The sequence below is a fragment of the Triturus cristatus genome, chromosome 8, assembly GCF_964204655.1.
Source record: "Triturus cristatus chromosome 8, aTriCri1.1, whole genome shotgun sequence".
Taxonomy (NCBI): domain Eukaryota; kingdom Metazoa; phylum Chordata; class Amphibia; order Caudata; family Salamandridae; genus Triturus; species Triturus cristatus.
The window spans coordinates 899,765,650-899,835,261 of record NC_140591.1 but is presented as its reverse complement, the minus strand read 5'-3'; positions in this window follow the sequence as shown (position 1 = coordinate 899,835,261).

Sequence of the window (69,612 nt, the reverse complement as noted above, 5' to 3'; positions counted from 1 at the left end):
TAGCTATGAGGCCAGAGTAAGAGTTAAGACAGTAGCTATGAGGCCAGAGTAAGAGTCCAAGACCTTAACCATTATGCCAGTGTAAGAGTTAAGACAGTAGCTATGAGGCCAGAGTAAGAGTCCAAGACCTTAACCATTAGGTCAGAGTAAGAGTTAAGACAGTAGCTATGAGGCTAGAGTAAGAGTTAAGACAGTAGCTATGAGGCCAGAGTAAGAGTTAAGACAGTAGCTATGAGGCCAGAGTAAGAGTCCAAGACCTTAACCATTAGGCCAGAGTAAGAGTTAAGACAGTAGCTATTAGGCCAGTGTAAGAGTTAAGACAGTAGCTATGAGGCCAGAGTAAGAGTTAAGACAGTAGCTTAGAGGCCAGAGTATGAGTTAAGACAGTAGCTATGAGGCCAGAGTAAGAGTCCAAGACCTTAACCATTAGGCCAGAGTAAGAGTTAAGAAAGTAGCTATTAGGCCAGAGTAAGAGTTAAGACAGTAGCTATGAGGCCAGAGTGAGAGTTAAGACAGTAGCTATGAGGCCAGAGTAAGAGTCCAAGACCTTAACCATTAGGCCAGAGTAAGAGTTAAGACAGTAGCTATGAGGCCGGAGTAAGAGTTAAGAAAGTAGCTATGAGGCCAGAGTAAGAGTCCAAGACCTTAACCATTAGGCCAGAGTAAGAGTTAAGACAGTAGCTATGAGGCCAGAGTAAGAGTTAAGACAGTAGCTATGAGGCCAAAGTAAGATTCCAAGACCTTAACCATTAGGCCAGAGTAGGAGTTAAGACAGTAGCTATTAGGCCAGAGTAAGAGTTAAGACAGTGGCTATGAGGCCAGAGTAAGAGTTAAGACAGTCGCTATGAGGCCAGAGTAAGAGTCCAAGACCTTAACCATTAGGCCAGAGTAAGAGTTAAGACAGTAGCTATGAGGCCAGAGTAAGAGTCCAAGACCTTAACCATTAGGCCAGAGTAAGAGTTAAGACAGTAGCTATGAGGCCAGAGTAAGAGTTAAGACAGTAGCTATTAGGCCAGAGTAAGAGTCCAAGACATTAACCATTAGGCCAGAGTAAGAGTTAAGACAGTAGCTATGAGGCCAGAGTAAGAGTTAAGACAGTAGCTATGAGGCCAGAGTAAGAGTCCAAGACCTTAACCATTAGGCCAGAGTAAGAGTTAAGACAGTAGCTATTAGGCCAGAGTAAGAGTTAAGACAGTAGCTATGAGGCCAGAGTAAGAGTTAAGACAGTAGCTATTAGGCCAGAGTAAGAGTCCAAGACCTTAACCATTAGACCAGAGTAAGAGTTACGACAGTAGCTATGAGGCCAGAGTAAGAGTTAAGACAGTAGCTATGAGGCCAGACTAAGAGTTAATACAGTGTCTATGAGGCCAGAGTAAGAGTTAAGACAGTAGCTATGAGGCCAGAGTAAGAGTCCAAGACCTTAACCATTAGGCCAGAGTAAGAGTTAAGACAGTAGCTATGAGGCCAGAGTAAGAGTCCAAGACCTTAACCATTAGGCCAGAGTAAGAGTTAAGACAGTAGCTATGAGGCCAGAGTAAGAGTCCAAGACCTTAACCATTAGGCCAGAGTAAGAGTTAAGAAAGTAGCTATTAGGCCAGAGTAAGAGTTAAGACAGTAGCTATGAGGCCAGAGTGAGAGTTAAGACAGTAGCTATGAGGCCAGAGTAAGAGTCCAAGACCTTAACCATTAGGCCAGAGTGTGAGTTAAGACAGTAGCTATGAGGCCGGAGTAAGAGTTAAGAAAGTAGCTATGAGGCCAGAGTAAGAGTCCAAGACCTTAACCATTAGGCCAGAGTAAGAGTTAAGACAGTAGCTATGAGGCCAGAGTAAGAGTTAAGACAGTAGCTATGAGGCCAAAGTAAGATTCCAAGACCTTAACCATTAGGCCAGAGTAGGAGTTAAGACAGTAGCTATTAGGCCAGAGTAAGAGTTAAGACAGTGGCTATGAGGCCAGAGTAAGAGTTAAGACAGTCGCTATGAGGCCAGAGTAAGAGTCCAAGACCTTAACCATTAGGCCAGAGTAAGAGTTAAGACAGTAGCTATGAGGCCAGAGTAAGAGTCCAAGACCTTAACCATTAGGCCAGAGTAAGAGTTAAGACAGTAGCTATGAGGCCAGAGTAAGAGTTAAGACAGTAGCTATTAGGCCAGAGTAAGAGTCCAAGACATTAACCATTAGGCCAGAGTAAGAGTTAAGACAGTAGCTATGAGGCCAGAGTAAGAGTTAAGACAGTAGCTATGAGGCCAGAGTAAGAGTCCAAGACCTTAACCATTAGGCCAGAGTAAGAGTTAAGACAGTAGCTATTAGGCCAGAGTAAGAGTTAAGACAGTAGCTATGAGGCCAGAGTAAGAGTTAAGACAGTAGCTATTAGGCCAGAGTAAGAGTCCAAGACCTTAACCATTAGACCAGAGTAAGAGTTACGACAGTAGCTATGAGGCCAGAGTAAGAGTTAAGACAGTAGCTATGAGGCCAGAGTAATAGTTAAGACAGTAGCTATGAGGCCAGAGTAAGAGTCCAAGACCTTAACCATTATGCCAGAGTAAGAGTTAAGACAGTAGCTATGAGGCCAGAGTAAGAGTTAAGACAGTAGCTATGAGGCCAGAGTAAGAGTTAAGGCAGTAGCTATGAGGCCAGAGTAAGAGTCCAAGACCTTAACCATTAGGCCAGAGTAAGAGTTAAGACAGTAGCTATGAGGCCAGAGTAAGAATTAAGACAGTAGCTATTAGGCCAGAGTAAGAGTCCAAGACCTTAACCATTAGGCCAGAGTAAGAGGTAAGACAGTAGCTATGAGGCCAGAGTAAGAGTTAAGACAGTATCTATGAGGCCAGAGTAAGAGTCTAAGACCTTAACCATTAGGCCAGAGTAAGAGTTAAGACAGTAGCTATGAGGCCAGAGTAAGAGTTAAGACAGTAGCTATGAGGCCAAAGTAAGAGTCCAAGACCTTAACCATTAGGCCAGAGTAAGAGTTAAGACAGTAGCTATGAGGCCAGAGTAAGAGTCCACGACCTTAACCATTATGCCAGAGTAAGAGTTAAGACAGTAGCTATTAGGCCAGAGTAAGAGTTAAGACAGTAGCTATTAGGCCAGAGTAAGAGTTAAGGCAGTAGCTATTAGGCCAGAGTAAGAGTTAAGACAGTAGCTATGAGGCCAGAGTAAGAGTCCAAGACCTTAACCATTAGGCCAGAGTAAGAGTTAAGACAGTAGCTATTAGGCCAGAGTAAGAGCCCAAGACCTTAACCATTAGGCCAGAGTAAGAGTTAAGACAGTAGCTATTAGGCCAAAGTAAGAGTCCAAGACCTTAACCATTATGCCAGAGTAAGAGTTAAGACAGTAGCTATGAGGCCAGAGTAAGAGTTAAGACAGTAGCTATGAGGCCAGAGTAAGAGTCCAAGACCTTAACCATTAGGCCGGAGTAAGAGTTAAGACAGTAGCTATGAGGCCAGAGTAAGAGTTAAGACAGTAGCTATTAGGCCAGAGTAAGAGTCCAAGACCTTAACCATTAGGCCAGAGTAAGAGTTAAGACAGTAGCTATGAGGCCAGAGTAAGAGTTAAGACAGTATCTATGAGGCCAGAGTAAGAGTCTAAGACCTTAACCATTAGGCCAGAGTAAGAGTCAAGACAGTAGCTATGAGGCCAGAGTAAGAGTTAAGACAGTAGCTATGAGGCCAAAGTAAGAGTCCAAGACCTTAACCATTAGGCCAGAGTAAGAGTTAAGACAGTAGCTATGAGGCCAGAGTAAGAGTCCAAGACCTTAACCATTAGGCCAGAGTAAGAGTTAAGACAGTAGCTATTAGGCCAGAGTAAGAGTTAAGACAGTAGCTATTAGGCCAGAGTAAGAGTTAAGACAGTAGCTATTAGGCCAGAGTAAGAGTTAAGACAGTAGCTATGAGGCCAGAGTAAGAGTCCAAGACCGTTACCATTAGGCCAGAGTAAGAGTTAAGACAGTAGCTATTAGGCCAGAGTAAGAGCCCAAGACCTTAACCATTAGGCCAGAGTAAGAGTTAAGACAGTAGCTATTAGGCCAAAGTAAGAGCCCAAGACCTTAACCATTAGACCAGAGTAAGAGTTAAGACAGTAGCTATGAGGCCAGAGTAAGAGTTAAGAAAGTAGCTATGAGGCCAGAGTAAGAGTTAAGACAGTAGCTATGAGGCCAGAGTAAGAGTCCAAGACCTTAACCATTATGCCAGTGTAAGAGTTAAGACAGTAGCTATGAGGCCAGAGTAAGAGTCCAAGACCTTAACCATTAGGTCAGAGTAAGAGTTAAGACAGTAGCTATGAGGCTAGAGTAAGAGTTAAGACAGTAGCTATGAGGCCAGAGTAAGAGTTAAGACAGTAGCTATGAGGCCAGAGTAAGAGTCCAAGACCTTAACCATTAGGCCAGAGTAAGAGTTAAGACAGTAGCTATTAGGCCAGTGTAAGAGTTAAGACAGTAGCTATGAGGCCAGAGTAAGAGTTAAGACAGTAGCTTAGAGGCCAGAGTATGAGTTAAGACAGTAGCTATGAGGCCAGAGTAAGAGTCCAAGACCTTAACCATTAGGCCAGAGTAAGAGTTAAGAAAGTAGCTATTAGGCCAGAGTAAGAGTTAAGACAGTAGCTATGAGGCCAGAGTGAGAGTTAAGACAGTAGCTATGAGGCCAGAGTAAGAGTCCAAGACCTTAACCATTAGGCCAGAGTAAGAGTTAAGACAGTAGCTATGAGGCCGGAGTAAGAGTTAAGAAAGTAGCTATGAGGCCAGAGTAAGAGTCCAAGACCTTAACCATTAGGCCAGAGTAAGAGTTAAGACAGTAGCTATGAGGCCAGAGTAAGAGTTAAGACAGTAGCTATGAGGCCAAAGTAAGATTCCAAGACCTTAACCATTAGGCCAGAGTAGGAGTTAAGACAGTAGCTATTAGGCCAGAGTAAGAGTTAAGACAGTGGCTATGAGGCCAGAGTAAGAGTTAAGACAGTCGCTATGAGGCCAGAGTAAGAGTCCAAGACCTTAACCATTAGGCCAGAGTAAGAGTTAAGACAGTAGCTATGAGGCCAGAGTAAGAGTCCAAGACCTTAACCATTAGGCCAGAGTAAGAGTTAAGACAGTAGCTATGAGGCCAGAGTAAGAGTTAAGACAGTAGCTATTAGGCCAGAGTAAGAGTCCAAGACATTAACCATTAGGCCAGAGTAAGAGTTAAGACAGTAGCTATGAGGCCAGAGTAAGAGTTAAGACAGTAGCTATGAGGCCAGAGTAAGAGTCCAAGACCTTAACCATTAGGCCAGAGTAAGAGTTAAGACAGTAGCTATTAGGCCAGAGTAAGAGTTAAGACAGTAGCTATGAGGCCAGAGTAAGAGTTAAGACAGTAGCTATTAGGCCAGAGTAAGAGTCCAAGACCTTAACCATTAGACCAGAGTAAGAGTTACGACGTAGCTATGAGGCCAGAGTAAGAGTTAAGACAGTAGCTATGAGGCCAGACTAAGAGTTAATACAGTGTCTATGAGGCCAGAGTAAGAGTTAAGACAGTAGCTATGAGGCCAGAGTAAGAGTCCAAGACCTTAACCATTAGGCCAGAGTAAGAGTTAAGACAGTAGCTATGAGGCCAGAGTAAGAGTCCAAGACCTTAACCATTAGGCCAGAGTAAGAGTTAAGACAGTAGCTATGAGGCCAGAGTAAGAGTCCAAGACCTTAACCATTAGGCCCGATTAAGAGTTAAGACAGTAGCTATGAGGCCAGAGTAAGATTCCAAGACCTTAACCATTAGGCCAGAGTAAGAGTTAAGACAGTAGCTATTAGGCCAGAGTAAGAGTTAAGACAGTAGCTATGAGGCCAGAGTAAGAGTTAAGACAGTAGCTATGAGGAAAGAGTAAGAGTTAAGACAGTAGCTATGAGGCCAGAGTAAGAGTTAAGACAGTAGCTATGAGGCCAGAGTAAGAGTCCAAGACCTTAACCATTAGGCCAGAGTATGAGTTAAGACAGTAGCTATGAGGCCAGAGGAAGAGTTAAGACAGTAGCTATGAGGCCAGAGTAAGAGTTAAGACAGTAGCTATGAGGCCAGAGTAAGAGTCCAAGATCTTAACCATTAGGCCAGAGTAAGAGTTAAGACAGTAGCTATTAGGCCAGAGTAAGAGTTAAGACAGTAGCTATTAGGCCAGAGTAAGAGTTAAGACAGTAGCTATGAGGCAAGAGTAAGAGTTAAGACAGTAGCTATGAGGCCAGAGTAAGAGTTAAGACAGTAGCTATTAGGCCAGAGTAAGAGTCCAAGACCTTAACCATTAGGCCAGAGTAAGAGTTAAGACAGTAGCTATTAGGCCAGAGTAAGAGTTAAGACAGTAGCTATGAGGCCAGAGTAAGAGTTAAGACAGTAGCTATGAGGCCAGATTAAGATTCCAAGACCTTAACCATTAGTCCAGAGTAAGAGTTAGGACAGTAGCTATGAGGCCAGAGTAAGAGTTAAGACAGTAGCTATTAGGCCAGAGTAAGAGTCCAAGACCTTAACCATTAGACCAGAGTAAGAGTTAAGACAGTAGCTATGAGGCCAGAGTAAGAGTTAAGACAGTAGCTATTAGGCCAGATTAAGAGTTAAGACAGTAGCTATGATGCCAGAGTAAGAGTTAAGACAGTAGCTATGAGGCCAGAGTAAGAGTTAAGACAGTAGCTATGAGGCCAGAGTAAGAGTCCAAGACCTTAACCATTAGGCCAGAGTAATAGTTAAGACAGTAGCTATTAGGCCAGAGTAAGAGTTAGGACAGTAGCTATGAGGCCAGAGTAAGAATTAAGACAGTAGCTATGAGGCCAGAGTAAGAGTCCAAGACCTTAACCATTAGGCCAGAGTATGAGTTAAGACAGTAGCTATGAGGCCAGAGGAAGAGTTAAGACAGTAGCTATGAGGCCAGAGTAAGAGTTAAGACAGTAGCTATTAGGCCAGAGTAAGAGTTAAGACAGTGGCTATGAGGCCAGAGTAAGAGTTAGGACAGTAGCTATGAGGCCAGAGTAAGAGTCCAAGACCTTAACCATTAGGCCAGAGTAAGAGTTAAGACAGTAGCTATGAGGCCAGAGTAAGAGTTAAGACAGTAGCTATGAGGCCAGAGTAAGAGTCCAAGACCTTAACCATTAGGCCAGAGTAAGAGTTAAGACAATAGCTATGAGGCCAGAGTAAGAGTTAAGACAGTAGCTATGAGGCCAGAGTAAGAGTTAAGACAGTAGCTATGAGGCCAGAGTAAGAGTTAAGACAGTAGCTATGAGGCCAGAGTAAGAGTCCAAGACCTTAACCATTAGGCCAGAGTAAGAGTTAAGACAGTAGCTATTAGGCCAGAGTAAGAGTTAAGACAGTAGCTATGAGGCCAGAGTAAGAGTTAAGACAGTAGCTATGAGGCCAGAGTAAGAGTTAAGACAGTAGCTATTAGGCCAGAGTAAGAGTTAAGACAGTAGCTATGAGGCCAGAGTAAGAGTCCAAGACCTTAACTGTTAGGCCAGAGTAAGAGTTAAGACAGTAGCTATGAGGCCAGAGTAAGAGTTAAGACAGTAGCTATGAGGCCAGAGTAAGAGTCCAAGACCTTAACCATTAGGCCAGAGTAAGAGTTAAGACAGTAGCTATGAGGCCAGAGTAATAGTTAAGACAGTAGCTATGAGGCCAGAGTAAGAGTCCAAGTCCTTAACCATTAGGCCAGAGTAAGAGTTAAGACAGTAGCTATGAGGCCAGAGTAAGAGTTAAGACAGTAGCTATGAGGCCAGAGTAAGAGTTAAGACAGTAGCTATGAGGCCAGAGTAAGAGTCCAAGACCTTAACCATTAGGCCAGAGTAAGTGTTAAGACAGTAGCTATTAGGCCAGAGTAAGAGTTAAGACAGTAGCTATGAGGCCAGAGTAATAGTTAAGACAGTAGCTATGAGGCCAGAGTAAGAGTCCAAGACCTTAACCATTATGCCAGAGTAAGAGTTAAGACAGTAGCTATGAGGCCAGAGTAAGAGTTAAGACAGTAGCTATGAGGCCAGAGTAAGAGTTAAGGCAGTAGCTATGAGGCCAGAGTAAGAGTCCAAGACCTTAACCATTAGGCCAGAGTAAGAGTTAAGACAGTAGCTATGAGGCCAGAGTAAGAATTAAGACAGTAGCTATTAGGCCAGAGTAAGAGTCCAAGACCTTAACCATTAGGCCAGAGTAAGAGTTAAGACAGTAGCTATGAGGCCAGAGTAAGAGTTAAGACAGTATCTATGAGGCCAGAGTAAGAGTCTAAGACCTTAACCATTAGGCCAGAGTAAGAGTTAAGACAGTAGCTATGAGGCCAGAGTAAGAGTTAAGACAGTAGCTATGAGGCCAAAGTAAGAGTCCAAGACCTTAACCATTAGGCCAGAGTAAGAGTTAAGACAGTAGCTATGAGGCCAGAGTAAGAGTCCACGACCTTAACCATTATGCCAGAGTAAGAGTTAAGACAGTAGCTATTAGGCCAGAGTAAGAGTTAAGACAGTAGCTATTAGGCCAGAGTAAGAGTTAAGGCAGTAGCTATTAGGCCAGAGTAAGAGTTAAGACAGTAGCTATGAGGCCAGAGTAAGAGTCCAAGACCTTAACCATTAGGCCAGAGTAAGAGTTAAGACAGTAGCTATTAGGCCAGAGTAAGAGCCCAAGACCTTAACCATTAGGCCAGAGTAAGAGTTAAGACAGTAGCTATTAGGCCAAAGTAAGAGTCCAAGACCTTAACCATTATGCCAGAGTAAGAGTTAAGACAGTAGCTATGAGGCCAGAGTAAGAGTTAAGACAGTAGCTATGAGGCCAGAGTAAGAGTCCAAGACCTTAACCATTAGGCCGGAGTAAGAGTTAAGACAGTAGCTATGAGGCCAGAGTAAGAGTTAAGACAGTAGCTATTAGGCCAGAGTAAGAGTCCAAGACCTTAACCATTAGGCCAGAGTAAGAGTTAAGACAGTAGCTATGAGGCCAGAGTAAGAGTTAAGACAGTATCTATGAGGCCAGAGTAAGAGTCTAAGACCTTAACCATTAGGCCAGAGTAAGAGTCAAGACAGTAGCTATGAGGCCAGAGTAAGAGTTAAGACAGTAGCTATGAGGCCAAAGTAAGAGTCCAAGACCTTAACCATTAGGCCAGAGTAAGAGTTAAGACAGTAGCTATGAGGCCAGAGTAAGAGTCCAAGACCTTAACCATTAGGCCAGAGTAAGAGTTAAGACAGTAGCTATTAGGCCAGAGTAAGAGTTAAGACAGTAGCTATTAGGCCAGAGTAAGAGTTAAGACAGTAGCTATTAGGCCAGAGTAAGAGTTAAGACAGTAGCTATGAGGCCAGAGTAAGAGTCCAAGACCTTAACCATTATGCCAGAGTAAGAGTTAAGACAGTAGCTATGAGGCCAGAGTAAGAGTTAAGACAGTAGCTATGAGGCCAGAGTAAGAGTTAAGACAGTAGCTATGAGGCCAGAGTAAGAGTTAAGACAGTAGCTATGAGGAAAGAGTAAGAGTTAAGACAGTAGCTATGAGGCCAGAGTAAGAGTACAAGACCTTAACCATTAGGCCAGAGTAAGAGTTAAGACAGTAGCTATTAGGCCAGAGTAAGAGTTAAGACAGTAGCTATGAGGCCAGAGTAAGAGTTAAGACAGTAGCTATTAGGCCAGAGTAAGAGTTAAGACAGTGGCTATGAGGCCAGAGTAAGAGTTAGGACAGTAGCTATGAGGCCAGAGTAAGAGTCCAAGACCTTAACCATTAGGCCAGAGTAAGAGTTAAGACAGTAGCTATGAGGCCAGAGTAAGAGTTAAGACAGTAGCTATGAGGCCAGAGTAAGAGTCCAAGACCTTAACCATTAGGCCAGAGTAAGAGTTAAGACAATAGCTATGAGGCCAGAGTAAGAGTTAAGACAGTAGCTATGAGGCCAGAGTAAGAGTTAAGACAGTAGCTATGAGGCCAGAGTAAGAGTTAAGACAGTAGCTATGAGGCCAGAGTAAGAGTCCAAGACCTTAACCATTAGGCCAGAGTAAGAGTTAAGACAGTAGCTATTAGGCCAGAGTAAGAGTTAAGACAGTAGCTATGAGGCCAGAGTAAGAGTTAAGACAGTAGCTATGAGGCCAGAGTAAGAGTTAAGACAGTAGCTATTAGGCCAGAGTAAGAGTTAAGACAGTAGCTATGAGGCCAGAGTAAGAGTCCAAGACCTTAACTGTTAGGCCAGAGTAAGAGTTAAGACAGTAGCTATGAGGCCAGAGTAAGAGTTAAGACAGTAGCTATGAGGCCAGAGTAAGAGTCCAAGACCTTAACCATTAGGCCAGAGTAAGAGTTAAGACAGTAGCTATGAGGCCAGAGTAATAGTTAAGACAGTAGCTATGAGGCCAGAGTAAGAGTCCAAGTCCTTAACCATTAGGCCAGAGTAAGAGTTAAGACAGTAGCTATGAGGCCAGAGTAAGAGTTAAGACAGTAGCTATGAGGCCAGAGTAAGAGTTAAGACAGTAGCTATGAGGCCAGAGTAAGAGTCCAAGACCTTAACCATTAGGCCAGAGTAAGTGTTAAGACAGTAGCTATTAGGCCAGAGTAAGAGTTAAGACAGTAGCTATGAGGCCAGAGTAATAGTTAAGACAGTAGCTATGAGGCCAGAGTAAGAGTCCAAGACCTTAACCATTATGCCAGAGTAAGAGTTAAGACAGTAGCTATGAGGCCAGAGTAAGAGTTAAGACAGTAGCTATGAGGCCAGAGTAAGAGTTAAGGCAGTAGCTATGAGGCCAGAGTAAGAGTCCAAGACCTTAACCATTAGGCCAGAGTAAGAGTTAAGACAGTAGCTATGAGGCCAGAGTAAGAATTAAGACAGTAGCTATTAGGCCAGAGTAAGAGTCCAAGACCTTAACCATTAGGCCAGAGTAAGAGTTAAGACAGTAGCTATGAGGCCAGAGTAAGAGTTAAGACAGTATCTATGAGGCCAGAGTAAGAGTCTAAGACCTTAACCATTAGGCCAGAGTAAGAGTTAAGACAGTAGCTATGAGGCCAGAGTAAGAGTTAAGACAGTAGCTATGAGGCCAAAGTAAGAGTCCAAGACCTTAACCATTAGGCCAGAGTAAGAGTTAAGACAGTAGCTATGAGGCCAGAGTAAGAGTCCACGACCTTAACCATTATGCCAGAGTAAGAGTTAAGACAGTAGCTATTAGGCCAGAGTAAGAGTTAAGACAGTAGCTATTAGGCCAGAGTAAGAGTTAAGGCAGTAGCTATTAGGCCAGAGTAAGAGTTAAGACAGTAGCTATGAGGCCAGAGTAAGAGTCCAAGACCTTAACCATTAGGCCAGAGTAAGAGTTAAGACAGTAGCTATTAGGCCAGAGTAAGAGCCCAAGACCTTAACCATTAGGCCAGAGTAAGAGTTAAGACAGTAGCTATTAGGCCAAAGTAAGAGTCCAAGACCTTAACCATTATGCCAGAGTAAGAGTTAAGACAGTAGCTATGAGGCCAGAGTAAGAGTTAAGACAGTAGCTATGAGGCCAGAGTAAGAGTCCAAGACCTTAACCATTAGGCCGGAGTAAGAGTTAAGACAGTAGCTATGAGGCCAGAGTAAGAGTTAAGACAGTAGCTATTAGGCCAGAGTAAGAGTCCAAGACCTTAACCATTAGGCCAGAGTAAGAGTTAAGACAGTAGCTATGAGGCCAGAGTAAGAGTTAAGACAGTATCTATGAGGCCAGAGTAAGAGTCTAAGACCTTAACCATTAGGCCAGAGTAAGAGTCAAGACAGTAGCTATGAGGCCAGAGTAAGAGTTAAGACAGTAGCTATGAGGCCAAAGTAAGAGTCCAAGACCTTAACCATTAGGCCAGAGTAAGAGTTAAGACAGTAGCTATGAGGCCAGAGTAAGAGTCCAAGACCTTAACCATTAGGCCAGAGTAAGAGTTAAGACAGTAGCTATTAGGCCAGAGTAAGAGTTAAGACAGTAGCTATTAGGCCAGAGTAAGAGTTAAGACAGTAGCTATTAGGCCAGAGTAAGAGTTAAGACAGTAGCTATGAGGCCAGAGTAAGAGTCCAAGACCGTAACCATTAGGCCAGAGTAAGAGTTAAGACAGTAGCTATTAGGCCAGAGTAAGAGCCCAAGACCTTAACCATTAGGCCAGAGTAAGAGTTAAGACAGTAGCTATTAGGCCAAAGTAAGAGTCCAAGACCTTAACCATTAGACCAGAGTAAGAGTTAAGACAGTAGCTATGAGGCCAGAGTAAGAGTTAAGAAAGTAGCTATGAGGCCAGAGTAAGAGTTAAGACAGTAGCTATGAGGCCAGAGTAAGAGTCCAAGACCTTAACCATTATGCCAGTGTAAGAGTTAAGACAGTAGCTATGAGGCCAGAGTAAGAGTCCAAGACCTTAACCATTAGGTCAGAGTAAGAGTTAAGACAGTAGCTATGAGGCTAGAGTAAGAGTTAAGACAGTAGCTATGAGGCCAGAGTAAGAGTTAAGACAGTAGCTATGAGGCCAGAGTAAGAGTCCAAGACCTTAACCATTAGGCCAGAGTAAGAGTTAAGACAGTAGCTATTAGGCCAGTGTAAGAGTTAAGACAGTAGCTATGAGGCCAGAGTAAGAGTTAAGACAGTAGCTATGAGGCCAGAGTAAGAGTCCAAGACCTTAACCATTAGGCCAGAGTAAGAGTTAAGAAAGTAGCTATTAGGCCAGAGTAAGAGTTAAGACAGTAGCTATGAGGCCAGAGTGAGAGTTAAGACAGTAGCTATGAGGCCAGAGTAAGAGTCCAAGACCTTAACCATTAGGCCAGAGTAAGAGTTAAGACAGTAGCTATGAGGCCAGAGTAAGAGTTAAGAAAGTAGCTATGAGGCCAGAGTAAGAGTCCAAGACCTTAACCATTAGGCCAGAGTAAGAGTTAAGACAGTAGCTATGAGGCCAGAGTAAGAGTTAAGACAGTAGCTATGAGGCCAAAGTAAGATTCCAAGACCTTAACCATTAGGCCAGAGTAGGAGTTAAGACAGTAGCTATTAGGCCAGAGTAAGAGTTAAGACAGTGGCTATGAGGCCAGAGTAAGAGTTAAGACAGTCGCTATGAGGCCAGAGTAAGAGTCCAAGACCTTAACCATTAGGCCAGAGTAAGAGTTAAGACAGTAGCTATGAGGCCAGAGTAAGAGTCCAAGACCTTAACCATTAGGCCAGAGTAAGAGTTAAGACAGTAGCTATGAGGCCAGAGTAAGAGTTAAGACAGTAGCTATTAGGCCAGAGTAAGAGTCCAAGACATTAACCATTAGGCCAGAGTAAGAGTTAAGACAGTAGCTATGAGGCCAGAGTAAGAGTTAAGACAGTAGCTATGAGGCCAGAGTAAGAGTCCAAGACCTTAACCATTAGGCCAGAGTAAGAGTTAAGACAGTAGCTATTAGGCCAGTGTAAGAGTTAAGACAGTAGCTATGAGGCCAGAGTAAGAGTTAAGACAGTAGCTATTAGGCCAGAGTAAGAGTCCAAGACCTTAACCATTAGACCAGAGTAAGAGTTACGACAGTAGCTATGAGGCCAGAGTAAGAGTTAAGACAGTAGCTATGAGGCCAGACTAAGAGTTAATACAGTGTCTATGAGGCCAGAGTAAGAGTTAAGACAGTAGCTATGAGGCCAGAGTAAGAGTCCAAGACCTTAACCATTAGGCCAGAGTAAGAGTTAAGACAGCAGCTATGAGGCCAGAGTAAGAGTCCAAGACCTTAACCATTAGGCCAGAGTAAGAGTTAAGACAGTAGCTATGAGGCCAGAGTAAGAGTCCAAGACCTTAACCATTAGGCCCGATTAAGAGTTAAGACAGTAGCTATGAGGCCAGAGTAAGATTCCAAGACCTTAACCATTAGGCCAGAGTAAGAGTTAAGACAGTAGCTATTAGGCCAGAGTAAGAGTTAAGACAGTAGCTATGAGGCCAGAGTAAGAGTTAAGACAGTAGCTATGAGGAAAGAGTAAGAGTTAAGACAGTAGCTATGAGGCCAGAGTAAGAGTACAAGACCTTAACCATTAGGCCAGAGTAAGAGTTAAGACAGTAGCTATTAGGCCAGAGTAAGAGTTAAGACAGTAGCTATGAGGCCAGAGTAAGAGTTAAGACAGTAGCTATTAGGCCAGAGTAAGAGTTAAGACAATAGCTATGAGGCCAGAGTAAGAGTTAAGATAGTAGCTATGAGGCCAGAGTAAGAGTCCAAGACCTTAACCATTAGGCCAGAGTATGAGTTAAGACAGTAGCTATGAGGCCAGAGGAAGAGTTAAGACAGTAGCTATGAGGCCAGAGTAAGAGTCCAAGATCTTAACCATTAGGCCAGAGTAAGAGTTAAGACAGTAGCTATTAGGCCAGAGTAAGAGTTAAGACAGTAGCTATGAGGCCAGAGTAAGAGTCCAAGACCTTAACCATTAGGCCAGAGTAAGAGTTAAGACAGTAGCTATTAGGCCAGAGTAAGAGTTAAGACAGTAGCTATGAGGCCAGAGTAAGAGTTAAGACAGTAGCTATGAGGCCAGATTAAGATTCCAAGACCTTAACCATTAGTCCAGAGTAAGAGTTAGGACAGTAGCTATGAGGCCAGAGTAAGAGTTAAGACAGTAGCTATTAGGCCAGAGTAAGAGTCCAAGACCTTAACCATTAGACCAGAGTAAGAGTTAAGACAGTAGCTATGAGGCCAGAGTAAGAGTTAAGACAGTAGCTATTAGGCCAGATTAAGAGTTAAGACAGTAGCTATGATGCCAGAGTAAGAGTTAAGACAGTAGCTATGAGGCCAGAGTAAGAGTTAAGACAGTAGCTATGAGGCCAGAGTAAGAGTCCAAGACCTTAACCATTAGGCCAGAGTAATAGTTAAGACAGTAGCTATTAGGCCAGAGTAAGAGTTAGGACAGTAGCTATGAGGCCAGAGTAAGAATTAAGACAGTAGCTATGAGGCCAGAGTAAGAGTCCAAGACCTTAACCATTAGGCCAGAGTATGAGTTAAGACAGTAGCTATGAGGCCAGAGGAAGAGTTAAGACAGTAGCTATGAGGCCAGAGTAAGAGTTAAGACAGTAGCTATTAGGCCAGAGTAAGAGTTAAGACAGTGGCTATGAGGCCAGAGTAAGAGTTAGGACAGTAGCTATGAGGCCAGAGTAAGAGTCCAAGACCTTAACCATTAGGCCAGAGTAAGAGTTAAGACAGTAGCTATGAGGCCAGAGTAAGAGTTAAGACAGTAGCTATGAGGCCAGAGTAAGAGTCCAAGACCTTAACCATTAGGCCAGAGTAAGAGTTAAGACAATAGCTATGAGGCCAGAGTAAGAGTTAAGACAGTAGCTATGAGGCCAGAGTAAGAGTTAAGACAGTAGCTATGAGGCCAGAGTAAGAGTTAAGACAGTAGCTATGAGGCCAGAGTAAGAGTCCAAGACCTTAACCATTAGGCCAGAGTAAGAGTTAAGACAGTAGCTATTAGGCCAGAGTAAGAGTTAAGACAGTAGCTATGAGGCCAGAGTAAGAGTTAAGACAGTAGCTATGAGGCCAGAGTAAGAGTTAAGACAGTAGCTATTAGGCCAGAGTAAGAGTTAAGACAGTAGCTATGAGGCCAGAGTAAGAGTCCAAGACCTTAACTGTTAGGCCAGAGTAAGAGTTAAGACAGTAGCTATGAGGCCAGAGTAAGAGTTAAGACAGTAGCTATGAGGCCAGAGTAAGAGTCCAAGACCTTAACCATTAGGCCAGAGTAAGAGTTAAGACAGTAGCTATGAGGCCAGAGTAATAGTTAAGACAGTAGCTATGAGGCCAGAGTAAGAGTCCAAGTCCTTAACCATTAGGCCAGAGTAAGAGTTAAGACAGTAGCTATGAGGCCAGAGTAAGAGTTAAGACAGTAGCTATGAGGCCAGAGTAAGAGTTAAGACAGTAGCTATGAGGCCAGAGTAAGAGTCCAAGACCTTAACCATTAGGCCAGAGTAAGTGTTAAGACAGTAGCTATTAGGCCAGAGTAAGAGTTAAGACAGTAGCTATGAGGCCAGAGTAATAGTTAAGACAGTAGCTATGAGGCCAGAGTAAGAGTCCAAGACCTTAACCATTATGCCAGAGTAAGAGTTAAGACAGTAGCTATGAGGCCAGAGTAAGAGTTAAGACAGTAGCTATGAGGCCAGAGTAAGAGTTAAGGCAGTAGCTATGAGGCCAGAGTAAGAGTCCAAGACCTTAACCATTAGGCCAGAGTAAGAGTTCAGACAGTAGCTATGAGGCCAGAGTAAGAATTAAGACAGTAGCTAGTAGGCTAGAGTAAGAGTCCAAGACCTTAACCATTAGGCCAGAGTAAGAGTTAAGACAGTAGCTATGAGGCCAGAGTAAGAGTTAAGACAGTATCTATGAGGCCAGAGTAAGAGTCTAAGACCTTAACCATTAGGCCAGAGTAAGAGTTAAGACAGTAGCTATGAGGCCAGAGTAAGAGTTAAGACAGTAGCTATGAGGCCAAAGTAAGAGTCCAAGACCTTAACCATTAGGCCAGAGTAAGAGTTAAGACAGTAGCTATGAGGCCAGAGTAAGAGTCCACGACCTTAACCATTATGCCAGAGTAAGAGTTAAGACAGTAGCTATTAGGCCAGAGTAAGAGTTAAGACAGTAGCTATTAGGCCAGAGTAAGAGTTAAGGCAGTAGCTATTAGGCCAGAGTAAGAGTTAAGACAGTAGCTATGAGGCCAGAGTAAGAGTCCAAGACCTTAACCATTAGGCCAGAGTAAGAGTTAAGACAGTAGCTATTAGGCCAGAGTAAGAGCCCAAGACCTTAACCATTAGGCCAGAGTAAGAGTTAAGACAGTAGCTATTAGGCCAAAGTAAGAGTCCAAGACCTTAACCATTATGCCAGAGTAAGAGTTAAGACAGTAGCTATGAGGCCAGAGTAAGAGTTAAGACAGTAGCTATGAGGCCAGAGTAAGAGTCCAAGACCTTAACCATTAGGCCGGAGTAAGAGTTAAGACAGTAGCTATGAGGCCAGAGTAAGAGTTAAGACAGTAGCTATTAGGCCAGAGTAAGAGTCCAAGACCTTAACCATTAGGCCAGAGTAAGAGTTAAGACAGTAGCTATGAGGCCAGAGTAAGAGTTAAGACAGTATCTATGAGGCCAGAGTAAGAGTCTAAGACCTTAACCATTAGGCCAGAGTAAGAGTCAAGACAGTAGCTATGAGGCCAGAGTAAGAGTTAAGACAGTAGCTATGAGGCCAAAGTAAGAGTCCAAGACCTTAACCATTAGGCCAGAGTAAGAGTTAAGACAGTAGCTATGAGGCCAGAGTAAGAGTCCAAGACCTTAACCATTAGGCCAGAGTAAGAGTTAAGACAGTAGCTATTAGGCCAGAGTAAGAGTTAAGACAGTGGCTATTAGGCCAGAGTAAGAGTTAAGACAGTAGCTATTAGGCCAGAGTAAGAGTTAAGACAGTAGCTATGAGGCCAGAGTAAGAGTCCAAGACCGTAACCATTAGGCCAGAGTAAGAGTTAAGACAGTAGCTATTAGGCCAGAGTAAGAGCCCAAGACCTTAACCATTAGGCCAGAGTAAGAGTTAAGACAGTAGCTATTAGGCCAAAGTAAGAGTCCAAGACCTTAACCATTAGACCAGAGTAAGAGTTAAGACAGTAGCTATGAGGCCAGAGTAAGAGTTAAGAAAGTAGCTATGAGGCCAGAGTAAGAGTTAAGACAGTAGCTATGAGGCCAGAGTAAGAGTCCAAGACCTTAACCAATAGGCCAGAGTAAGAGTTAAGACAGTAGCTATGAGGCCAGAGTAAGAGTTAAGACAGTAGCTATGAGGCCAGAGTAAGAGTCCAAGACCTTAACCATTAGGCCAGAGTAAGAGTTAAGACAATAGCTATGAGGCCAGAGTAAGAGTTAAGACAGTAGCTATGAGGCCAGAGTAAGAGTTAAGACAGTAGCTATGAGGCCAGAGTAAGAGTCCAAGACCTTAACCATTAGGCCAGAGTAAGAGTTAATACAGTAGCTATTAGGCCAGAGTAAGAGTTAAGACAGTAGCTATGAGGCCAGAGTAAGAGTTAAGACAGTAGCTATGAGGCCAGAGTAAGAGTTAAGACAGTAGCTATTAGGCCAGAGTAAGAGTTAAGACAGTAGCTATGAGGCCAGAGTAAGAGTCCAAGACCTTAACTGTTAGGCCAGAGTAAGAGTTAAGACAGTAGCTATGAGGCCAGAGTAAGAGTTAAGACAGTAGCTATGAGGCCAGAGTAAGAGTCCAAGACCTTAACCATTAGGCCAGAGTAAGAGTTAAGACAGTAGCTATGAGGCCAGAGTAATAGTTAAGACAGTAGCTATGAGGCCAGAGTAAGAGTCCAAGTCCTTAACCATTAGGCCAGAGTAAGAGTTAAGACAGTAGCTATGAGGCCAGAGTAAGAGTTAAGACAGTAGCTATGAGGCCAGAGTAAGAGTCCAAGACCTTAACCATTAGGCCAGAGTAAGTGTTAAGACAGTAGCTATTAGGCCAGAGTAAGAGTTAAGACAGTAGCTATGAGGCCAGAGTAATAGTTAAGACAGTAGCTATGAGGCCAGAGTAAGAGTCCAAGACCTTAACCATTATGCCAGAGTAAGAGTTAAGACAGTAGCTATGAGGCCAGAGTAAGAGTTAAGACAGTAGCTATGAGGCCAGAGTAAGAGTTAAGGCAGTAGCTATGAGGCCAGAGTAAGAGTCCAATACCTTAACCATTAGGCCAGAGTAAGAGTTAAGACAGTAGCTATGAGGCCAGAGTAAGAGTTAAGACAGTAGCTATTAGGCCAGAGTAAGAGTCCAAGACCTTAACCATTAGGCCAGAGTAAGAGTTAAGACAGTAGCTATTAGGCCAGAGTAAGAGTTAAGACAGTAGCTATTAGGCCAGAGTAAGAGTTAAGACAGTAGCTATGAGGCCAGAGTAAGAGTCCAAGACCGTAACCATTAGGCCAGAGTAAGAGTTAAGACAGTAGCTATTAGGCCAGAGTAAGAGCCCAAGACCTTAACCATTAGGCCAGAGTAAGAGTTAAGACAGTAGCTATTAGGCCAAAGTAAGAGTCCAAGACCTTAACCATTAGACCAGAGTAAGAGTTAAGACAGTAGCTATGAGGCCAGAGTAAGAGTTAAGAAAGTAGCTATGAGGCCAGAGTAAGAGTTAAGACAGTAGCTATGAGGCCAGAGTAAGAGTCCAAGACCTTAACCATTAGGCCAGAGTAAGAGTTAAGACAATAGCTATGAGGCCAGAGTAAGAGTTAAGACAGTAGCTATGAGGCCAGAGTAAGAGTCCAAGACCTTAACCATTAGGCCAGAGTAAGAGTTAAGACAGTAGCTATTAGGCCAGAGTAAGAGTTAAGACAGTAGCTATGAGGCCAGAGTAAGAGTTAAGACAGTAGCTATGAGGCCAGAGTAAGAGTTAAGACAGTAGCTATTAGGCCAGAGTAAGAGTTAAGACAGTAGCTATGAGGCCAGAGTAAGAGTCCAAGACCTTAACTGTTAGGCCAGAGTAAGAGTTAAGACAGTAGCTATGAGGCCAGAGTAAGAGTTAAGACAGTAGCTATGAGGCCAGAGTAAGAGTCCAAGACCTTAAACATTAGGCCAGAGTAAGAGTTAAGACAGTAGCTATGAGGCCAGAGTAATAGTTAAGACAGTAGCTATGAGGCCAGAGTAAGAGTCCAAGTCCTTAACCATTAGGCCAGAGTAAGAGTTAAGACAGTAGCTATGAGGCCAGAGTAAGAGTTAAGACAGTAGCTATGAGGCCAGAGTAAGAGTTAAGACAGTAGCTATGAGGCCAGAGTAAGAGTCCAAGACCTTAACCATTAGGCCAGAGTAAGTGTTAAGACAGTAGCTATTAGGCCAGAGTAAGAGTGAAGACAGTAGCTATGAGGCCAGAGTAATAGTTAAGACAGTAGCTATGAGGCCAGAGTAAGAGTCCAAGACCTTAACCATTATGCCAGAGTAGGAGTTAAGACAGTAGCTATGAGGCCAGAGTAAGAGTTAAGACAGTAGCTATGAGGCCAGAGTAAGAGTTAAGGCAGTAGCTATGAGGCCAGAGTAAGAGTCCAAGACCTTAACCATTAGGCCAGAGTAAGAGTTAAGACAGTAGCTATGAGGCCAGAGTAAGAGTTAAGACAGTAGCTATTAGGCCAGAGTAAGAGTCCAAGACCTTAACCTTTAGGCCAGAGTAAGAGTTAAGACAGTAGCTATTAGGCCAGAGTAAGAGTTAAGACAGTAGCTATTAGGCCAGAGTAAGAGTTAAGACAGTAGCTATGAGGCCAGAGTAAGAGTCCAAGACCGTAACCATTAGGCCAGAGTAAGAGTTAAGACAGTAGCTATTAGGCCAGAGTAAGAGCCCAAGACCTTAACCATTAGGCCAGAGTAAGAGTTAAGACAGTAGCTATTAGGCCAAAGTAAGAGTCCAAGACCTTAACCATTAGACCAGAGTAAGAGTTAAGACAGTAGCTATGAGGCCAGAGTAAGAGTTAAGAAAGTAGCTATGAGGCCAGAGTAAGAGTTAAGACAGTAGCTATGAGGCCAGAGTAAGAGTCCAAGACCTTAACCATTAGGCCAGAGTAAGAGTTAAGACAGTAGCTATGAGGCCAGAGTAAGAGTTAAGACAGTAGCTATTAGGCCAGAGTAAGAGTCCAAGACCTTAACCAATAGGCCAGAGTAAGAGTTAAGACAGTAGCTATGAGGCCAGAGTAAGAGTTAAGACAGTAGCTATGAGGCCAGAGTAAGAGTCCAAGACCTTAACCATTAGGCCAGAGTAAGAGTTAAGACAATAGCTATGAGGCCAGAGTAAGAGTTAAGACAGTAGCTATGAGGCCAGAGTAAGAGTTAAGACAGTAGCTATGAGGCCAGAGTAAGAGTTAAGACAGTAGCTATGAGGCAAGAGTAAGAGTCCAAGACCTTAACCATTAGGCCAGAGTAAGAGTTAAGACAGTAGCTATTAGGCCAGAGTAAGAGTTAAGACAGTAGCTATGAGGCCAGAGTAAGAGTTAAGACAGTAGCTATGAGGCCAGAGTAAGAGTTAAGACAGTAGCTATTAGGCCAGAGTAAGAGTTAAGACAGTAGCTATGAGGCCAGAGTAAGAGTCCAAGACCTTAACTGTTAGGCCAGAGTAAGAGTTAAGACAGTAGCTATGAGGCCAGAGTAAGAGTTAAGACAGTAGCTATGAGGCCAGAGTAAGAGTCCAAGACCTTAACCATTAGGCCAGAGTAAGAGTTAAGACAGTAGCTATGAGGCCAGAGTAATAGTTAAGACAGTAGCTATGAGGCCAGAGTAAGAGTCCAAGTCCTTAACCATTAGGCCAGAGTAAGAGTTAAGACAGTAGCTATGAGGCCAGAGTAAGAGTTAAGACAGTAGCTATGAGGCCAGAGTAAGAGTCCAAGACCTTAACCATTAGGCCAGAGTAAGTGTTAAGACAGTAGCTATTAGGCCAGAGTAAGAGTTAAGACAGTAGCTATGAGGCCAGAGTAATAGTTAAGACAGTAGCTATGAGGCCAGAGTAAGAGTCCAAGACCTTAACCATTATGCCAGAGTAAGAGTTAAGACAGTAGCTATGAGGCCAGAGTAAGAGTTAAGACAGTAGCTATGAGGCCAGAGTAAGAGTTAAGGCAGTAGCTATGAGGCCAGAGTAAGAGTCCAAGACCTTAACCATTAGGCCAGAGTAAGAGTTAAGACAGTAGCTATGAGGCCAGAGTAAGAGTTAAGACAGTAGCTATTAGGCCAGAGTAAGAGTCCAAGACCTTAACCATTAGGCCAGAGTAAGAGTTAAGACAGTAGCTATGAGGCCAGAGTAAGAGTTAAGACAGTATCTATGAGGCCAGAGTAAGAGTCTAAGACCTTAACCATTAGGCCAGAGTAAGAGTTAAGACAGTAGCTATGAGGCCAGAGTAAGAGTTAAGACAGTAGCTATGAGGCCAAAGTAAGAGTCCAAGACCTTAACCATTAGGCCAGAGTAAGAGTTAAGACAGTAGCTATGAGGCCAGAGTAAGAGTCCACGACCTTAACCATTATGCCAGAGTAAGAGTTAAGACAGTAGCTATTAGGCCAGAGTAAGAGTTAAGACAGTAGCTATTAGGCCAGAGTAAGAGTTAAGGCAGTAGCTATTAGGCCAGAGTAAGAGTTAAGACAGTAGCTATGAGGCCAGAGTAAGAGTCCAAGACCTTAACCATTAGGCCAGAGTAAGAGTTAAGACAGTAGCTATTAGGCCAGAGTAAGAGCCCAAGACCTTAACCATTAGGCCAGAGTAAGAGTTAAGACAGTAGCTATTAGGCCAAAGTAAGAGTCCAAGACCTTAACCATTATGCCAGAGTAAGAGTTAAGACAGTAGCTATGAGACCAGAGTAAGAGTTAAGACAGTAGCTATGAGGCCAGAGTAAGAGTCCAAGACCTTAACCATTAGGCCGGAGTAAGAGTTAAGACAGTAGCTATGAGGCCAGAGTAAGAGTTAAGACAGTATCTATGAGGCCAGAGTAAGAGTCTAAGACCTTAACCATTAGGCCAGAGTAAGAGTCAAGACAGTAGCTATGAGGCCAGAGTAAGAGTTAAGACAGTAGCTATGAGGCCAAAGTAAGAGTCCAAGACCTTAACCATTAGGCCAGAGTAAGAGTTAAGACAGTAGCTATGAGGCCAGAGTAAGAGTCCAAGACCTTAACCATTAGGCCAGAGTAAGAGTTAAGACAGTAGCTATTAGGCCAGAGTAAGAGTTAAGACAGTAGCTATTAGGCCAGAGTAAGAGTTAAGACAGTAGCTATTAGGCCAGAGTAAGAGTTAAGACAGTAGCTATGAGGCCAGAGTAAGAGTCCAAGACCGTAACCATTAGGCCAGAGTAAGAGTTAAGACAGTAGCTATTAGGCCAGAGTAAGAGCCCAAGACCTTAACCATTAGGCCAGAGTAAGAGTTAAGACAGTAGCTATTAGGCCAAAGTAAGAGTCCAAGACCTTAACCATTAGACCAGAGTAAGAGTTAAGACAGTAGCTATGAGGCCAGAGTAAGAGTTAAGAAAGTAGCTATGAGGCCAGAGTAAGAGTTAAGACAGTAGCTATGAGGCCAGAGTAAGAGTCCAAGACCTTAACCATTAGGCCAGAGTAAGAGTTAAGACAGTAGCTATTGGGCCAGAGTAAGAGTTAAGACAGTAGCTATTGGGCCAGAGTAAGAGTTAAGACAGTAGCTATTAGGCCAGAGTAAGAGTTAAGACAGTAGCTATGAGGCCAGAGTAAGAGTTAAGACAGTAGCTATTAGGCCAGAGTAAGAGTCCAAGACCTTAACCATTAGGCCAGAGTAAGAGTTAAGACAGTAGCTATTAGGCCAGAGTAAGAGTTCAGACAGTAGCTATGAGGCCAGAGTAAGAGTCCAAGACCTTAACCATTAGGCCAGAGTAAGAGTTAAGACAGTAGCTATGAGGCCAGAGTAAGAGTTAAGACAGTAGCTATTAGGCCAGAGTAAGAGTCCAAGACCTTAACCATTAGGCCAGAGTAAGAGTTAAGAGAGTAGCTATGAGGCCAGAGTAAGAGTTAAGACAGTAGCTATGAGGCCAGAGTAAGAGATAAGACAGTAGCTATGAGGCCAGAGTAAGAGTTAAGACAGTAGCTATTAGGCCAGAGTAAGAGTCCAAGACATTAACCATTAGGCCAGAGTAAGAGTTAAGACAGTAGCTATGAGGCCAGAGTAAGAGTTAAGACAGTATCTATGAGGCCAGAGTAAGAGTCCAAGACCTTAACCATTAGGCCAGAGTAAGAGTTAAGACAGTAGCTTTTAGGCCAGAGTAAGAGTTAAGACAGTAGCTATGAGGCCAGAGTAAGAGTCCAAGACCTTAACCATTAGGCCAGAGTAAGAGTTAAGACAGTAGCTATGAGGCCAGAGTAAGAGTTAAGACAGTAGCTATGAGGCCAGAGTAAGAGTCCAAGACCTTAACCATTATGCCAGTGTAAGAGTTAAGACAGTAGCTATGAGGCCAGAGTAAGAGTCCAAGACCTTAACCATTAGGTCAGAGTAAGAGTTAAGACAGTAGCTATGAGGCTAGAGTAAGAGTTAAGACAGTAGCTATGAGGCCAGAGTAAGAGTTAAGACAGTAGCTATGAGGCCAGAGTAAGAGTCCAAGACCTTAACCATTAGGCCAGAGTAAGAGTTAAGACAGTAGCTATTAGGCCAGTGTAAGAGTTAAGACAGTAGCTATGAGGCCAGAGTAAGAGTTAAGACAGTAGCTATGAGGCCAGAGTAAGAGTCCAAGACCTTAACCATTAGGCCAGAGTAAGAGTTAAGAAAGTAGCTATTAGGCCAGAGTAAGAGTTAAGACAGTAGCTATGAGGCCAGAGTGAGAGTTAAGACAGTAGCTATGAGGCCAGAGTAAGAGTCCAAGACCTTAACCATTAGGCCAGAGTAAGAGTTAAGACAGTAGCTATGAGGCCAGAGTAAGAGTTAAGAAAGTAGCTATGAGGCCAGAGTAAGAGTCCAAGACCTTAACCATTAGGCCAGAGTAAGAGTTAAGACAGTAGCTATGAGGCCAGAGTAAGAGTTAAGACAGTAGCTATGAGGCCAAAGTAAGATTCCAAGACCTTAACCATTAGGCCAGAGTAGGAGTTAAGACAGTAGCTATTAGGCCAGAGTAAGAGTTAAGACAGTGGCTATGAGGCCAGAGTAAGAGTTAAGACAGTCGCTATGAGGCCAGAGTAAGAGTCCAAGACCTTAACCATTAGGCCAGAGTAAGAGTTAAGACAGTAGCTATGAGGCCAGAGTAAGAGTCCAAGACCTTAACCATTAGGCCAGAGTAAGAGTTAAGACAGTAGCTATGAGGCCAGAGTAAGAGTTAAGACAGTAGCTATTAGGCCAGAGTAAGAGTCCAAGACATTAACCATTAGGCCAGAGTAAGAGTTAAGACAGTAGCTATGAGGCCAGAGTAAGAGTTAAGACAGTAGCTATGAGGCCAGAGTAAGAGTCCAAGACCTTAACCATTAGGCCAGAGTAAGAGTTAAGACAGTAGCTATTAGGCCAGTGTAAGAGTTAAGACAGTAGCTATGAGGCCAGAGTAAGAGTTAAGACAGTAGCTATTAGGCCAGAGTAAGAGTCCAAGACCTTAACCATTAGACCAGAGTAAGAGTTACGACAGTAGCTATGAGGCCAGAGTAAGAGTTAAGACAGTAGCTATGAGGCCAGACTAAGAGTTAATACAGTGTCTATGAGGCCAGAGTAAGAGTTAAGACAGTAGCTATGAGGCCAGAGTAAGAGTCCAAGACCTTAACCATTAGGCCAGAGTAAGAGTTAAGACAGCAGCTATGAGGCCAGAGTAAGAGTCCAAGACCTTAACCATTAGGCCAGAGTAAGAGTTAAGACAGTAGCTATGAGGCCAGAGTAAGAGTCCAAGACCTTAACCATTAGGCCCGATTAAGAGTTAAGACAGTAGCTATGAGGCCAGAGTAAGATTCCAAGACCTTAACCATTAGGCCAGAGTAAGAGTTAAGACAGTAGCTATTAGGCCAGAGTAAGAGTTAAGACAGTAGCTATGAGGCCAGAGTAAGAGTTAAGACAGTAGCTATGAGGAAAGAGTAAGAGTTAAGACAGTAGCTATGAGGCCAGAGTAAGAGTACAAGACCTTAACCATTAGGCCAGAGTAAGAGTTAAGACAGTAGCTATTAGGCCAGAGTAAGAGTTAAGACAGTAGCTATGAGGCCAGAGTAAGAGTTAAGACAGTAGCTATTAGGCCAGAGTAAGAGTTAAGACAATAGCTATGAGGCCAGAGTAAGAGTTAAGATAGTAGCTATGAGGCCAGAGTAAGAGTCCAAGACCTTAACCATTAGGCCAGAGTATGAGTTAAGACAGTAGCTATGAGGCCAGAGGAAGAGTTAAGACAGTAGCTATGAGGCCAGAGTAAGAGTCCAAGATCTTAACCATTAGGCCAGAGTAAGAGTTAAGACAGTAGCTATTAGGCCAGAGTAAGAGTTAAGACAGTAGCTATGAGGCCAGAGTAAGAGTCCAAGACCTTAACCATTAGGCCAGAGTAAGAGTTAAGACAGTAGCTATTAGGCCAGAGTAAGAGTTAAGACAGTAGCTATGAGGCCAGAGTAAGAGTTAAGACAGTAGCTATGAGGCCAGATTAAGATTCCAAGACCTTAACCATTAGTCCAGAGTAAGAGTTAGGACAGTAGCTATGAGGCCAGAGTAAGAGTTAAGACAGTAGCTATTAGGCCAGAGTAAGAGTCCAAGACCTTAACCATTAGACCAGAGTAAGAGTTAAGACAGTAGCTATGAGGCCAGAGTAAGAGTTAAGACAGTAGCTATTAGGCCAGATTAAGAGTTAAGACAGTAGCTATGATGCCAGAGTAAGAGTTAAGACAGTAGCTATGAGGCCAGAGTAAGAGTTAAGACAGTAGCTATGAGGCCAGAGTAAGAGTCCAAGACCTTAACCATTAGGCCAGAGTAATAGTTAAGACAGTAGCTATTAGGCCAGAGTAAGAGTTAGGACAGTAGCTATGAGGCCAGAGTAAGAATTAAGACAGTAGCTATGAGGCCAGAGTAAGAGTCCAAGACCTTAACCATTAGGCCAGAGTATGAGTTAAGACAGTAGCTATGAGGCCAGAGGAAGAGTTAAGACAGTAGCTATGAGGCCAGAGTAAGAGTTAAGACAGTAGCTATTAGGCCAGAGTAAGAGTTAAGACAGTGGCTATGAGGCCAGAGTAAGAGTTAGGACAGTAGCTATGAGGCCAGAGTAAGAGTCCAAGACCTTAACCATTAGGCCAGAGTAAGAGTTAAGACAGTAGCTATGAGGCCAGAGTAAGAGTTAAGACAGTAGCTATGAGGCCAGAGTAAGAGTCCAAGACCTTAACCATTAGGCCAGAGTAAGAGTTAAGACAATAGCTATGAGGCCAGAGTAAGAGTTAAGACAGTAGCTATGAGGCCAGAGTAAGAGTTAAGACAGTAGCTATGAGGCCAGAGTAAGAGTTAAGACAGTAGCTATGAGGCCAGAGTAAGAGTCCAAGACCTTAACCATTAGGCCAGAGTAAGAGTTAAGACAGTAGCTATTAGGCCAGAGTAAGAGTTAAGACAGTAGCTATGAGGCCAGAGTAAGAGTTAAGACAGTAGCTATGAGGCCAGAGTAAGAGTTAAGACAGTAGCTATTAGGCCAGAGTAAGAGTTAAGACAGTAGCTATGAGGCCAGAGTAAGAGTCCAAGACCTTAACTGTTAGGCCAGAGTAAGAGTTAAGACAGTAGCTATGAGGCCAGAGTAAGAGTTAAGACAGTAGCTATGAGGCCAGAGTAAGAGTCCAAGACCTTAACCATTAGGCCAGAGTAAGAGTTAAGACAGTAGCTATGAGGCCAGAGTAATAGTTAAGACAGTAGCTATGAGGCCAGAGTAAGAGTCCAAGTCCTTAACCATTAGGCCAGAGTAAGAGTTAAGACAGTAGCTATGAGGCCAGAGTAAGAGTTAAGACAGTAGCTATGAGGCCAGAGTAAGAGTTAAGACAGTAGCTATGAGGCCAGAGTAAGAGTCCAAGACCTTAACCATTAGGCCAGAGTAAGTGTTAAGACAGTAGCTATTAGGCCAGAGTAAGAGTTAAGACAGTAGCTATGAGGCCAGAGTAATAGTTAAGACAGTAGCTATGAGGCCAGAGTAAGAGTCCAAGACCTTAACCATTATGCCAGAGTAAGAGTTAAGACAGTAGCTATGAGGCCAGAGTAAGAGTTAAGACAGTAGCTATGAGGCCAGAGTAAGAGTTAAGGCAGTAGCTATGAGGCCAGAGTAAGAGTCCAAGACCTTAACCATTAGGCCAGAGTAAGAGTTCAGACAGTAGCTATGAGGCCAGAGTAAGAATTAAGACAGTAGCTATTAGGCCAGAGTAAGAGTCCAAGACCTTAACCATTAGGCCAGAGTAAGAGTTAAGACAGTAGCTATGAGGCCAGAGTAAGAGTTAAGACAGTATCTATGAGGCCAGAGTAAGAGTCTAAGACCTTAACCATTAGGCCAGAGTAAGAGTTAAGACAGTAGCTATGAGGCCAGAGTAAGAGTTAAGACAGTAGCTATGAGGCCAAAGTAAGAGTCCAAGACCTTAACCATTAGGCCAGAGTAAGAGTTAAGACAGTAGCTATGAGGCCAGAGTAAGAGTCCACGACCTTAACCATTATGCCAGAGTAAGAGTTAAGACAGTAGCTATTAGGCCAGAGTAAGAGTTAAGACAGTAGCTATTAGGCCAGAGTAAGAGTTAAGGCAGTAGCTATTAGGCCAGAGTAAGAGTTAAGACAGTAGCTATGAGGCCAGAGTAAGAGTCCAAGACCTTAACCATTAGGCCAGAGTAAGAGTTAAGACAGTAGCTATTAGGCCAGAGTAAGAGCCCAAGACCTTAACCATTAGGCCAGAGTAAGAGTTAAGACAGTAGCTATTAGGCCAAAGTAAGAGTCCAAGACCTTAACCATTATGCCAGAGTAAGAGTTAAGACAGTAGCTATGAGGCCAGAGTAAGAGTTAAGACAGTAGCTATGAGGCCAGAGTAAGAGTCCAAGACCTTAACCATTAGGCCGGAGTAAGAGTTAAGACAGTAGCTATGAGGCCAGAGTAAGAGTTAAGACAGTAGCTATTAGGCCAGAGTAAGAGTCCAAGACCTTAACCATTAGGCCAGAGTAAGAGTTAAGACAGTAGCTATGAGGCCAGAGTAAGAGTTAAGACAGTATCTATGAGGCCAGAGTAAGAGTCTAAGACCTTAACCATTAGGCCAGAGTAAGAGTCAAGACAGTAGCTATGAGGCCAGAGTAAGAGTTAAGACAGTAGCTATGAGGCCAAAGTAAGAGTCCAAGACCTTAACCATTAGGCCAGAGTAAGAGTTAAGACAGTAGCTATGAGGCCAGAGTAAGAGTCCAAGACCTTAACCATTAGGCCAGAGTAAGAGTTAAGACAGTAGCTATTAGGCCAGAGTAAGAGTTAAGACAGTGGCTATTAGGCCAGAGTAAGAGTTAAGACAGTAGCTATTAGGCCAGAGTAAGAGTTAAGACAGTAGCTATGAGGCCAGAGTAAGAGTCCAAGACCGTAACCATTAGGCCAGAGTAAGAGTTAAGACAGTAGCTATTAGGCCAGAGTAAGAGCCCAAGACCTTAACCATTAGGCCAGAGTAAGAGTTAAGACAGTAGCTATTAGGCCAAAGTAAGAGTCCAAGACCTTAACCATTAGACCAGAGTAAGAGTTAAGACAGTAGCTATGAGGCCAGAGTAAGAGTTAAGAAAGTAGCTATGAGGCCAGAGTAAGAGTTAAGACAGTAGCTATGAGGCCAGAGTAAGAGTCCAAGACCTTAACCAATAGGCCAGAGTAAGAGTTAAGACAGTAGCTATGAGGCCAGAGTAAGAGTTAAGACAGTAGCTATGAGGCCAGAGTAAGAGTCCAAGACCTTAACCATTAGGCCAGAGTAAGAGTTAAGACAATAGCTATGAGGCCAGAGTAAGAGTTAAGACAGTAGCTATGAGGCCAGAGTAAGAGTTAAGACAGTAGCTATGAGGCCAGAGTAAGAGTCCAAGACCTTAACCATTAGGCCAGAGTAAGAGTTAATACAGTAGCTATTAGGCCAGAGTAAGAGTTAAGACAGTAGCTATGAGGCCAGAGTAAGAGTTAAGACAGTAGCTATGAGGCCAGAGTAAGAGTTAAGACAGTAGCTATTAGGCCAGAGTAAGAGTTAAGACAGTAGCTATGAGGCCAGAGTAAGAGTCCAAGACCTTAACTGTTAGGCCAGAGTAAGAGTTAAGACAGTAGCTATGAGGCCAGAGTAAGAGTTAAGACAGTAGCTATGAGGCCAGAGTAAGAGTCCAAGACCTTAACCATTAGGCCAGAGTAAGAGTTAAGACAGTAGCTATGAGGCCAGAGTAATAGTTAAGACAGTAGCTATGAGGCCAGAGTAAGAGTCCAAGTCCTTAACCATTAGGCCAGAGTAAGAGTTAAGACAGTAGCTATGAGGCCAGAGTAAGAGTTAAGACAGTAGCTATGAGGCCAGAGTAAGAGTCCAAGACCTTAACCATTAGGCCAGAGTAAGTGTTAAGACAGTAGCTATTAGGCCAGAGTAAGAGTTAAGACAGTAGCTATGAGGCCAGAGTAATAGTTAAGACAGTAGCTATGAGGCCAGAGTAAGAGTCCAAGACCTTAACCATTATGCCAGAGTAAGAGTTAAGACAGTAGCTATGAGGCCAGAGTAAGAGTTAAGACAGTAGCTATGAGGCCAGAGTAAGAGTTAAGGCAGTAGCTATGAGGCCAGAGTAAGAGTCCAATACCTTAACCATTAGGCCAGAGTAAGAGTTAAGACAGTAGCTATGAGGCCAGAGTAAGAGTTAAGACAGTAGCTATTAGGCCAGAGTAAGAGTCCAAGACCTTAACCATTAGGCCAGAGTAAGAGTTAAGACAGTAGCTATTAGGCCAGAGTAAGAGTTAAGACAGTAGCTATTAGGCCAGAGTAAGAGTTAAGACAGTAGCTATGAGGCCAGAGTAAGAGTCCAAGACCGTAACCATTAGGCCAGAGTAAGAGTTAAGACAGTAGCTATTAGGCCAGAGTAAGAGCCCAAGACCTTAACCATTAGGCCAGAGTAAGAGTTAAGACAGTAGCTATTAGGCCAAAGTAAGAGTCCAAGACCTTAACCATTAGACCAGAGTAAGAGTTAAGACAGTAGCTATGAGGCCAGAGTAAGAGTTAAGAAAGTAGCTATGAGGCCAGAGTAAGAGTTAAGACAGTAGCTATGAGGCCAGAGTAAGAGTCCAAGACCTTAACCATTAGGCCAGAGTAAGAGTTAAGACAATAGCTATGAGGCCAGAGTAAGAGTTAAGACAGTAGCTATGAGGCCAGAGTAAGAGTCCAAGACCTTAACCATTAGGCCAGAGTAAGAGTTAAGACAGTAGCTATTAGGCCAGAGTAAGAGTTAAGACAGTAGCTATGAGGCCAGAGTAAGAGTTAAGACAGTAGCTATGAGGCCAGAGTAAGAGTTAAGACAGTAGCTATTAGGCCAGAGTAAGAGTTAAGACAGTAGCTATGAGGCCAGAGTAAGAGTCCAAGACCTTAACTGTTAGGCCAGAGTAAGAGTTAAGACAGTAGCTATGAGGCCAGAGTAAGAGTTAAGACAGTAGCTATGAGGCCAGAGTAAGAGTCCAAGACCTTAAACATTAGGCCAGAGTAAGAGTTAAGACAGTAGCTATGAGGCCAGAGTAATAGTTAAGACAGTAGCTATGAGGCCAGAGTAAGAGTCCAAGTCCTTAACCATTAGGCCAGAGTAAGAGTTAAGACAGTAGCTATGAGGCCAGAGTAAGAGTTAAGACAGTAGCTATGAGGCCAGAGTAAGAGTTAAGACAGTAGCTATGAGGCCAGAGTAAGAGTCCAAGACCTTAACCATTAGGCCAGAGTAAGTGTTAAGACAGTAGCTATTAGGCCAGAGTAAGAGTGAAGACAGTAGCTATGAGGCCAGAGTAATAGTTAAGACAGTAGCTATGAGGCCAGAGTAAGAGTCCAAGACCTTAACCATTATGCCAGAGTAGGAGTTAAGACAGTAGCTATGAGGCCAGAGTAAGAGTTAAGACAGTAGCTATGAGGCCAGAGTAAGAGTTAAGGCAGTAGCTATGAGGCCAGAGTAAGAGTCCAAGACCTTAACCATTAGGCCAGAGTAAGAGTTAAGACAGTAGCTATGAGGCCAGAGTAAGAGTTAAGACAGTAGCTATTAGGCCAGAGTAAGAGTCCAAGACCTTAACCTTTAGGCCAGAGTAAGAGTTAAGACAGTAGCTATTAGGCCAGAGTAAGAGTTAAGACAGTAGCTATTAGGCCAGAGTAAGAGTTAAGACAGTAGCTATGAGGCCAGAGTAAGAGTCCAAGACCGTAACCATTAGGCCAGAGTAAGAGTTAAGACAGTAGCTATTAGGCCAGAGTAAGAGCCCAAGACCTTAACCATTAGGCCAGAGTAAGAGTTAAGACAGTAGCTATTAGGCCAAAGTAAGAGTCCAAGACCTTAACCATTAGACCAGAGTAAGAGTTAAGACAGTAGCTATGAGGCCAGAGTAAGAGTTAAGAAAGTAGCTATGAGGCCAGAGTAAGAGTTAAGACAGTAGCTATGAGGCCAGAGTAAGAGTCCAAGACCTTAACCATTAGGCCAGAGTAAGAGTTAAGACAGTAGCTATGAGGCCAGAGTAAGAGTTAAGACAGTAGCTATTAGGCCAGAGTAAGAGTCCAAGACCTTAACCAATAGGCCAGAGTAAGAGTTAAGACAGTAGCTATGAGGCCAGAGTAAGAGTTAAGACAGTAGCTATGAGGCCAGAGTAAGAGTCCAAGACCTTAACCATTAGGCCAGAGTAAGAGTTAAGACAATAGCTATGAGGCCAGAGTAAGAGTTAAGACAGTAGCTATGAGGCCAGAGTAAGAGTTAAGACAGTAGCTATGAGGCCAGAGTAAGAGTTAAGACAGTAGCTATGAGGCAAGAGTAAGAGTCCAAGACCTTAACCATTAGGCCAGAGTAAGAGTTAAGACAGTAGCTATTAGGCCAGAGTAAGAGTTAAGACAGTAGCTATGAGGCCAGAGTAAGAGTTAAGACAGTAGCTATGAGGCCAGAGTAAGAGTTAAGACAGTAGCTATTAGGCCAGAGTAAGAGTTAAGACAGTAGCTATGAGGCCAGAGTAAGAGTCCAAGACCTTAACTGTTAGGCCAGAGTAAGAGTTAAGACAGTAGCTATGAGGCCAGAGTAAGAGTTAAGACAGTAGCTATGAGGCCAGAGTAAGAGTCCAAGACCTTAACCATTAGGCCAGAGTAAGAGTTAAGACAGTAGCTATGAGGCCAGAGTAATAGTTAAGACAGTAGCTATGAGGCCAGAGTAAGAGTCCAAGTCCTTAACCATTAGGCCAGAGTAAGAGTTAAGACAGTAGCTATGAGGCCAGAGTAAGAGTTAAGACAGTAGCTATGAGGCCAGAGTAAGAGTTAAGACAGTAGCTATGAGGCCAGAGTAAGAGTCCAAGACCTTAACCATTAGGCCAGAGTAAGTGTTAAGACAGTAGCTATTAGGCCAGAGTAAGAGTTAAGACAGTAGCTATGAGGCCAGAGTAATAGTTAAGACAGTAGCTATGAGGCCAGAGTAAGAGTCCAAGACCTTAACCATTATGCCAGAGTAAGAGTTAAGACAGTAGCTATGAGGCCAGAGTAAGAGTTAAGACAGTAGCTATGAGGCCAGAGTAAGAGTTAAGGCAGTAGCTATGAGGCCAGAGTAAGAGTCCAAGACCTTAACCATTAGGCCAGAGTAAGAGTTAAGACAGTAGCTATGAGGCCAGAGTAAGAGTTAAGACAGTAGCTATTAGGCCAGAGTAAGAGTCCAAGACCTTAACCATTAGGCCAGAGTAAGAGTTAAGACAGTAGCTATGAGGCCAGAGTAAGAGTTAAGACAGTATCTATGAGGCCAGAGTAAGAGTCTAAGACCTTAACCATTAGGCCAGAGTAAGAGTTAAGACAGTAGCTATGAGGCCAGAGTAAGAGTTAAGACAGTAGCTATGAGGCCAAAGTAAGAGTCCAAGACCTTAACCATTAGGCCAGAGTAAGAGTTAAGACAGTAGCTATGAGGCCAGAGTAAGAGTCCACGACCTTAACCATTATGCCAGAGTAAGAGTTAAGACAGTAGCTATTAGGCCAGAGTAAGAGTTAAGACAGTAGCTATTAGGCCAGAGTAAGAGTTAAGGCAGTAGCTATTAGGCCAGAGTAAGAGTTAAGACAGTAGCTATGAGGCCAGAGTAAGAGTCCAAGACCTTAACCATTAGGCCAGAGTAAGAGTTAAGACAGTAGCTATTAGGCCAGAGTAAGAGCCCAAGACCTTAACCATTAGGCCAGAGTAAGAGTTAAGACAGTAGCTATTAGGCCAAAGTAAGAGTCCAAGACCTTAACCATTATGCCAGAGTAAGAGTTAAGACAGTAGCTATGAGGCCAGAGTAAGAGTTAAGACAGTAGCTATGAGGCCAGAGTAAGAGTCCAAGACCTTAACCATTAGGCCGGAGTAAGAGTTAAGACAGTAGCTATGAGGCCAGAGTAAGAGTTAAGACAGTATCTATGAGGCCAGAGTAAGAGTCTAAGACCTTAACCATTAGGCCAGAGTAAGAGTCAAGACAGTAGCTATGAGGCCAGAGTAAGAGTTAAGACAGTAGCTATGAGGCCAAAGTAAGAGTCCAAGACCTTAACCATTAGGCCAGAGTAAGAGTTAAGACAGTAGCTATGAGGCCAGAGTAAGAGTCCAAGACCTTAACCATTAGGCCAGAGTAAGAGTTAAGACAGTAGCTATTAGGCCAGAGTAAGAGTTAAGACAGTAGCTATTAGGCCAGAGTAAGAGTTAAGACAGTAGCTATTAGGCCAGAGTAAGAGTTAAGACAGTAGCTATGAGGCCAGAGTAAGAGTCCAAGACCGTAACCATTAGGCCAGAGTAAGAGTTAAGACAGTAGCTATTAGGCCAGAGTAAGAGCCCAAGACCTTAACCATTAGGCCAGAGTAAGAGTTAAGACAGTAGCTATTAGGCCAAAGTAAGAGTCCAAGACCTTAACCATTAGACCAGAGTAAGAGTTAAGACAGTAGCTATGAGGCCAGAGTAAGAGTTAAGAAAGTAGCTATGAGGCCAGAGTAAGAGTTAAGACAGTAGCTATGAGGCCAGAGTAAGAGTCCAAGACCTTAACCATTAGGCCAGAGTAAGAGTTAAGACAGTAGCTATTGGGCCAGAGTAAGAGTTAAGACAGTAGCTATTAGGCCAGAGTAAGAGTTAAGACAGTAGCTATGAGGCCAGAGTAAGAGTTAAGACAGTAGCTATTAGGCCAGAGTAAGAGTCCAAGACCTTAACCATTAGGCCAGAGTAAGAGTTAAGACAGTAGCTATTAGGCCAGAGTAAGAGTTCAGACAGTAGCTATGAGGCCAGAGTAAGAGTCCAAGACCTTAACCATTAGGCCAGAGTAAGAGTTAAGACAGTAGCTATGAGGCCAGAGTAAGAGTTAAGACAGTAGCTATTAGGCCAGAGTAAGAGTCCAAGACCTTAACCATTAGGCCAGAGTAAGAGTTAAGAGAGTAGCTATGAGGCCAGAGTAAGAGTTAAGACAGTAGCTATGAGGCCAGAGTAAGAGATAAGACAGTAGCTATGAGGCCAGAGTAAGAGTTAAGACAGTAGCTATTAGGCCAGAGTAAGAGTCCAAGACATTAACCATTAGGCCAGAGTAAGAGTTAAGACAGTAGCTATGAGGCCAGAGTAAGAGTTAAGACAGTATCTATGAGGCCAGAGTAAGAGTCCAAGACCTTAACCATTAGGCCAGAGTAAGAGTTAAGACAGTAGCTTTTAGGCCAGAGTAAGAGTTAAGACAGTAGCTATGAGGCCAGAGTAAGAGTCCAAGACCTTAACCATTAGGCCAGAGTAAGAGTTAAGACAGTAGCTATGAGGCCAGAGTAAGAGTTAAGACAGTAGCTATGAGGCCAGAGTAAGAGTCCAAGACCTTAACCATTAGGCCAGAGTAAGAGTTAAGACAGTAGCTATTAGGCCAGAGTAAGAGTTAAGACAGTAGCTATGAGGCCAGAGTAAGAGTTAAGACAGTAGCTATGAGGCCAGAGTAAGAGTCCAAGACCTTAACCATTATGCCAGTGTAAGAGTTAAGACAGTAGCTATGAGGCCAGAGTAAGAGTCCAAGACCTTAACCATTAGGCCAGAGTAAGATTTAAGACAGTAGCTATGAGGCCAGAGTAAGAGTTAAGACAGTAGCTATGAGGCCAGAGTAAGAGTTAAGACAGTAGCTATGAGGCCAGAGTAAGAGTCCAAGACCTTAACCATTAGGCCAGAGTAAGAGTTAAGACAGTAGCTATTAGGCCAGTGTAAGAGTTAAGACAGTAGCTATGAGGCCAGAGTAAGAGTTAAGACAGCAGCTTAGAGGCCAGAGTATGAGTTAAGACAGTAGCTATGAGGCCAGAGTAAGAGTCCAAGACCTTAACCATTAGGCCAGAGTAAGAGTTAAGACAGTAGCTATTAGGCCAGAGTAAGAGTTAAGACAGTAGCTATGAGGCCAGAGTGAGAGTTAAGACAGTAGCTATGAGGCCATAATAAGAGTCCAAGACCTTAACCATTAGGCCAGAGTAAGAGTTAAGACAGTAGCTATGAGGCCAGAGTAAGAGTTAAGAAAGTAGCTATGAGGCCAGAGTAAGAGTCCAAGACCTTAACCATTAGGCCAGAGTAAGAGTTAAGACAGTAGCTATGAGGCCAGAGTAAGAGTTAAGACAGTAGCTATGAGGCCAGAGTAAGATTCCAAGACCTTAACCATTAGGCCAGAGTAAGAGTTAAGACAGTAGCTATTAGGCCAGAGTAAGAGTTAAGACAGTAGCTATGAGGCCAGAGTAAGAGTTAAGACAGTAGCTATGAGGAAAGAGTAAGAGTTAAGACAGTAGCTATGAGGCCAGAGTAAGAGTACAAGACCTTAACCATTAGGCCAGAGTAAGAGTTAAGACAGTAGCTATTAGGCCAGAGTAAGAGTTAAGACAGTAGCTATGAGGCCAGAGTAAGAGTTAAGACAGTAGCTATGAGGCCAGAGTAAGAGTTAAGACAGTAGCTATGAGGCCAGAGTAAGAGTCCAAGACCTTAACCATTAGGCCAGAGTATGAGTTAAGACAGTAGCTATGAGGCCAGAGGAAGAGTTAAGACAGTAGCTATGAGGCCAGAGTAAGAGTTAAGACAGTACTTATGAGGCCAGAGTAAGAGTTAAGACAGTAGCTATTAGGCCAGAGTAAGAGTTAAGACAGTAGCTATGAGGCAAGAGTAAGAGTTAAGACAGTAGCTATGAGGCCAGAGTAAGAGTTAAGACAGTAGCTATTAGGCCAGAGTAAGAGTCCAAGACCTTATCCATTAGGCCAGAGTAAGAGTTAAGACAGTAGCTATTAGGCCAGAGTAAGAGTTAAGACAGTAGCTATGAGGCTAGAGTAAGAGTTAAGACAGTAGCTATGAGGCCAGATTAAGAGTCCAAGACCTTAACCATTAGGCCAGAGTAAGAGTTAGGACAGTAGCTATGAGGCCAGAGTAAGAGTTAAGACAGTAGCTATTAGGCCAGAGTAAGAGTCCAAGACCTTAACCATTAGACCAGAGTAAGAGTTGAGACAGTAGCTATGAGGCCAGAGTAAGAGTTAAGACAGTAGCTATTAGGCCAGAGTAAGAGTTAAGACAGTAGCTATGATGCCAGAGTAAGAGTTAAGACAGTAGCTATGAGGCCAGAGTAAGAGTTAAGACAGTAGCTATGAGGCCAGAGTAAGAGTCCAAGACCTTAACCATTAGGCCAGAGTAATAGTTAAGACAGTAGCTATTAGGCCAGAGTTAGAGTTAGGACAGTAGCTATGAGGCCAGAGTAAGAATTAAGACAGTAGCTATGAGGCCAGAGTAAGAGTCCAAGACCTTAACCATTAGACCAGAGTAAGAGTTAAGACAGTAGCTATGAGGCCAGAGTAAGAGTTAAGACAGTAGCTATTAGGCCAGAGTAAGAGTTAAGACAGTAGCTATGATGCCAGAGTAAGAGTTAAGACAGTAGCTATGAGGCCAGAGTAAGAGTTAAGACAGTAGCTATGAGGCCAGAGTAAGAGTCCAAGACCTTAACCATTAGGCCAGAGTAATAGTTAAGACAGTAGCTATTAGGCCAGAGTAAGAGTTAGGACAGTAGCTATGAGGCCAGAGTATGAGTTAAGACAGTAGCTATGAGGCCAGAGTAAGAGTTAAGATAGTAGCTATGAGGCCAGAGTAAGAGTTAAGACAGTAGCTATTAGGCCAGAGTAAGAGTTAAGACAGTGGCTATGACGCCAGAGTAAGAGTTAAGACAGTAGCTATGAGGCCAGAGTAACAGTCCAAGACCTTAACCATTAGGCCAGAGTAAGAGTTAAGACAGTAGCTATTAGGCCAGAGTAAGAGTCCAAGACCTTAACCATTAGGCCAGAGTAAGAGTTAAGACAGTAGCTTTGAGGCCAGAGTAAGAGTTAAGACAGTAGCTATGAGGCCAGAGTAAGAGTCCAAGACCTTAACCATTAGGCCAGAGTAAGAGTTAAGACAGTAGCTATGAGGCCAGAGTAAGAGTTAAGACAGTAGCTATGAGGCCAGAGTAAGAGTCCAAGACCTTAATCATTAGGCCAGAGTAAGAGTTAAGACAGTAGCTATTAGGCCAGAGAAAGAGTTAAGACAGTAGCTATGAGGCCAGAGTAATAGTTAAGACAGTAGCTGTGACGCCAGAGTAAGAGTTAAGACAGTAGCTATTAGGCCAGAGTAAGAGTTATGACAGTAGCTATGAGGCCAGAGTAAGAGTCCAAGACCTTAACTATTAGGCCAGAGTAAGCGTTAAGACAGTAGCTATGAGGCCATAGTAAGAGTTAAGACAGTAGCTATGAGGCCAGAGTAAGAGTCCAAGACCTTAACCATTAGGCCAGAGTAAGAGTTAAGACAGTAGCTATGAGGCCAGAGTAATAGTTAAGACAGTAGCTATGAGGCCAGAGTAAGAGTCCAAGACCTTAACCATTAGGCCAGAGTAAGAGTTAAGACAGTAGCTATGAGGCCAGATTAAGAGTTAAGACAGTAGCTATGAGGCCAGAGTAAGAGTCCAAGACCTTAACCATTAGGCCAGAGTAAGTGTTAAAACAGTAGCTATGAGGCCAGAGTAGTAGTTAAGACAGTAGCTATGAGGCCAGAGTAAGAGTCCAAGACCTTAACCATTAGGCCAGAGTAATAGTTAAGACAGTAGCTATTAGGCCAGAGTAAGAGTTAAGACAGTAGCTATGAGGCCAGAGTAAGAGTTAAGACAGTAGCTATGAGGCCTGAGTAAGAGTCCAAGACCTTACCAATTAGGCCAGAGTAAGAGTTAAGACAGTAGCTATGAGGCCAGAGTAAGAGTTAAGACAGTAGCTATTAGGCCAGGGTAAGAGTTAAGACAGTGGCTATGAGGCCAGAGTAAGAGTTAAGACGGTAGCTATGAGGCCAGAGTAAGAGTCCAAGACCTTAACCATTAGGCCAGAGTAAGAGTTAAGACAGTAGCTATGAGGCCAGAGTAAGAGTTAAGACAGTAGCTATTAGGCCAGAGTAAGAGTTAAGACAGTAGCTATGAGGCCAGAGTAAGAGTTATGACAGTAGCTATGAGGCCAGAGTAAGAGTTAAGACAGTAGCTATTAGGCCAGAGTAAGAGTCCAAGACCTTAACCATTAGGCCAGAGTAAGAGTTATGACAGTAGCTATGAGGCCAGAGTAAGAGTTAAGACAGTAGCTATTAGGCCAGAGTAAGAGTTAAGACAGTAGCTATGAGGCCAGAGTAAGAGTTAAGACAGTAGCTATGAGGCCAGAGTAAGAGTTAAGACAGTAGCTATGAGGCCAGAGTAAGAGTCCAAGACCTTAACCATTAGGCCAGAGTAAGAGTTAAGACAGTAGCTATGAGGCCAGAGTAAGAGTTAAGACAGTAGCTATTAGGCCAGAGTAAGAGTCCAAGACCTTAACCATTAGGCCAGAGTAAGAGTTAAGACAGTAGCTATGAGGCCAGAGTAAGAGTTAAGACAGTAGCTATGAGGCCAGAGTAAGAGTTAAGACAGTAGCTATGAGGCCAGAGTAAGAGTCCAAGACCTTAACCATTAGGCCAGAGTAAGAGTTAAGACAGTATCTATGAGGCCAGAGTAAGAGTTAAGACAGTAGCTATTAGGCCAGACTAAGAGTCCAAGACCTTAACCATTAGGCCAGAGTAAGAGTTAAGACAGTAGCTATGAGGACAGAGTAAGAGTTAAGACAGTATCTATGAGGCCAGAGTAAGAGTCTAAGACCTTAACCATTAGGCCAGAGTAAGAGTTAAGACAGTAGCTATGAGGCCAGAGTAAGAGTTAAGACAGTAGCTATGAGGCCAAAGTAAGAGTCCAAGACCTTAACCATTAGGCCATAGTAAGAGTTAAGACAGTAGCTATGAGGCCAGAGTAAGAGTCCAAGACCTTAACCATTAGGCCAGAGTAAGAGTTAAGACAGTAGCTATTAGGCCAGCGTAAGAGTTAAGACAGTAGCTATGAGGCCAGAGTAAGAGTTAAGACAGTAGCTATGAGGCCAGAGTATGAGTCCAAGACCTTAACCATTAGGCCAGAGTAAGAGTTAAGACAGTAGCTATGAGGCCAGTGTAAGAGCCCAAGACCTTAACCATTAGGCCAGAGTAAGAGTTAAGACAGTAGCTATTAGGCCAAAGTAAGAGTCCAAGACCTTAACCATTATGCCAGAGTAAGAGTTAAGACAGTAGCTATGAGGCCAGAGTAAGAGTTAAGACAGTAGCTATGAGGCCAGAGTAAGAGTTAAGACAGTAGCTATGAGGCCAGAGTAAGAGTCCAAGACCTTAACCATTAGGCCGGAGTAAGAGTTAAGACAGTAGCTATGAGGCCAGAGTAAGAGTTAAGACAGTAGCTATTAGGCCAGAGTAAGAGTCCGAGACCTTAACCATTAGGCCAGAGTAAGAGTTAAGACAGTAGCTATGAGTAGGCCTGGGCGGTAAATTCCGCTCCGTTCGCGGAATTTGCGGAATTTGGGTAATTTCGCGTTACGCGGAGAACGCGAAATTGCCCAAAAATCTGCGTTCCGCGACTTCGCGAAATTTTTTGCTTGTTCGCGTTCTCAATATGCGTGTTCGCGAGATATTTCACCCCGAGCACGCAAACAGCGATCGCGAACAGGAAAAAAGTATCGCGAACAAGCAATTCCGCGTGTTCGCGGAATTTCTGCGTGTTCGGGGAGATTTTTTACCGTTTCGCGGAGATTTGCGTAACGCGATTACGCAAATTCCGCCCACCCCTAGCTATGAGGCCAGAGTAAGAGTTAAGACAGTATCTATGAGGCCAGAGTAAGAGTCTAAGACCTTAACCATTAGGCCAGAGTAAGAGTTAAGACAGTAGCTATGAGGCCAGAGTAAGAGTTAAGACAGTAGCTATGAGGCCAAAGTAAGAGTCCAAGACCTTAACCATTAGGCCAGAGTAGGAGTTAAGACAGTAGCTATGAGGCCAGAGTAAGAGTCCAAGACCTTAACCATTAGGCCAGAGTAAGAGTTAAGACAGTAGCTATGAGGCCAGAGTAAGAGTTAAGACAGTAGCTATTAGGCCAGAGTAAGAGTTAAGACAGTAGCTATGAGGCCAGAGTAAGAGTTATGACAGTAGCTATGAGGCCAGAGTAAGAGTTAAGACAGTAGCTATTAGGCCAGAGTAAGAGTCCAAGACCTTAACCATTAGGCCAGAGTAAGAGTTAAGACAGTAGCTATTAGGCCAGAGTAAGAGTTAAGACAGTAGCTATGAGGCCAGAGTAAGAGTTAAGACAGTAGCTATGAGGCCAGAGTAAGAGTTAAGACAGTAGCTATGAGGCCAGAGTAAGAGTCCAAGACCTTAACCATTAGGCCAGAGTAAGAGTTAAGACAGTAGCTATGAGGCCAGAGTAAGAGTTAAGACAGTATCTATGAGGCCAGAGTAAGAGTCTAAGACCTTAACCATTAGGCCAGAGTAAGAGTTAAGACAGTAGCTATGAGGCCAGAGTAAGAGTTAAGACAGTAGCTATGAGGCCAAAGTAAGAGTCCAAGACCTTAACCATTAGGCCAGAGTAAGAGTTAAGACAGTAGCTATGAGGCCAGAGTAAGAGTCCAAGACCTTAACCATTAGGCCAGAGTAAGAGTTAAGACAGTAGCTATTAGGCCAGAGTAAGAGTTAAGACAGTAGCTATTAGGCCCGAGTAAGAGTTAAGACAGTAGCTATGAGGCCAGAGTATGAGTCCAAGACCTTAACCATTAGGCCAGAGTAAGAGTTAAGACAGTAGCTATTAGGCCAGTGTAAGAGCCCAAGACCTTAACCATTAGGCCAGAGTAAGAGTTAAGACAGTAGCTATTAGGCCAAAGTAAGAGTCCAAGACCTTAACCATTATGCCAGAGTAAGAGTTAAGACAGTAGCTATGAGGCCAGAGTAAGAGTTAAGACAGTAGCTATGAGGCCAGAGTAAGAGTTAAGACAGTAGCTATGAGGCCAGAGTAAGAGTCCAAGACCTTAACCATTAGGCCGGAGTAAGAGTTAAGACAGTAGCTATGAGGCCAGAGTAAGAGTTAAGACAGTAGCTATTAGGCCAGAGTAAGAGTCCGAGACCTTAACCATTAGGCCAGAGTAAGAGTTAAGACAGTAGCTATGAGGCCAGAGTAAGAGTTAAGACAGTATCTATGAGGCCAGAGTAAGAGTCTAAGACCTTAACCATTAGGCCAGAGTAAGAGTTAAGACAGTAGCTATGAGGCCAGAGTAAGAGTTAAGACAGTAGCTATGAGGCCAAAGTAAGAGTCCAAGACCTTAACCATTAGGCCAGAGTAGGAGTTAAGACAGTAGCTATGAGGCCAGAGTAAGAGTCCAAGACCTTAACCATTAGGCCAGAGTAAGAGTTAAGACAGTAGCTATTAGGCCAGAGTAAGAGTTAAGACAGTAGCTATTAGGCCAGAGTAAGAGTTAAGACAGTAGCTATTAGGCCAGGGTAAGAGTTAAGACAGTAGCTATGAGGCCAGAGTAAGAGTCCAAGACCTTAACCATTAGGCCAGAGTAAGAGTTAAGACAGTAGCTATTAGGCCAGAGTAAGAGCCCAAGACCTTAACCATTAGGCCAGAGTAAGAGTTAAGACAGTAGCTATTAGGCCAAAGTAAGAGTCCAAGACCTTAACCATTAGGCCAGAGTAAGAGTTAAGACAGTAGCTATGAGGCCAGAGTAAGAGTTAAGAAAGTAGCTATGAGGCCAGAGTAAGAGTTAAGACAGTAGCTATGAGGCCAGAGTAAGAGTCCAAGACCTTAACCTTTAGGCCAGAATAAGAGTTAAGACAGTAGCTATTAGGCCAAAGTAAGAGTTCAGACAGTAGCTATGAGGCCAGAGTAAGAGTCCAAGACCTTAACCATTAGGCCAGAGTAAGAGTTAAGAGAGTAGCTATGAGGCCAGAGTAAGAGTTAAGACAGTAGCTCTGAGGCCAGAGTAAGAGTTAAGACAGTAGCTATGAGGCCAGAGTAAGAGTTAAGACAGTAGCTATTAGGCCAGAGTAAGAGTCCAAGACATTAACCATTATGCCAGAGTAAGAGTTAAGACAGTAGCTATGAGGCCAGAGTAAGAGTTAAGACAGTATCTATGAGGCCAGAGTAAGAGTCCAAGACCTTAACCATTAGGCCAGAGTAAGAGTTAAGACAGTAGCTTTTAGGCCAGAGTAAGAGTTAAGACAGTAGCTATGAGGCCAGAGTAAGAGTTAAGACAGTAGCTATTAGGCCAGAGTAAGAGTTAAGACAGTAGCTATGAGGCCAGAGTAAGTGTCCAAGACCTTAACCATTAGGCCAGAGTAAGAGTTAAGACAGTAGCTATGAGGCCAGAGGAAGAGTTAAGACAGTAGCCATGAGGCCAGAGTAAGAGTTAAGACAGTAGCTATGAGGCCAGAGTAAGAGTTAAGACAGTAGCTATGAGGCCAGAGTAAGAGTTAGGACAGTACCTATGAGGCCAGAGTAAGAGTCCAAGACCTTAACCATTAGGCCAGAGTAAGAGTTAAGACAGTAGCTATGAGGCCAGAGAAAGAGTTAAGACAGTAGCTATTAGGCCAGAGTAAGAGTTAAGACAGTAGCTATGAGGCCAGAGTAAGAGTTAAGACAGTATCTATGAGGCCAGAGTAAGAGTCCAAGACCTTAACCATTAGGCCAGAGTAAGAGTTAAGACAGTAGCTATGAGGCCAGAGTAAGAGTTAAGACAGTAGCTATTAGGCCAGAGTAAGAGTCCAAGACCTTAACCATTAGGCCAGAGTAAGAGTTAAGACAGTAGCTATTAGGCCAGAGTAAGAGTTCAGACAGTAGCTATGAGGCCAGAGTAAGAGTCCAAGACCTTAACCATTAGGCCAGAGTAAGAGTTAAGACAGTAGCTATGAGGCCAGAGTAAGAGTTAAGACAGTAGCTATTAGGCCAGAGTAAGAGTCCAAGACCTTAACCATTAGGCCAGAGTAAGAGTTAAGACAGTAGCTATGAGGCCAGAGTAAGAGTTAAGACAGTAGCTATGAGGCCAGAGTAAGAGTTAAAACAGTAGCTATTAGGCCAGAGTAAGAGTCCAAGACATTAACCATTAGGCCAGAGTAAGAGTTAAGACAGTAGCTATGAGGCCAGAGTAAGAGTTAAGACAGTATCTATGAGGCCAGAGTAAGAGTCCAAGACCTTAACCATTAGGCCAGAGTAAGAGTTAAGACAGTAGCTTTTAAGCCAGAGTAAGAGTTAAGACAGTAGCTATGAGGCCAGAGTAAGAGTTAAGACAGTAGCTATTAAGCCAGAGTAAGAGTTAAGACAGTAGCTATGAGGCCAGAGTAAGAGTTAAGACAGTAGCTATGAGGCCAGAGTAAGTGTCCAAGACCTTAACCATTAGGCCAGAGTAAGAGTTAAGACAGTAGCTATGAGGCCAGAGGAAGAGTTAAGACAGTAGCTATGAGGCCAGAGTAAGAGTTAAGACAGTAGCTATGAGGCCAGAGTAAGAGTTAAGACAGTAGCTATGAGGCCAGAGTAAGAGTTAGGACAGTAGCTATGAGGCCAGAGTAAGAGTCCAAGACCTTAACCATTAGGCCAGAGTAAGAGTTAAGACAGTAGCTATGAGGCCAGAGTAAGTGTTAAGACAGTAGCTATTAGGCCAGAGTAAGAGTTAAGACAGTAGCTATGAGGCCAGAGTAAGAGTTAAGACAGTAGCTATGAGGCCAGAGTAAGAGTTAGGACAGTAGCTATGAGGCCAGAGTAAGAGTCCAAGACCTTAACCATTAGGCCAGAGTAAGAGTTAAGACAGTAGCTATGAGGCCAGAGTAAGTGTTAAGACAGTAGCTATTAGGCCAGAGTAAGAGTTAAGACAGTAGCTATGAGGCCAGAGTAAGAGTTAAGACAGTATCTATGAGGCCAGAGTAAGAGTCCAAGACCTTAACCATTAGGCCAGAGTAAGAGTTAAGACAGTAGCTATGAGGCCAGAGTAAGAGTTAAGACAGTAGCTATGAGGCCAGAGTAAGAGTTAAGACAGTAGCTATTAGGCCAGAGTAAGAGTCCAAGACATTAACCATTAGGCCAGAGTAAGAGTTAAGACAGTAGCTATGAGGCCAGAGTAAGAGTTAAGACAGTATCTATGAGGCCAGAGTAAGAGTCCAAGACCTTAACCATTAGGCCAGAGTAAGAGTTAAGACAGTAGCTTTTAGGCCAGAGTAAGAGTTAAGACAGTAGCTATGAGGCCAGAGTAAGAGTCTAAGACCTTAACCATTAGGCCAGAGTAAGAGTTAAGACAGTAGCTATGAGGCCAGAGTAAGAGTTAAGACAGTAGCTATGAGGCCAAAGTAAGAGTCCAAGACCTTAACCATTAGGCCAGAGTAGGAGTTAAGACAGTAGCTATGAGGCCAGAGTAAGAGTCCAAGACCTTAACCATTAGGCCAGAGTAAGAGTTAAGACAGTAGCTATTAGGCCAGAGTAAGAGTTAAGACAGTAGCTATTAGGCCAGAGTAAGAGTTAAGACAGTAGCTATGAGGCCAGAGTAAGAGTCCAAGACCTTAACCATTAGGCCAGAGTAAGAGTTAAGACAGTAGCTATTAGGCCAGAGTAAGAGCCCAAGACCTTAACCATTAGGCCAGAGTAAGAGTTAAGACAGTAGCTATTAGGCCAAAGTAAGAGTCCAAGACCTTAACCATTAGGCCAGAGTAAGAGTTAAGACAGTAGCTATGAGGCCAGAGTAAGAGTTAAGAAAGTAGCTATGAGGCCAGAGTAAGAGTTAAGACAGTAGCTATGAGGCCAGAGTAAGAGTCCAAGACCTTAACCATTAGGCCAGAATAAGAGTTAAGACAGTAGCTATTAGGCCAAAGTAAGAGTTCAGACAGTAGCTATGAGGCCAGAGTAAGAGTCCAAGACCTTAACCATTAGGCCAGAGTAAGAGTTAAGACAGTAGCTATGAGGCCAGAGTAAGAGTTAAGACAGTAGCTATTAGGCCAGAGTAATAGTCCAAGACCTTAACCATTAGGCCAGAGTAAGAGTTAAGAGAGTAGCTATGAGGCCAGAGTAAGAGTTAAGACAGTAGCTATGAGGCCAGAGTAAGAGTTAAGACAGTAGCTATGAGGCCAGAGTAAGAGTTAAGACAGTAGCTATTAGGCCAGAGTAAGAGTCCAAGACATTAACCATTAGGCCAGAGTAAGAGTTAAGACAGTAGCTATGAGGCCAGAGTAAGAGTTAAGACAGTATCTATGAGGCCAGAGTAAGAGTCCAAGACCTTAACCATTAGGCCAGAGTAAGAGTTAAGACAGTAGCTTTTAGGCCAGAGTAAGAGTTAAGACAGTAGCTATGAGGCCAGAGTAAGAGTTAAGACAGTAGCTATTAGGCCAGAGTAAGAGTTAAGACAGTAGCTATGAGGCCAGAGTAAGTGTCCAAGACCTTAACCATTAGGCCAGAGTAAGAGTTAAGACAGTAGCTATGAGGCCAGAGGAAGAGTTAAGACAGTAGCCATGAGGCCAGAGTAAGAGTTAAGACAGTTGCTATGAGGCCAGAGTAAGAGTTAAGACAGTATCTATGAGGCCAGAGTAAGAGTCCAAGACCTTAACCATTAGGCCAGAGTAAGAGTTAAGACAGTAGCTATGAGGCCAGAGTAAGAGTTAAGACAGTAGCTATTAGGCCAGAGTAAGAGTCCAAGACCTTAACCATTAGGCCAGAGTAAGAGTTAAGACAGTAGCTATTAGGCCAGAGTAAGAGTTCAGACAGTAGCTATGAGGCCAGAGTAAGAGTCCAAGACCTTAACCATTAGGCCAGAGTAAGAGTTAAGACAGTAGCTATGAGGCCAGAGTAAGAGTTAAGACAGTAGCAATGAGGCCAGAGTAAGAGTTAAAACAGTAGCTATTAGGCCAGAGTAAGAGTCCAAGACATTAACCATTAGGCCAGAGTAAGAGTTAAGACAGTAGCTATGAGGCCAGAGTAAGAGTTAAGACAGTATGTATGAGGCCAGAGTAAGAGTCCAAGACCTTAACCATTAGGCCAGAGTAAGAGTTAAGACAGTAGCTTTTAAGCCAGAGTAAGAGTTAAGACAGTAGCTATGAGGCCAGAGTAAGAGTTAAGACAGTAGCTATTAGGCCAGAGTAAGAGTTAAGACAGTAGCTATGAGGCCAGAGTAAGAGTTAAGACAGTAGCTATGAGGCCAGAGTAAGTGTCCAAGACCTTAACCATTAGGCCAGAGTAAGAGTTAAGACAGTAGCTATGAGGCCAGAGGAAGAGTTAAGACAGTAGCTATGAGGCCAGAGTAAGAGTTAAGACAGTAGCTATGAGGCCAGAGTAAGAGTTAAGACAGTAGCTATGAGGCCAGAGTAAGAGTTAAGACAGTAGCTATGAGGCCAGAGTAAGAGTTAGGACAGTAGCTATGAGGCCAGAGTAAGAGTCCAAGACCTTAACCATTAGGCCAGAGTAAGAGTTAAGACAGTAGCTATGAGGCCAGAGTAAGTGTTAAGACAGTAGCTATTAGGCCAGAGTAAGAGTTAAGACAGTAGCTATGAGGCCAGAGTAAGAGTAAAGACAGTATCTATGAGGCCAGAGTAAGAGTCCAAGACCTTAACCATTAGGCCAGAGTAAGAGTTAAGACAGTAGCTATGAGGCCAGAGTAAGAGTTAAGACAGTAGCTATGAGGCCAGAGTAAGAGTTAAGACAGTAGCTATGAGGCCAGAGTAAGCGTTAAGACAGTAGCTTTGAGGCCAGAGTAAGAGTTAAGTCAGTAGCTATGAGGCCAGAGTAAGAGTCCAAGACCTTAACCATTAGGCCAGAGTAAGAGTTAAGACAGTAGCTATGAGGCCAGAGTAAGAGTTAAGACAGTAGCTATGAGGCCAGAGTAAGAGTCCAAGACCTTAACCATTAGGCCAGAGTAAGAGTTAAGACAGTAGCTATGAGGCCAGAGTAAGAGTTAAGACAGTAGCTATTAGGCCAGAGTAAGAGTTAAGACAGTAGCTATGATGCCAGAGTAAGAGTTATGACAGTAGCTATGAGGCCAGAGTAAGAGTCCAAGACCTTAACCATTAGGCCAGAGTAAGAGTTAAGACAGTAGCTATGAGGCCAAAGTAAGAGTTAAGACAGTAGCTATTAGGCCAGAGTAAGAGTGAAGACAGTAGCTATGAGGCCAGAGTAAGAGTTATGACAGTAGCTATGAGGCCAGAGTAAGAGTCCAAGACCTTAACCATTATGCCAGAGTAAGAGTTAAGACAGTAGCTATGAGGCCAGAGTAAGAGTTAAGACAGTAGCTATGAGGCCAGAGTAAGAGTTAAGACAGTAGCTATTAGGCCAGAGTAAGAGTCCAAGACCTTAACCATTAGGCCAGAGTAAGAGTTAAGACAGAAGCTATGAGGCCAGAGTAAGAGTTAAGACAGTAGCTATTAGGCCAGAGTAAGAGTCCAAGACCTTAACCATTAGGCCAGAGTAAGAGTTAAGACAGTAGCTATGAGGCCAGAGTAAGAGTTAAGACAGTATCTATGAGGCCAGAGTAAGAGTCTAAGACCTTAACCATTAGGCCAGAGTAAGAGTTAACACAATAGCTATGAGGCCAGCGTAAGAGTTAAGACAGTAGCTATGAGGCCAAAGTAAGGGTCCAAGACCTTAACCATTAGGCCAGAGTAAGAGTTAAGACAGTAGCTATGAGGCCAGAGTAAGAGTCCAAGACCTTAACCATTAGGCCAGAGTAAGAGTTAAGACAGTAGCTTTTAGGCCAGAGTAAGAGTTAAGACAGTAGCTATGAGGCCAGAGTAAGAGTTAAGACAGTAGCTATTAGGCCAGAGTAAGAGTTAAGACAGTAGCTATGAGGCCAGAGTAAGAGTTAAGACAGTAGCTATGAGGCCAGAGTAAGTGTCCAAGACCTTAACCATTAGGCCAGAGTAAGAGTTAAGACAGTAGCTATGAGGCCAGAGGAAGAGTTAAGACAGTAGCCATGAGGCCAGAGTAAGAGTTAAGACAGTAGCTATGAGGCCACAGTAAGAGTTAAGACAGTAGCTATGAGGCCAGAGTAAGAGTTAGGACAGTACCTATGAGGCCAGAGTAAGAGTCCAAGACCTTAACCATTAGGCCAGAGTAAGAGTTAAGACAGTAGCTATGAGGCCAGAGAAAGAGTTAAGACAGTAGCTATTAGGCCAGAGTAAGAGTTAAGACAGTAGCTATGAGGCCAGAGTAAGAGTTAAGACAGTATCTATGAGGCCAGAGTAAGAGTCCAAGACCTTAACCATTAGGCCAGAGTAAGAGTTAAGACAGTAGCTATGAGGCCAGAGTAAGAGTTAAGACAGTAGCTATTAGGCCAGAGTAAGAGTCCAAGACCTTAACCATTAGGCCAGAGTAAGAGTTAAGACAGTAGCTATTAGGCCAGAGTAAGAGTTCAGACAGTAGCTATGAGGCCAGAGTAAGAGTCCAAGACCTTAACCATTAGGCCAGAGTAAGAGTTAAGACAGTAGCTATGAGGCCAGAGTAAGAGTTAAGACAGTAGCTATTAGGCCAGAGTAAGAGTCCAAGACCTTAACCATTAGGCCAGAGTAAGAGTTAAGACAGTAGCTATGAGGCCAGAGTAAGAGTTAAGACAGTAGCTATGAGGCCAGAGTAAGAGTTAAAACAGTAGCTATTAGGCCAGAGTAAGAGTCCAAGACATTAACCATTAGGCCAGAGTAAGAGTTAAGACAGTAGCTATGAGGCCAGAGTAAGAGTTAAGACAGTATCTATGAGGCCAGAGTAAGAGTCCAAGACCTTAACCATTAGGCCAGAGTAAGAGTTAAGACAGTAGCTTTTAAGCCAGAGTAAGAGTTAAGAAAGTAGCTATGAGGCCAGAGTAAGAGTTAAGACAGTAGCTATTAGGCCAGAGTAAGAGTTAAGACAGTAGCTATTAGGCCAGAGTAAGAGTTAAGACAGTAGCTATGAGGCCAGAGTAAGAGTTAAGACAGTAGCTATGAGGCCAGAGTAAGTGTCCAAGACCTTAACCATTAGGCCAGAGTAAGAGTTAAGACAGTAGCTATGAGGCCAGAGGAAGAGTTAAGACAGTAGCTATGAGGCCAGAGTAAGAGTTAAGACAGTAGCTATGAGGCCAGAGTAAGAGTTAAGACAGTAGCTATGAGGCCAGAGTAAGAGTTAAGACAGTAGCTATGAGGCCAGAGTAAGAGTTAGGACAGTAGCTATGAGGCCAGAGTAAGAGTCCAAGACCTTAACCATTAGGCCAGAGTAAGAGTTAGGACAGTAGCTATGAGGCCAGAGTAAGTGTTAAGACAGTAGCTATTAGGCCAGAGTAAGAGTTAAGACAGTAGCTATGAGGCCAGAGTAAGAGTTAAGACAGTATCTATGAGGCCAGAGTAAGAGTCCAAGACCTTAACCATTAGGCCAGAGTAAGAGTTAAGACAGTAGCTATGAGGCCAGAGTAAGAGTTAAGACAGTAGCTATGAGGCCAGAGTAAGAGTTAAGACAGTAGCTATGAGGCCAGAGTAAGCGTTAAGACAGTAGCTTTGAGGCCAGAGTAAGAGTTAAGTCAGTAGCTATGAGGCCAGAGTAAGAGTCCAAGACCTTAACCATTAGGCCAGAGTAAGAGTTAAGACAGTAGCTATGAGGCCAGAGTAAGAGTTAAGACAGTAGCTATGAGGCCAGAGTAAGAGTCCAAGACCTTAACCATTAGGCCAGAGTAAGAGTTAAGACAGTAGCTATGAGGCCAGAGTAAGAGTTAAGACAGTAGCTATTAGGCCAGAGTAAGACTTAAGACAGTAGCTATGATGCCAGAGTAAGAGTTATGACAGTAGCTATGAGGCCAGAGTAAGAGTCCAAGACCTTAACCATTAGGCCAGAGTAAGAGTTAAGACAGTAGCTATGAGGCCAAAGTAAGAGTTAAGACAGTAGCTATTAGGCCAGAGTAAGAGTGAAGACAGTAGCTATGAGGCCAGAGTAAGAGTTATGACAGTAGCTATGAGGCCAGAGTAAGAGTCCAAGACCTTAACCATTATGCCAGAGTAAGAGTTAAGACAGTAGCTATGAGGCCAGAGTAAGAGTTAAGACAGTAGCTATGAGGCCAGAGTAAGAGTTAAGACAGTCGCTATTAGGCCAGAGTAAGAGTCCAAGACCTTAACCATTAGGCCAGAGTAAGAGTTAAGACAGAAGCTATGAGGCCAGAGTAAGAGTTAAGACAGTAGCTATTAGGCCAGAGTAAGAGTCCAAGACCTTAACCATTAGGCCAGAGTAAGAGTTAAGACAGTAGCTATGAGGCCAGAGTAAGAGTTAAGACAGTATCTATGAGGCCAGAGTAAGAGTCTAAGACCTTAACCATTAGGCCAGAGTAAGAGTTAAGACAATAGCTATGAGGCCAGAGTAAGAGTTAAGACAGTAGCTATGAGGCCAAAGTAAGGGTCCAAGACCTTAACCATTAGGCCAGAGTAAGAGTTAAGACAGTAGCTATGAGGCCAGAGTAAGAGTCCAAGACCTTAACCATTAGGCCAGATTAAGAGTTAAGACAGTAGCTATTAGGCCAGAGTAAGAGTTAAGACAGTAGCTATTAGGCCAGAGTAAGAGTTAAGACAGTAGCTATGAGGCCAGAGTAAGAGTCCAAGACCTTAACCATTAGGCCAGAGTAAGAGTTAAGACAGTAGCTATTAGGCCAGAGTAAGAGCCCAAGACCTTAACCATTAGGCCAGAGTAAGAGTTAAGACAGTAGATATTAGGCCAAAGTAAGAGTCCAAGACCTTAACCATTATGCCAGAGTAAGAGGTAAGACAGTAGCTATGAGGCCAGAGTAAGAGTTAAGACAGTAGCTATGAGGCCAGAGTAAGAGTTAAGACAGTAGCTATGAGGCCAGAGTAAGAGTCCAAGACCTTAACCATTAGGCCAGAGTAAGAGTTAAGACAGTAGCTATGAGGCAAGAGTAAGAGTTAAGACAGTAGCTATTAGGCCAGAGTAAGAGTCCAAGACCTTAACCATTAGGCCAGAGTAAGAGTTAAGACAGTAGCTATGAGGCCAGAGTAAAAGTTAAGACAGTATCTATGAGGCCAGAGTAAGAGTCTAAGACCTTAACCATTAGGCCAGAGTAAGAGTTAAGACAGTAGCTATGAGGCCAGAGTAAGAGTTAAGACAGTAGCTATAAGGGCCAGAGTAAGAGTTAAGACAGTAGCTATGAGGCCAGAGTAAGAGTCCAAGACCTTATCCATTAGGCCGGAGTAATAGTTACGACAGTAGCTATTAGGCCAGAGTAAGAGTTAGGACAGTAGCTATGAGGCCAGAGTAAGAATTAAGACAGTAGCAATGAGGCCAGAGTAAGAGTCCAAGACCTTGATCATTAGGCCAGAGTAAGAGTTAAGGCAGTAGCTATTAGGCCAGAGTAAGAGTTAAGACAGTAGCTATTAGGCCAGAGTGAGAGATAAGACAGTAGCTATTAGGCTAGAGTAAAAGTTAAGACAGTAGCTATGAGGCCAGAGTAAGAGTCCAAGACCTTAACCATTAGGCCAGAGTAAGAGTTCAGACAGTAGCTATGAGGCCAGAGTAAGAGTCCAAGACCTTAACCATTAGGCCAGAGTAAGAGTTAAGACAGTAGCTATGAGGCCAGAGTAAGAGTTGAGACAGTAGCTATTAGGCCAGAGTAAGAGTCCAAGAACTTAACCATTAGGCCAGAGTAAGAGTTAAGAGAGTAGCTATGAGGCCAGAGTAAGAGTTAAGACAGTAGCTATGAGGCCAGAGTAAGAGTTAAGACAGTAGCTATGAGGCCAGAGTAAGAGTTAAGACAGTAGCTATTAGGCCAGAGTAAGAGTCCAAGACATTAACCATTAGGCCAGAGTAAGAGTTAAGACAGTAGCTATGAGGCCAGAGTAAGAGTTAAGACAGTATCTATGAGGCCAGAGTAAGAGTCCAAGACCTTAACCATTAGGCCAGAGTAAGAGTTAAGACAGTAGCTTTTAGGCCAGAGTAAGAGTTAAGACAGTAGCTATGAGGCCAGAGTAAGAGTTAAGACAGTAGCTATTAGGCCAGAGTAAGTTAAGACAGTAGCTATGAGGCCAGAGTAAGAGTTAAGACAGTAGCTATGAGGCCAGAGTAAGTGTCCAAGACCTTAACCATTAGGCCAGAGTAAGAGTTAAGACAGTAGCTATGAGGCCAGTGGAAGAGTTAAGACAGTAGCTATGAGGCCAGAGTAAGAGTTAAGACAGTAGCTATGAGGCCAGAGTAAGAGTTAGGACAGTAGCTATGAGGCCAGAGTAAGAGTTAAGACAGTAGCTATTAGGCCAGAGTAAGAGTTAAGACAGTAGCTATGAGGCCAGAGTAAGAGTTAAGACAGTATCTATGAGGCCAGAGTAAGAGTCCAAGACCTTAACCTTTAGGCCAGAGTAAGAGTTAAGACAGTAGCTATGAGGCCAGAGTAAGAGTTAAGACAGTAGCTATGAGGCCAGAGTAAGAGTTAAGACAGTAGCTATTAGGCCAGAGTAAGAGTCCAATACCTTAACCATTAGGCCAGAGTAAGAGTTAAGACAGTAGCTATTAGGCCAGAGTAAGAGTTCAGACAGTAGCTATGAGGCCAGAGTAAGAGTCCAAGACCTTAACCATTAGGCCAGAGTAAGAGTTAAGACAGTAGGTATGAGGCCAGAGTAAGAGTTAAGACAGTAGCTATTAGGCCAGAGTAAGAGTCCAAGACCTTAACCATTAGGCCAGAGTAAGAGTTAAGAGAGTAGCTATGAGGCCAGAGTAAGAGTTAAGACAGTAGCTATGAGGCCAGAGTAAGAGTTAAGACAGTAGCTATTAGACCAGAGTAAGAGTCCAAGACATTAACCATTAGGCCAGAGTAAGAGTTAAGACAGTATCTATGAGGCCAGAGTAAGAGTCCAAGACCTTAACCATTAGGCCAGAGTAAGAGTTAAGACAGTAGCTTTAAGGCCAGAGTAAGAGTTAAGACAGTAGCTATGAGGCCAGAGTAAGAGTTAAGACAGTAGCTATTAGGCCAGAGTAAGAGTTAAGACAGTAGCTATGAGGCCAGAGTAAGAGTTAAGACAGTAGCTATGAGTCCAGAGTAAGTGTCCAAGACCTTAACCATTAGGCCAGAGTAAGAGGTAAGACAGTAGCTATGAGGCCAGAGGAAGAGTTAAGACAGTAGCTATGAGGCCAGAGTAAGAGTTAAGACAGTAGCTATGAGGCCAGAGTAAGAGTTAAGACAGTAGCTATGAGGCCAGAGTAAGAGTTAAGACAGTAGCTATTAGGCCAGAGTAAGAGTTAAGACAGTAGCTATGAGGCCAGAGTAAGAGTTTAGACAGTATCTATGAGGCCAGAGTAAGAGTCCAAGACCTTAACCATTAGGCCAGAGTAAGAGTTAAGACAGTAGCTATGAGGCCAGAGTAAGAGTTAAGACAGTAGCTATGAGGCCAGAGTTAGAGTTAAGACAGTGGCTTTGAGGCCAGAGTAAGAGTTAAGACAGTAGCTATGAGGCCAGAGTAAGAGTCCAAGACCTTAAACATTAGGCCAGAGTAAGAGTTAAGACAGTAGCTATGAGGCCAGAGTAAGAGTTAAGACAGTAGCTATGAGGCCAGAGTAAGAGTCCAAGACCTTAACCATTAGGCCAGAGTAAGAGTTAAGACAGTAGCTATGAGGCCAGAGTAAGAGTTAAGACAGTAGCTATTAGGCCAGAGTAAGAGTTAAGACAGTAGCTATGAGGCCAGAGTAAGAGTTAAGACAGTAGCTATGAGGCCAGAGTAAGAGTCCAAGACCTTAACCATTAGGCCAGAGTAAGAGTTAAGACAGTAGTTATTAGGCCAGAGTAAGAGTTAAGACAGTAGCTATTAGGCCAGAGTAAGAGTTAAGACAGTAGCTATGAGGCCAGAGTAAGAGTTAAGACAGTAGCTATGAGGACAGAGTAAGAGTTAAGACAGTAGCTATTAGGCCAGAGTAAGAGTCCAAGACCTTAACCATTAGGCCAGAGTAAGAGTTAAGACAGTAGCTATTAGGCCAGAGTAAGAGTTAAGACAGTAGCTATGAGGCCAGAGTAAGAGTTAAGACAGTAGCTATGAGGCCAGAGTAAGAGTCCAAGACCTTAACCATTAGGCCAGAGTAAGAGTTAAGACAGTAGCTATGAGGCCAAAGTAACAGTTAAGACAGTAGCTATTAGGCCAGAGTAAGAGTCCAAGACCTTAACCATTAGACCAGAGTAAGAGTTAAGACAGTAGCTATGAGGCCAGAGTAAGAGTTAAGACAGTAGCTATTAGGCCAGAGTAAGAGTTAAGACAGTAGCTATGATGCCAGAGTAAGAGTTAAGACAGTAGCTATGAGGCCAGAGTAAGAGTTAAGACAGTAGCTATGAGGCCAGAGTAAGAGTCCAAGACCTTAACCATTAGGCCAGAGTAAGAGTTAAGACAGTAGCTATGAGGCCAGAGTAAGAGTTAAGACAGTAGCTATGAGGCCAGAGTAAGAGTCCAAGACCTTAACCATTAGGCCAGAGTAAGAGTTAAGACAGTAGCTATGAGGCCAGAGTAAGAGTTAAGACAGTAGCTATTAGGCCAGAGTAAGAGTTAAGACAGTAGCTATGATGCCAGAGTAAGAGTTATGACAGTAGCTATGAGGCCAGAGTAAGAGTCCAAGACCTTAACCATTAGGCCAGAGTAAGAGTTAAGACAGTAGCTATGAGGCCAAAGTAAGAGTTAAGACAGTAGCTATTAGGCCAGAGTAAGAGTGAAGACAGTAGCTATGAGGCCAGAGTAAGAGTTATGACAGTAGCTATGAGGCCAGAGTAAGAGTCCAAGACCTTAACCATTATGCCAGAGTAAGAGTTAAGACAGTAGCTATGAGGCCAGAGTAAGAGTTAAGACAGTAGCTATGAGGCCAGAGTAAGAGTTAAGACAGTAGCTATTAGGCCAGAGTAAGAGTCCAAGACCTTAACCATTAGGCCAGAGTAAGAGTTAAGACAGAAGCTATGAGGCCAGAGTAAGAGTTAAGACAGTAGCTATTAGGCCAGAGTAAGAGTCCAAGACCTTAACCATTAGGCCAGAGTAAGAGTTAAGACAGTAGCTATGAGGCCAGAGTAAGAGTTAAGACAGTATCTATGAGGCCAAAGTAAGAGTCTAAGACCTTAACCATTAGGCCAGAGTAAGAGTTAACACAATAGCTATGAGGCCAGCGTAAGAGTTAAGACAGTAGCTATGAGGCCAAAGTAAGGGTCCAAGACCTTAACCATTAGGCCAGAGTAAGAGTTAAGACAGTAGCTATGAGGCCAGAGTAAGAGTCCAAGACCTTAACCATTAGGCCAGAGTAAGAGTTAAGACAGTAGCTTTTAGGCCAGAGTAAGAGTTAAGACAGCAGCTATGAGGCCAGAGTAAGAGTTAAGACAGTAGCTATTAGGCCAGAGTAAGAGTTAAGACAGTAGCTATGAGGCCAGAGTAAGAGTTAAGACAGTAGCTATGAGGCCAGAGTAAGTGTCCAAGACCTTAACCATTAGGCCAGAGTAAGAGTTAAGACAGTAGCTATGAGGCCAGAGGAAGAGTTAAGACAGTAGCCATGAGGCCAGAGTAAGAGTTAAGCCAGTAGCTATGAGGCCACAGTAAGAGTTAAGACAGTAGCTATGAGGCCAGAGTAAGAGTTAGGACAGTACCTATGAGGCCAGAGTAAGAGTCCAAGACCTTAACCATTAGGCCAGAGTAAGAGTTAAGACAGTAGCTATGAGGCCAGAGAAAGAGTTAAGACAGTAGCTATTAGGCCAGAGTAAGAGTTAAGACAGTAGCTATGAGGCCAGAGTAAGAGTTAAGACAGTATCTATGAGGCCAGAGTAAGAGTCCAAGACCTTAACCATTAGGCCAGAGTAAGAGTTAACACAGTAGCTATGAGGCCAGAGTAAGAGTTAAGACAGTAGCTATTAGGCCAGAGTAAGAGTCCAAGACCTTAACCATTAGGCCAGAGTAAGAGTTAAGACAGTAGCTATTAGGCCAGAGTAAGAGTTCAGACAGTAGCTATGAGGCCAGAGTAAGAGTCCAAGACCTTAACCATTAGGCCAGAGTAAGAGTTAAGACAGTAGCTATGAGGCCAGAGTAAGAGTTAAGACAGTAGCTATTAGGCCAGAGTAAGAGTCCAAGACCTTAACCATTAGGCCAGAGTAAGAGTTAAGACAGTAGCTATGAGGCCAGAGTAAGAGTTAAGACAGTAGCTATGAGGCCAGAGTAAGAGTTAAGACAGTATCTATGAGGCCAGAGTAAGAGTCCAAGACCTTAACCATTAGGCCAGAGTAAGAGTTAAGACAGTAGCTTTTAAGCCAGAGTAAGAGTTAAGACAGTAGCTATGAGGCCAGAGTAAGAGTTAAGACAGTAGCTATTAGGCCAGAGTAAGAGTTAAGACAGTAGCTATGAGGCCAGAGTAAGAGTTAAGACAGTAGCTATGAGGCCAGAGTAAGTGTCCAAGACCTTAACCATTAGGCCAGAGTAAGAGTTAAGACAGTAGCTATGAGGCCAGAGGAAGAGTTAAGACAGTAGCTATGAGGCCAGAGTAAGAGTTAAGACAGTAGCTATGAGGCCAGAGTAAGAGTTAAGACAGTAGCTATGAGGCCAGAGTAAGAGTTAAGACAGTAGCTATGAGGCCAGAGTAAGAGTTAGGACAGTAGCTATGAGGCCAGAGTAAGAGTCCAAGACCTTAACCATTAGGCCAGAGTAAGAGTTAAGACAGTAGCTATGAGGCCAGAGTAAGTGTTAAGACAGTAGCTATTAGGCCAGAGTAAGAGTTAAGACAGTAGCTATGAGGCCAGAGTAAGAGTTAAGACAGTATCTATGAGGCCAGAGTAAGAGTCCAAGACCTTAACCATGAGGCCAGAGTAAGAGTTAAGACAGTAGCTATGAGGCCAGAGTAAGAGTTAAGACAGTAGCTATGAGGCCAGAGTAAGAGTTAAGACAGTAGCTATGAGGCCAGAGTAAGAGTTAGGACAGTAGCTATGAGGCCAGAGTAAGAGTCCAAGACCTTAACCATTAGGCCAGAGTAAGAGTTAAGACAGTAGCTATGAGGCCAGAGTAAGTGTTAAGACAGTAGCTATGAGGCCAGAGTAAGCGTTAAGACAGTAGCTTTGAGGCCAGAGTAAGAGTTAAGTCAGTAGCTATGAGGCCAGAGTAAGAGTCCAATACCTTAACCATTAGGCCAGAGTAAGAGTTAAGACAGTAGCTATGAGGCCAGAGTAAGAGTTAAGACAGTAGCTATGAGGCCAGAGTAAGAGTCCAAGACCTTAACCATTAGGCCAGAGTAAGAGTTAAGACAGTAGCTATGAGGCCAGAGTAAGAGTTAAGACAGTAGCTATTAGGCCAGAGTAAGACTTAAGACAGTAGCTATGATGCCAGAGTAAGAGTTATGACAGTAGCTATGAGGCCAGAGTAAGAGTCCAAGACCTTAACCATTAGGCCAGAGTAAGAGTTAAGACAGTAGCTATGAGGCCAAAGTAAGAGTTAAGACAGTAGCTATTAGGCCAGAGTAAGAGTGAAGACAGTAGCTATGAGGCCAGAGTAAGAGTTATGACAGTAGCTATGAGGCCAGAGTAAGAGTCCAAGACCTTAACCATTATGCCAGAGTAAGAGTTAAGACAGTAGCTATGAGGCCAGAGTAAGAGTTAAGACAGTAGCTATGAGGCCAGAGTAAGAGTTAAGACAGTCGCTATTAGGCCAGAGTAAGAGTCCAAGACCTTAACCATTAGGCCAGAGTAAGAGTTAAGACAGAAGCTATGAGGCCAGAGTAAGAGTTAAGACAGTAGCTATTAGGCCAGAGTAAGAGTCCAAGACCTTAACCATTAGGCCAGAGTAAGAGTTAAGACAGTAGCTATGAGGCCAGAGTAAGAGTTAAGACAGTATCTATGAGGCCAGAGTAAGAGTCTAAGACCTTAACCATTAGGCCAGAGTAAGAGTTAAGACAATAGCTATGAGGCCAGAGTAAGAGTTAAGACAGTAGCTATGAGGCCAAAGTAAGGGTCCAAGACCTTAACCATTAGGCCAGAGTAAGAGTTAAGACAGTAGCTATGAGGCCAGAGTAAGAGTCCAAGACCTTAACCATTAGGCCAGATTAAGAGTTAAGACAGTAGCTATTAGGCCAGAGTAAGAGTTAAGACATTAGCTATTAGGCCAGAGTAAGAGTTAAAACAGTAGCTATGAGGCCAGAGTAAGAGTTAAGACAGTAGGTATGAGGCCAGAGTAAGAGTCCAAGACCTTAACCATTAGGCCAGAGTAAGAGTTAAGACAGTAGCTATGAGGCCAGAGTAAGAGTTAAGACAGTAGCTATTAGGCCAGAGTAAGAGTTAAGACAGTAGCTATGAGGCCAGAGTAAGAGTCCAAAACCTTAACCATTAGGCCAGAGTAAGAGTTAAGACAGTAGCTATGAGCCAGGGTAAGAGTTAAGACAATAGCTATTAGGCCAGAGTGAGAGTCCAATACCTTAACCATTAGGCCAGAGTAAGAGTTAAGACAGTAGCTATGAGGCCAGAGTAAGAGTTAAGACAGTAGCTATGAGGCCAGAGTAAGAGTCCAAGACCTTAAACATTAGGCCAGAGTAAGAGTTAGGACAGTAGCTATGAGGCCAGAGTAAGAGTTAAGACAGTAGCTATTAGGCCAGAGTAAGAGTCCAAGACCTTAACCATTAGACCAGAGTAAGAGTTAAGACAGTAGCTATTAGGCCAGAGTAAGAGTTAAGACAGTAGCTATGATGCCAGAGTAAGAGATAAGACAGTAGCTATTAGGCCAGAGTAAGAGTTAAGACAGTAGCTATGATGCCAGAGTAAGAGTTAAGACAGTAGCTATGAGGCCAGAGTAAGAGTTAAGACAGTAGCTATGAGGCCAGAGTAAGAGTCCAAGACCTTAACCATTAGGCCAGAGTATGAGTTAAGACAGTAGCTATGAGGCCAGAGTAAGAGTTAAGACAGTAGCTATGAGGCCAGAGTAAGAGTTAAGACAGTAGCTATTAGGCCAGAGTAAGAGTTAAGACAGTGGCTATGAGGCCAGAGTAAGAGTTAAGACAGTAGCTATGAGGCCAGAGTAAGAGTCCAAGACCTTAACCATTAGGCCAGAGTAAGAGTTAAGACAGTAGCTATGAGACCAGAGTAAGCGTTAAGACAGTAGCTATTAGGCCAGAGTAAGAGTCCAAGACCTTAACCATTAGGCCAGAGTAAGAGTTAAGACAGTAGCTATGAGGCAAGAGTAAGAGTTAAGACAGTAGCTATGAGGCCAGAGTAAGAGTCCAAGACCTTAACCATTAGGCCAGAGTAAGAGTTAAGACAGTAGCTATTAGGCCAGAGTAAGAGTTAAGACAGTAGCTATGAGGCCAGAGTAAGAGTTAAGACAGTAGCTATGAGGCCAGAGTAAGAGTTAAGACAGTAGCTATTAGGCCAGAGTAAGAATTAAGACAGTAGCTATGAGGCCAGAGTAAGAGTCCAAGACCTTAACCATTAGGCCAGAGTAAGAGTTAAGACAGTAGCTCTGAGGCCAGAGTAAGAGTTAAGACAGTAGCTATGAGGCCAGATTAAGAGTCCAAGACCTTAACCATTAGGCCAGAGTAAGAGTTAAGACAGTAGCTATGAGGCCAGAGTAAGAGTTAAGACAGTAGCTATGAGGCCAGAGTAAGAGTCCAAGACCTTAACCATTAGGCCAGAGTAAGAGTTAAGACAGTAGCTATGAGGCCAGAGTAAGAGTCCAAGACCTTAACCATTAGGCCAGAGTAAGAGTTAAGACAGTAGCTATGAGGCCAGAGTAAGAGTTAAGACAGTAGCTATGAGGCCAGAGTAAGAGTCCAAGACCTTAACCATTAGGCCAGAGTAAGAGTTAAGACAGTAGCTATTAGGCCAGAGTAAGAATTAAGACAGTAGCTATGAGGCCAGAGTAAGAGTTAAGACCTTAAACATTATGCCAGAGTAAGAGTTAAGACAGTAGCTATGAGGCCAGAGTAAGAGTTAAGACAGTAGCTATGAGGCCAGAGTAAGAGTTAAGACAGTAGCTATGAGGCCAGAGTAAGTTTCCAAGACCTTAACCATTAGTCCAGAGTAAGTGTTAAGACAGTAGCTACGAGGCCTGAGTAAGAGTTAAGACAGTAGCTATTAGGCCAGAGTAAGAGTCCAAGACCTTAACCATTAGGACAGAGTAAGAGTTAAGACAGTAGCTATGAGGCCAGAGTAAGAGTTAAGACAGTATCTAGGAGGCCAGAGTAAGAGTCTAAGACCTTAACCATTAGGCCAGAGTAAGAGTTAAGACAGTAGCTATGAGACCAGAGTAAGAGTTAAGACAGTAGCTATGAGGCCAAAGTAAGATTCCAAGACCTTAACCATTAGGCCAGAGTAAGAAATAAGACAGTAGCTATGAGGCCAGAGTAAGAGTCCAAGACCTTAACCATTAGGCCAGAGTAAGAGTTAAGACAGTAGCTATTAGGCCAGAGTAAGAGTCCAAGACCTTAACCAGTAGGCCAGAGTAAGAGTTAAGACAGTAGCTATGAGGCAAGAGTAAGAGTTAAGACAGTAGCTATGAGGCCAGAGTAAGAGTCCAAGACCTTAACCATTAGGCCAGAGTAAGAGTTAAGACAATAGCTATGAGGCCAGAGTAAGAGTTAAGACAGTAGCTATGAGGCCAGAGTAAGAGTTAAGACAGTAGCTATGAGGCCAGAGTAAGAGTTAAGACAGTTGCTATGAGGCCAGAGTAAGAGTCCAAGACCTTAACCATTAGGCCAGAGTAAGAGTTAAGACAGTAGCTATTAGGCCAGAGTAAGAGTTAAGACAGTAGCTATGAGGCCAGAGTAAGAGTTAAGACAGTAGCTATGAGGCCAGAGTAAGAGTTAAGACAGTAGCTATTAGGCCAGAGTAAGAATTAAGACAGTAGCTATGAGGCCAGAGTAAGAGTCCAGGACCTTAACCATTAGGCCAGAGTAAGAGTTAAGACAGTAGCTCTGAGGCCAGAGTAAGAGTTAAGACAGTAGCTCTGAGGCCAGAGTAAGAGTTAAGACAGTAGCTATGAGGCCAGAGTAAGAGTCCAAGACCTTAACCATTAGGCCAGAGTAAGAGTTAAGACAGTAGCTATGAGGCCAGAGTAAGAGTTAAGACAGTAGCTATGAGGCCAGAGTAAGAGTCCAAGACCTTAACCATTAGGCCAGAGTAAGAGTTAAGACAGTAGCTATGAGGCCAGAGTAAGAGTTAAGACAGTAGCTATGAGGCCAGAGTAAGAGTCCAAGACCTTAACCATTAGGCCAGAGTAAGAGTTAAGACAGTAGCTATTAGGCCAGAGTAAGAATTAAGACAGTAGCTATGAGGCCAGAGTAAGAGTTAAGACCTTAACCATTATGCCAGAGTAAGAGTTAAGACAGTAGCTATGAGGCCAGAGTAAGAGTTAAGACAGTAGCTATGAGGCCAGAGTAAGAGTTAAGACAGTAGCTATGAGGCCAGAGTAAGATTCCAAGACCTTAACCATTAGGCCAGAGTAAGTGTTAAGACAGTAGCTACGAGGCCAGAGTAAGAGTTAAGACAGTAGCTATTAGGCCAGAGTAAGAGTCCAAGACCTTAACCATTAGGCCAGAGTAAGAGTTAAGACAGTAGCTATTAGGCCAGAGTAAGAGTTAAGACATTAGCTATTAGGCCATAGTAAGAGTTAAAACAGTAGCTATGAGGCCAGAGTAAGAGTTAAGACAGTAGCTATGAGGCCAGAGTAAGAGTCCAAGACCTTAACCATTAGGCCAGAGTAAGAGTTAAGACAGTAGCTATGAGGCCAGAGTAAGAGTTAAGACAGTAGCTATTAGGCCAGAGTAAGAGTTAAGACAGTAGCTATGAGGCCAGAGTAAGAGTCCAAAACCTTAACCATTAGGCCAGAGTAAGAGTTAAGACAGTAGCTATGAGGCCAGGGTAAGAGTTAAGACAGTAGCTATGAGGCCAGAGTAAGAGTTAAGACAGTAGCTATGAGGCCAGAGTAAGAGTCCAAGACCTTAACCATTAGGCCAGAGTAAGAGTTAAGACAGTAGCTATGAGGCCAGAGTAAGAGTGAAGACAGTAGCTATGAGTCCAGAGTAAGAGTTAAGACAGTAGCTATGAGGCCAAAGTAAGAGTTAAGACAGTAGCTATTAGGCAAGTGTAAGAGTCCAAGACCTTAACCATTAGGCCAGAGTAAGAGTTAAGACAGTAGCTATTAGGCCAGAGTAAGAGTTAAGACAGTAGCTATGAGGCCAGAGTAAGAGTTAAGACAGTAGCTATGAGGCCAGAGTAAGAGTCCAAGACCTTAAACATTAGGCCAGAGTAAGAGTTAGGACAGTAGCTATGAGGCCAGAGTAAGAGTTAAGACAGTAGCTATTAGGCCAGAGTAAGAGCCCAAGACCTTAACCATTAGACCAGAGTAAGAGTTAAGACAGTAGCTATTAGGCCAGAGTAAGAGTTAAGACAGTAGCTATGATGTCAGAGTAAGAGTTAAGACAGTAGCTATTAGGCCAGAGTAAGAGTTAAGACAGTAGCTATGATGCCAGAGTAAGGGTTAAGACATTAGCTATGAGGCCAGAGTAAGAGTCCAAGACCTTAACCATTAGGCCAGAGTAATATTTAAGACAGTAGCTATTAGGCCAGAGTAAGAGTTAAGACAGTAGCTATGAGGCCAGAGTAAGAGTTAAGACAGTAGCTATGAGGCCAGAGTAAGAGTCCAAGACCTTAACCATTAGGCCAGAGTATGAGTTAAGACAGTAGCTATGAGGCCAGAGTAAGAGTTAAGACAGTAGCCATGAGGCCAGAGTAAGAGTTAAGACAGTAGCTATTAGGCCAGAGTAAGAGTTAAGACAGTGGATATGAGGCCAGAGTGAGAGTTAAGACAGTAGCTATGAGGCCAGAGTAAGAGTCCAATACCTTAACCATTAGGCCAGAGTAAGAGTTAAGACAGTAGCTATGAGACCAGAGTAAGAGTTAAGACAGTAGCTATTAGGCCAGAGTAAGAGTCCAAGACCTTAACCATTAGGCCAGAGTAAGAGTTAAGACAGTAGCTATGAGGCAAGAGTAAGAGTTAAGACAGTAGCTATGAGGCCAGAGTAAGAGTCCAAGACCTTAACCATTAGGCCAGAGTAAGAGTTAAGACAATAGCTATGAGGCCAGAGTAAGAGTTAAGACAGTAGCTATGAGGCCAGAGTAAGAGTTAAGACAGTAGCTATGAGGCCAGAGTAAGAGTTAAGACAGTTGCTATGAGGCCAGAGTAAGAGTCCAAGACCTTAACCATTAGGCCAGAGTAAGAGTTAAGACAGTAGCTATTAGGCCAGAGTAAGAGTTAAGACATTAGCTATGAGGCCAGAGTAAGAGTTAAGACAGTAGCTATGAGGCCAGAGTAAGAGTTAAGACCGTAGCTATTAGGCCAGAGTAAGAGTCCAAGACCTTAACCATTAGGCCAGAGTAAGAGTTAAGACAGTAGCTATGAGGCCAGAGTAAGAGTTAAGACAGTAGCTATGAGGCCAGAGTAAGAGTTAAGACAGTAGCTATTAGGCCAGAGTAAGAGTCCAAGACATTAACCATTAGGCCAGAGTAAGAGTTAAGACAGTAGCTATGAGGCCAGAGTAAGAGTTAAGACAGTATCTATTAGGCCAGAGTAAGAGTCCAAGACCTTAACCATTAGGCCAGAGTAAGAGTTAAGACAGTAGCTTTTAGGCCAGAGTAAGAGTTAAGACAGTAGCTATGAGGCCAGAGTAAGAGTTAAGACAGTAGCTATTAGGCCAGAGTAAGAGTTAAGACAGTAGCTATGAGGCCAGAGTAAGAGTTAAGACAGTAGCTATGAGGCCAGAGTAAGTGTCCAAGACCTTAAATATTAGGCCAGAGTAAGAGTTAAGACAGTAGCTATGAGGCCAGAGGAAGAGTTAAGACAGTAGCTATGAGGCCAGAGTAAGAGTTAAGACAGTAGCTATTAGGCCAGAGTAAGAGTTAAGACAGTAGCTATGAGGCCAGAGTAAGAGTTAGGACAGTAGCTATGAGGCCAGAGTAAGAGTCCAAGACCTTAACCATTAGGCCAGAGTAAGAGTTAAGACAGTAGCTGTGAGGCCAGAGTAAGAGTTAAGACAGTAGCTATGAGGCCAGAGTAAGAGTTAAGACAGTAGCTATGAGGCCAGAGTAAGAGTTAAGACAGTAGCTTTGAGGCCAGAGTAAGAGTTAAGACAGTAGCTATGAGGCCAGAGTAAGAGTCCAAGACCTTAACCATTAGGCCAGAGTAAGAGTTAAGACAGTAGCTATGAGGCCAGAGTAAGAGTTAAGACAGTAGCTATGAGGCCAGAGTAAGAGTTAAGACCGTAGCTATTAGGCCAGAGTAAGAGTCCAAGACCTTAACCATTAGGCCAGAGTAAGAGTTAATACAGTAGCTATGAGGCCAGAGTAAGAGTTAAGACAGTAGCTATGAGGCCAGAGTAAGAGTTAAGACAGTAGCTATTAGGCCAGAGTAAGAGTCCAAGACATTAACCATTAGGCCAGAGTAAGAGTTAAGACAGTAGCTATGAGGCCAGAGTAAGAGTTAAGACAGTATCTATGAGGCCAGAGTAAGAGTCCAAGACCTTAACCATTAGGCCAGAGTAAGAGTTAAGACAGTAGCTTTTAGGCCAGAGTAAGAGTTAAGACAGTAGCTATGAGGCCATAGTAAGAGTTAAGACAGTAGCTATTAGGCCAGTGTAAGAGTTAAGACAGTAGCTATGAGGCCAGAGTAAGAGTTAAGACAGTAGCTATGAGACCAGAGTAAGAGTTAAGACAGTAGCTATTAGGCCAGAGTAAGAGTCCAAGACCTTAACCAGTAGGCCAGAGTAAGAGTTAAGACAGTAGCTATGAGGCAAGAGTAAGAGTTAAGACAGTAGCTATGAGGCCAGAGTAAGAGTCCAAGACCTTAACCATTAGGCCAGAGTAAGAGTTAAGACAATAGCTATGAGGCCAGAGTAAGAGTTAAGACAGTAGCTATGAGGCCAGAGTAAGAGTTAAGACAGTAGCTATGAGGCCAGAGTAAGAGTTAAGACAGTTGCTATGAGGCCAGAGTAAGAGTCCAAGACCTTAACCATTAGGCCAGAGTAAGAGTTAAGACAGTAGCTATTAGGCCAGAGTAAGAGTTAAGACAGTAGCTATGAGGCCAGAGTAAGAGTTAAGACAGTAGCTATGAGGCCAGAGTAAGAGTTAAGACAGTAGCTATTAGGCCAGAGTAAGAATTAAGACAGTAGCTATGAGGCCAGAGTAAGAGTCCAGGACCTTAACCATTAGGCCAGAGTAAGAGTTAAGACAGTAGCTCTGAGGCCAGAGTAAGAGTTAAGACAGTAGCTATGAGGCCAGAGTAAGAGTCCAAGACCTTAACCATTAGGCCAGAGTAAGAGTTAAGACAGTAGCTATGAGGCCAGAGTAAGAGTTAAGACAGTAGCTATGAGGCCAGAGTAAGAGTCCAAGACCTTAACCATTAGGCCAGAGTAAGAGTTAAGACAGTAGCTATGAGGCCAGAGTAAGAGTTAAGACAGTAGCTATGAGGCCAGAGTAAGAGTTAAGACAGTAGCTATGAGGCCAGAGTAAGAGTTAGGACAGTAGCTATGAGGCCAGAGTAAGAGTCCAAGACCTTAACCATTAGGCCAGAGTAAGAGTTAAGACAGTAGCTGTGAGGCCAGAGTAAGAGTTAAGACAGTAGCTATGAGGCCAGAGTAAGAGTTAAGACAGTAGCTATGAGGCCAGAGTAAGAGTTAAGACAGTAGCTTTGAGGCCAGAGTAAGAGTTAAGACAGTAGCTATGAGGCCAGAGTAAGAGTCCAAGACCTTAACCATTAGGCCAGAGTAAGAGTTAAGACAGTAGCTATGAGGCCAGAGTAAGAGTTAAGACAGTAGCTATGAGGCCAGAGTAAGAGTCCAAGACCTTAACCATTAGGCCAGAGTAGGAGTTAAGACAGTAGCTATGAGGCCAGAGTAAGAGTTAAGACAGTAGCTATTAGGCCAGAGTAAGAGTTAAGACAGTAGCTATGAGGCCAGAGTAAGAGTTATGACAGTAGCTATGAGGCCAGAGTAAGAGTCCAAGACCTTAACCATTAGGCCAGAGTAAGAGTTAAGACAGTAGCTATGAGGCCAGAGTAAGAGTTAAGACAGTAGCTATGAGGCCAGAGTTAGAGTCCAAGACCTTAACCATTAGGCCAGAGTAAGAGTTAAGACAGTAGCTATTGGGCCAGAGTAAGAGTTAAGACAGTAGCTATTAGGCCAGAGTAAGAGTTAAGACAGTAGCTATGAGGCCAGAGTAAGAGTTAAGACAGTAGCTATTATGCCAGAGTAAGAGTCCAAGACCTTAACCATTAGGCCAGAGTAAGAGTTAAGACAGTAGCTATGAGGCCAGAGTAAGAGTTAAGACAGTAGCTATTATGCCAGAGTAAGAGTCCAAGACCTTAACCATTAGGCCAGAGTAAGAGTTAAGACAGTAGCTATGAGGCCAGAGTAAGAGTTAAGACAGTAGCTATTAGGCCAGAGTAAGAGTTAAGACAGTAGCTATGAGGCCAGAGTAAGAGTTAAGACAGTAGCTATGAGGCCAGAGTAAGTGTCCAAGACCTTAAATATTAGGCCAGAGTAAGAGTTAAGACAGTAGCTATGAGGCCAGAGGAAGAGTTAAGACAGTAGCTATGAGGCCAGAGTAAGAGTTAAGACAGTAGCTATTAGGCCAGAGTAAGAGTTAAGACAGTAGCTATGAGGCCAGAGTAAGAGTTAGGACAGTAGCTATGAGGCCAGAGTAAGAGTCCAAGACCTTAACCATTAGGCCAGAGTAAGAGTTAAGACAGTAGCTGTGAGGCCAGAGTAAGAGTTAAGACAGTAGCTATGAGGCCAGAGTAAGAGTTAAGACAGTAGCTATGAGGCCAGAGTAAGAGTTAAGACAGTAGCTTTGAGGCCAGAGTAAGAGTTAAGACAGTAGCTATGAGGCCAGAGTAAGAGTCCAAGACCTTAACCATTAGGCCAGAGTAAGAGTTAAGACAGTAGCTATGAGGCCAGAGTAATAGTTAAGACAGTAGCTATGAGGCCAGAGTAAGAGTCCAAGACCTTAACCATTAGGCCAGAGTAGGAGTTAAGACAGTAGTTATGAGGCCAGAGTAAGAGTTAAGACAGTAGCTATTAGGCCAGAGTAAGAGTTGATACAGTAGCTATGAGGCCAGAGTAAGAGTTATGACAGTAGCTATGAGGCCAGAGTAAGAGTCCAAGACCTTAACCATTAGGCCAGAGTAAGAGTTAAGACAGTAGCTATGAGGCCAGAGTAAGAGTTAAGACAGTAGCTATGAGGCCAGAGTTAGAGTCCAAGACCTTAACCATTAGGCCAGAGTAAGAGTTAAGACAGTAGCTATTGGGCCAGAGTAAGAGTTAAGACAGTAGCTATTAGGCCAGAGTAAGAGTTAAGACAGTAGCTATGAGGCCAGAGTAAGAGTTAAGACAGTAGCTATTATGCCAGAGTAAGAGTCCAAGACCTTAACCATTAGGCCAGAGTAAGAGTTAAGACAGTAGCTATGAGGCCAGAGTAAGAGTTAAGACCGTAGCTATTAGGCCAGAGTAAGAGTCCAAGACCTTAACCATTAGGCCAGAGTAAGAGTTAAGACCGTAGCTATTAGGCCAGAGTAAGAGTCCAAGACCTTTACCATTAGGCCAGAGTAAGAGTTAATACAGTAGCTATGAGGCCAGAGTAAGAGTTAAGACAGTAGCTATGAGGCCAGAGTAAGAGTTAAGACAGTAGCTATTAGGCCAGAATAAGAGTCCAAGACATTAACCATTAGGCCAGAGTAAGAGTTAAGACAGTAGCTATGAGGCCAGAGTAAGAGTTAAGACAGTATCTATGAGGCCAGAGTAAGAGTCCAAGACCTTAACCATTAGGCCAGAGTAAGAGTTAAGACAGTAGCTTTTAGGCCAGAGTAAGAGTTAAGACAGTAGCTATGAGGCCATAGTAAGAGTTAAGACAGTAGCTATTAGGCCAGTGTAAGAGTTAAGACAGTAGCTATGAGGCCAGAGTAAGAGTTAAGACAGTAGCTATGAGACCAGAGTAAGAGTTAAGACAGTAGCTATTAGGCCAGAGTAAGAGTCCAAGACCTTAACCAGTAGGCCAGAGTAAGAGTTAAGACAGTAGCTATGAGGCAAGAGTAAGAGTTAAGACAGTAGCTATGAGGCCAGAGTAAGAGTCCAAGACCTTAACCATTAGGCCAGAGTAAGAGTTAAGACAATAGCTATGAGGCCAGAGTAAGAGTTAAGACAGTAGCTATGAGGCCAGAGTAAGAGTTAAGACAGTGGCTATGAGGCCAGAGTAAGAGTTAAGACAGTTGCTATGAGGCCAGAGTAAGAGTCCAAGACCTTAACCATTAGGCCAGAGTAAGAGTTAAGACAGTAACTATTAGGCCAGAGTAAGAGTTAAGACAGTAGCTATGAGGCCAGAGTAAGAGTTAAGACAGTAGCTATGAGGCCAGAGTAAGAGTTAAGACAGTAGCTATTAGGCCAGAGTAAGAATTAAGACAGTAGCTATGAGGCCAGAGTAAGAGTCCAGGACCTTAACCATTAGGCCAGAGTAAGAGTTAAGACAGTAGCTCTGAGGCCAGAGTAAGAGTTAAGACAGTAGCTCTGAGGCCAGAGTAAGAGTTAAGACAGTAGCTATGAGGCCAGAGTAAGAGTCCAAGACCTTAACCATTAGGCCAGAGTAAGAGTTAAGACAGTAGCTATGAGGCCAGAGTAAGAGTTAAGACAGTAGCTATGAGGCCAGAGTAAGAGTCCAAGACCTTAACCATTAGGCCAGAGTAAGAGTTAAGACAGTAGCTATGAGGCCAGAGTAAGAGTTAATACAGTAGCTATGAGGCCAGAGTAAGAGTCCAAGACCTTAACCATTAGGCCAGAGTAAGAGTTAAGACAGTAGCTATTAGGCCAGAGTAAGAATTAAGACAGTAGCTAT